General features: G+C 48.8%; 2 protein-coding genes across 4 annotated transcripts in view; both read right to left on the bottom strand.

Moving 5' to 3' along the window:
- Positions 1-11404: 11404 nt before the first annotated feature.
- Positions 11405-27284, bottom strand: CSF2RB (colony stimulating factor 2 receptor subunit beta). Its single transcript, XM_082849451.1, has 13 exons — positions 27042-27284; positions 25946-26069; positions 23972-24162; positions 20586-20737; positions 20335-20503; positions 19646-19781; positions 19328-19485; positions 18012-18151; positions 16903-17065; positions 15737-15827; positions 15459-15516; positions 14508-14611; positions 11405-13844 (listed from the first exon to the last, which is right to left on the bottom strand). The coding sequence occupies exons 1-13, from the start codon at positions 27190-27192 to the stop codon at positions 12716-12718; spliced, it is 2766 nt and encodes a 921-aa protein (XP_082705577.1). The 5' UTR covers positions 27193-27284; the 3' UTR covers positions 11405-12715.
- Positions 27285-65689: 38405 nt separating this feature from the next.
- Positions 65690-70927, bottom strand: part of NCF4 (neutrophil cytosolic factor 4) — a 19156-nt gene continuing 13918 nt past the window's right edge. The window contains exons 7-11 of one of the 3 annotated variants that reach the window (XM_082849562.1): positions 70907-70927; positions 68601-68758; positions 68256-68321; positions 66913-67087; positions 65690-66219 (exon numbers count right to left, since the gene is read on the bottom strand). The exon at positions 70907-70927 is cut by the window's right edge and continues 78 nt beyond it. In XM_082849562.1, the coding sequence (XP_082705688.1) occupies positions 66205-66219; positions 66913-67087; positions 68256-68321; positions 68601-68758; positions 70907-70927 (435 nt within the window). In that variant the 3' untranslated portion in view covers positions 65690-66204. Of the gene's footprint in view, positions 66220-66708; positions 67088-68255; positions 68322-68600; positions 68759-70906 lie in introns of those variants that run through there. The other 2 variants (XM_082849561.1, XM_082849563.1) reach the window with 2 other exon arrangements.

The following is a 70927-nucleotide window of genomic DNA, read 5'->3' as shown; positions in this document are numbered from 1 at the left end:
CACACCTGTCAGCATAACTTTTCTCAAAAGGACAAGAGCTAACAAGGGTTAATGAGGGTATGGGCTAAAGGGACCCCTTGTGCACTGTTGGTGAGAATGTAAATTGCTGCAGCCACTATGGAAAATAGTATGGAGGTTCCTCAAATTAAAAGCAGAGGCACCATATGATCTAGCAAGCCCACTTCTGGGTATATATCCAAAGGAAACGAAATCAGTATTTTGAAGAGATAATTGCCCTTCCATGTTCATTGCAGCATTATTCACAATAGCAAAGATATGGAAACGACCCAAGCACCCATCAGTGGATGAATGGATAAAGAAAATGTAGTATATATACATAGTGAAACATTATTCAGCTATAGAAAGAAAGAAATCCTGCTATCTGTGGCAACATGGATGAATCTGGAGGACGTTATGCTAAGTGACATAAACCAGACACAGAAAGACAAACAATGTATGATCTCACTTATACGTGGGATCTAAAAAGTAGGACTCATAGAAATGAAGAGTAGAGTAGTGGTTGCCAGGAACTGGGGGTGGGGGAAATGGGGAGAGGCTGGTCAAAGGGTACAAATTTTCAGTTTTAAGATGAATAGGTTCTGAGGTGTAATGTACAGCATGGTGACTGTAGTGACTAATACTTTATTGTATGCTTGAAACTTGCTAAGAGAGTAGATCTCAAAAAATGGTCACCATGTGAGCTGATGGATGTATTAATTAACTTGATCGTGGTGATCATTTCACAATGTATATGTATATTAAATCATCACGTTGTATGAGAAAAGCACACTGTACCACCTAAATATGTACAATATTTATTTGTCAATCATAGTTCAATAAAGCTGGGGAAAAATACTTTGGGGTGGTAAGATGTGGCAAAGCCTACTGAGGATGGGGAAGCCTCATTCCCATCAGTCATCCAGGGACACGGAGCTGCACCGCAGTACAGATGTTCAGCTGCACGAGACAAAAATATCCAATGAGCATGTAGAGCGTCTGCTCAGAATGCTTCGTTGTTAGGACAAGTTCACAGCAGGACATAACTCGTGATGTGCAAGCACTTGGAAACTGATCAGACTAGCTGGATCTTTCAGGTGTGATCTCCCCACTCCCTGCAACCTCTGTAGCGACACTAAGGGAAGGTGTAACTTACTGTTGGAAGATAGGAGAAACCAAATGCTTGACTGAGGGATGTTAGCATCACCGTAACACCTTCTTCTCTTTAGTCTCTTCGCTTCACTTTCTATCAAACAAACCACATGCTCCTAGAGACCTTTGGAAGTGTAATAATCCCTGCTTCAGTGGTGAGAGGAACACAAGCCTTCTTAAAAGGCTCTGCAGTGGTTTTCTTTGCGGACCAGGGACAATGGTGGGAGATGCCACCTTTGCAATGGGTTCCCGGAATTCAGTGGGGCTTGATGGGATCCAGGTGGAGTGGAGCCTAGGAGGAAGTACTTGAAAGGTGGGTGTGCTTGGCATCATGGGAAGCAGAGCTGAAATAGTCAAAGGATAGTATGACCTGAGAGGGCTTTAGCAGAGTTAATTGGTCACGGGGTACTTAGGACTGATGTAGTGGGGCAGCCTATGAAAGTCTTAATCTGTACAAGTGAAAACACTCTTAATGGACAGAGATGTGATTTGAATCACCACACTAGGGAGCTTTACCCCCTCGTCTGGGCCAGTTCACATACCCGGAGCCCCTTGATTGAAGGGAAGGGTGGGTCCCCTCAAGGAAGGACCCTGCTACACTGCCAAATATGTATATAGTAAATGTTCTAGCCCTCTCCAAAGGGACTGTGCATCGGGGAAAGAAAAGATCCAGACTTTTGGAAAATACTGGTCCAGGAACAAGGGCCAGAACTGGGACTGGCCTTTCTTAATGGTCCACTGGCAAAAATTTTGTTCCTGTCTCTGCCACGTTGGGTTTTAGTGATTTAGAGATCTTACTTCCCAAGGGAGAAATGCTTCTAACAGGGGACATCACACAAGTGTTCTGGAAGCTGGGGCTGCCACCTAGCCAATGAGGGTTTCTCACATCACTAAACCAACAGGCAAGAAGGAAGTCACTGTCCTGTAGGGGTGATTAGTTTTGACTCTCAAGGGAGAAGAGGATTATTATTACACAATGTAGAAGGAAGAGAGCCTCTGGAGCCCAGGGCCTTTTTGCATTGCTTCTTAATATTACGAGGTCAATGGTAAAAGTTAGAACAAAACTACAGCAACACAAGAGAGGCAGAACCACCTTCAAGGATGGTGTGAGTTGCCCCACCAGGTAAAGAACCAGGAGCGTGGAAGTGCTGGCGGAGGGCAAGGAAAACACAGAATGGGTGGTGGAAGGAAAGTTGTTAACACTAGTTATGTCCACGTGGCCAGTTGCAGAAATGAGCACTGTGTAAGTGCTATTCAGTTTTTTCTCTCCCCTTTTTTTTTTAAAGAAAATACTCTATACTTCATTTTATTATTTATTGACTGAATTGCTAAGTGTATCCTGAAGCTTCAACATCCACCAACTAAAGTCAGTTTTATCTGTGCTCTGATACTTGACTGATGTAAATGTCTTTTAAGAAATTCCTCAGAGACATCTTTGGTTTGAAATGCATTGTCAGTAAGTTCATACGCATCATTTTTTAGATTCTGCATATAAGCAATATCACATGATGTGTGTCTTTCTCTGTCCGACTTACTTCACTTAGTATGACAATCTCTAGGTCCATCCATGTTGCTGCAAATGGCATTATTTCATTCTTTTTTATGGCTGAGTAATATTCCATTGTGTGTGCGTGCGTGTGTGTGTGTGTGTGTGTGTGTATATATATATATATATACCACAGCTTCCTTACCCATTCACCTGTCAGTGGACATTTAGGTTGCTTCCATGTCTTGGCTGTTGTAAATAGTGCAATGAACATTGGGGTGCATGTATCTTTTTGAATTATAGTCTTCTTCAGATATATGCCCAGCAGTGGGATTGCTGGACCATATGGCATCTCTATTTTTAGTTTTTTAAGGAACTTCCATACTGCTTTCCATAGTGACTGCCTATAGTTTTGTTTTTAACTTTACTTTTAGTGTTCACCACCACATACACCTTTAAAAATTGTATATAGTCAAATCTGTCAGTATTTTCTGTTAGGGCTTTTGGGTTTCATGCCTTCAGTCATTTTTCAAGTATTACTTAAGCATTTGTAACATGCCAGGTACAGTTTCTAGTCCTGGGAATACAACAATCATAACAACCCCAGGGAGCTTCTTTCTCTCATGAATTGTTCCCACTAATCAGGTTTAGAGGACATTCCTATCTGCAGATCATAAAAACCGTTGCCTGTATTTTCTTCTACTATTTTTATGGTATTCTATTGTTTTATTTTTATTTTTCATAAATTTATTTATTTATTTATTTTTGGGTGTGTTGGGTCTTCGTTGCTGCGCGCGGGCTTTCTCTAGTTGTGGCGAGCGGGGACTACTCTTCGTTGCGGTGCGCGGGCTTCTCATTGCGGTGGCTTCTCTTGTTGCGAAGCACAGGCTCTAGGCGTGTGGGCTTCAGTAGTTGTGGCACGTGGGCTCAGTAGTTGTGGCTCGTGGGCTCTAGAGCACAGGCTCAGTAGTTGTGGTGCACGGGCTTAGTTGCTCTGCGGCATGTGGGATCTTCCCGGTCCAGGGCTTGAACCCGTGTCCCCTGCACTGGCAGGTGGATACTTGACCACTGCGCCACCAGGGAAGTCCCTATTGTTTTATTTTTAGATTTTTAGTCCATTTGGAAATTATATTTGTGAATAGTATGAGGTAGGGAACCTAACTTCCAAACGAGAGTTAATTATCTCAACAATTTTGGGGTGAGTCATCCACCCTTTCACCAGGATGTGAAATGATACCTTGTCTGATAGTGAATTCCCACACGTATGTGGTTTTGTTTCAGACTCCTGTGGTTGGCAGCCTTCTCAAACGATTCCCAATGATCCCAGCCTTCTGGAAGTCATGCCCTTATATCTCCTCCCCGGGAGTATGGGATGGACCTAGTGACTTGCTTCTAATCAGCAGAGCACCACGCAAGCAATGGGACCTCACTTCTGAGATGAGGTTGTAAAAGGCCGCGACTTCCTCCTCCTGGTACTCCCTTGGTCTCTCCCGCTAACTTTGGTGAAGCCAGCTGCCACGGTGCAAATTGCTTGAGGAACAGCTCACGTGTTACGAAACCGAGCACGTCAGGCTCTGGTCAATAGTCAGAAAGGGGGGCTTCCCTGGTGGTGCAGTGGTTGAGAGTCCGCCTGCCGATGCAGGGGACACGGGTTCGTGCCCCGGTCCGGGAAGATCCCACATGCCGCGGAGAGGCTGGTCCCGTGAGCCGTGGCCGCTGAGCCTGCGCGTCCGGAGCCTGTGCTCCGCAACGGGAGAGGCCACAACAGTGAGAGGCCCGCATACCGCCAAAGAAGAAAAAAAAAAAAGTAAATATGCTACAGAAGCATATTAAATTAATACTATGCTACAAAAGACAGACATAGCTCTTACAGGGGCTTTTGCTTTGGACACAGATCCTTGAGAGGTGAATGTAGAGTGTTTTTCAGACACCAAGTCTCCTTTTAAGTGTTAAAATACCAAAAAACAATAACCATAGAAACAAATGGAAAAGCATATTTAATAATTAAACACTTATAAATGTATCAGGTCTAGACAGTTTAACAAGCAAGTTCTTTTAAATTTTTAAATTCATTTAAGTTTTTAAGTTCTTTTAAGACAAGTTACTTTTTAGCAACAGATAGTCCTTGTGTTATTTAAATGATCCCAGAGGAAAGGTAAAGATGGAAAGAAAACTTCCTAATTAATTCAATGCAGCTGTCACATCCCTAAACTGTGGGGAGAAAGCACATAAGCCCCTCTTTATTTATTTATTTATTTTTGCGGTTCGTGGGCCTCTCACTGTTGCGGCCTCTCCCGTTGCGGAGCACAGGCTCGGGACGCGCAGGCTCAGCGGCCATGGCTCACGGGCCCAGCCGCTCCGCGGCATGTGGGATCCTCCCAGACCGGGGCACGAACCCGTGTCCCCCGCATCGGCAGGCAGACTCTCAACCACTGCGCCACCAGGGAAGCCCCATGAGTCCCTCTTTAGAAAGAAAACCTAAGATCAGGAAAACGAATGGCGGTCGGCCAGCTGCTAATCAGAAACAGGCTTGCAGGCTAGAGTTTAAAACTAAAGAAAAAGCCTCCAAAGCAATGCAGTTCTGCTTTACCTGCTTTTCCTAAACTCGAACTCCCCTCCCAGAAAAAAATGAATTCCTCTGATGCTAATAAACGTGTTCATTTACTTTTTATTGCTCATATTAAGAATCTTTGAATAATTCAGTTGTTTCAAAGGCTTCTGAAACATTGTTCAGGGTAAATTATATCACTCATGAAAACTGATGATGGTTCAAAAATTATGTCGGTATACATAAATGACGCAACAGCAAGCTTAGTAAATTTCTTAAAGCAGCGATATTCAGAGAACATGCTACCTCAATGCATATTGCAGCATTAAGAGAGACAGCCTTCTGTTCTCTTTTTTACTGTAACAGAATTTTAAAATACTTGATATTTGACAGCTTTTGTTCTCCTGAAATCCAAACGTGAAAGCAATGTTTTTTAACTTATCATACTTCTTAACTTTTCCTTTCATGTTCCCAAAATTTGCTAAAGCTAACGTAAAAAGAGATCTATAGATTAACCTGACTCACAAATGCAGGTGCAAAATCATCAATAAAATATTGGCAAATCAGATCCAGCAGTGTTTTAAAGGGATATCTGACTGAATAGAATTCAATCCCACAAGGCAGTGATAGTGCCAACTTAGGAAATCAATCAGCACAATAAATTAAAGGAGGGACCCTACCAGTAGGTCCCATAACATTAGAAATCTCTCCATAAGCCATAATCCCTGGTGGGTTTGGGACTCCAAGGGACTGTCCCACCGCTGTGGCTTCCATTGCCAAAGCGAATTGTACCCAGCAAAATAAAACCAGGAAGGCTTTATTTAAGATCACTGCAACAGTAGAGAAAGATTAGAACCAAGTTTAAACTCAACTTTCCCGAAACAAAAAGAGCAGGGTTTTTTTTAAGAGCTTACCAGAGAGGAAGCTCACGGGCTGTCTGTGTTTGTCAATTGGCTTTAGCCAAAGAAGAAGTAAACTTTATCTTATCTCATGTCAGGAGGTAGTTTTACAACTTGGAGTGAGGTACCCACCGTGGTTAGGCACCTACCTCTGTGCAGTAACTGGGAGAGAGAGACACATATTCTTTGCTGATGAGACTTCAAAGGGATGGAAGCCAGGTCCTTGAGAAAGACAGTTCTGGGTTGTAAAACTGGAAAGGGGCTTTTAAAAATGATGTGATATCTCAAAGGGGCAGAGAAAGAGTTTACAAGTTTTCTAAAGAAAAGGCTCAAAGAAAAGGGACGTCAGAGCCTAGGGTCAAGAAGCTGGTCTAAGGTTTAGTAAATGATGGTTTCTTTCTTCTTTTCTTTTTCCTTTTTTTTTTTTTTTTTTTAAAGGGAACGCTATTTATTTATTTATTTTTGGCTGTGTTGGGTCTTCGTTTCTGTGCGAGGGCTTTCTTCAGTTGCGGTGAGTGGGGGCCACTCTTCATCGCGGTGTGCGGGCCTCTCACTATCGCGGCCTCTCGTTGCGGAGCACAGGTTCCAGATGTGCAGGCTCAGTAGTTGTGGCTCACGGGCCTAGTTGCTCCATGGCATGTGGCATCTTCCCAGACCAGGACTTGAACCCATGTCCCCTGCATTGGCAGGCAGATTCTCAACCACTGCGCCACCAGGGAAGCCCTTCTTCCTTTTTCTTTGCACGGCATGTGGGATCTTAGTTCCCCAACCAGGGATGGAACCTTCGCCCCCTGCAGTGGAAGCACAGAGTTTTAACCACTGGACAGCCAGGGAAGTCCCAAACGATGGTTTCTTTCTTTCTTATTTTTAATATTTATTTATTTGGTTGTGCCAGGTCTTAGTTACAGCAGGCGGGCTCCTCAGTTGCGGCATGCATGTGGGATCTAGTTCCCTGACCAGGGATCGAACCCGGGCCCCTTGCATTGGGAGTGCGAATTCTTATCCACTGTGCCACCAGGGAAGTCCCTGATGGTTTCTTTTTAATTGGTCTGATTAAAAAAATAAAAGTTGGGGGCTTCCCTGGTGGCGCAGTGGTTGAGAATCCGCCTGCCAATGCAGGGGACACGGGTTCATGCCCCGGTCTGGGAGGATCCCACATGCCGCGGAGCGGCTGGGCCCGTGAGCCCTGGCCGCTGGGCCTGCGCGTCCGGAGCCTGTGCTCTGCAACGGGAGAGGCCACAACAGTGAGAGGCCCGTGTACCGCAAAAAAAAAAAAAAAAAAGTTGGTACTGCTTCTCTTCTTCTTTTTTCTTTCTTTCTTTCTTTTTTTTAACTCATGAATATCAGTGAAAACGCAAAGCTTGGAAACCACCTATGTAGAGAGAGCTAGGAAAGCAGAGAAGAGGGGTGGGCAGTAACAGAGGAGGAAGCAAGTCCCCACTCATTAATCAGGGGGGCCAAGAGGAAGTCTCTGGTACGAGGGGTCCCGCTTGCAGGACCCAGGGTATGGGACCAGAAGCGCAGCAGGAGCTGGGGAGGGACAGAACAGGACAGGTCTGACTCTTGAGTCTTTTAGGACAGAGACTCCAGCATGAGAAGGAAGGCAGGATTCCGCTGTCACAGGCTGGCACCGGGTTGCCCCGGTTCTCAGGAACGAGACTGGACCCAAGGATGAGAGCAGAAGTGCACAGGGGTCAGACACTGCTCTGGCCCTGAGCATCCCTGCTGCCTAGGGCCAGGGTTGGTCCTAGGTCTGAGGATGACTCTCTGCCTCCAGCTAGGCAGTGGAGGCAGGGAGAGAGGGGATGGGAGGGTGGGGCACAGGTGGCTCAGTCAAGGCGAGAGGAGGGGCCCCTGCTGAGCACAGAGAGACCTAGATGGGCAAATCCTGCAAGTGTAGCCCAGGGCACAGAGCTGCCTCTGACGCAGGGCCAGTGGGAGGAGTGCTGATAGAGGTGGGAGGCGGGAGTGGAGGGCTGGGCTCAGACTGGCTGGCTGCGCTGGGGCCCGGTCCAGCCATGGGAAGCCTGTGGCCCTGGCCCTGGTCACGGGGAGCCGGCTCGTTTCCTGTCCTGGGACTCTCCCAAGTCACCAATCACCACTGGCAGGCACCTGCCCAGGTTTCAGGGGTGCCCAGGTCTGCATCCCAAGTTCCTAGCTTCAAACGCACAGACCTTGGGGGTCAGCGTTCGAGCCTGCCTTTCTCCGGACTACGGTTATTCCAGACCTTTCCATTGCTCCCTCTCCACTGTATAATTTAATTCTTTTGAATTAATAGCTTTGAATGAGACAGAGGAAGTGGTCAGCTTGTGCCTTGAGAGATTAGGACAGAGGTTACGTAGACACAGGGCTGACTCACACCAGAAGGGTCCCAAGGAGATAAGGGGTTGGGGCTTGGGGGTGACTTGGGGAGTCAAGTAGATCTAGGCTGCATGAGACCATCAGGTCCTGGACTGTCCCTTCTCCACAATCAAGGTAATGAACATACCCATCACCGCATCCTGATGGAAGGACTGCCAGGTCTCCTCAAGGTACCCCAAGGTGGCAGGGGCTCGGGTTGGGGGCTGTGGCTGATGTGCAGTAAAAAGCGTCACACCTGCAGTAAAAGCGTCAGTCTGACTCTGGGACCACTTCCTCGGGTGGGATCGACTTGCAGGGCCTTTGCCTCTGTGCTACAGATGACATTTTTTTTTCCCCACCTCTGATCCTCCACTGAATGCTGATGAATCTTAAAGGAGGACAAAATCATGCAGATTTAAAATTAATACAAGTTAAAGATTTCATTTAATTCATTATTAATGAGAAAACCAAGTAGACATTACATCCAGTTCAAAGGAGAGTCCAAAGAACAGACATATTTACACTTACAGATGGAGAATGTTGAAATAAACCAAGTGTGTGTGTGTGTGTGTGTGTGTGTGTGTGTGTGTTGAGGTTGGGTGTCCCTCTGCTGAACAGAATTTATTTGCATGTCTATAGGCAAGGATTATTTTATATCGCTTTCGGTTATGTACCATTTATAGAGTTTAAAATAGCTCAAAGTCAGTAAAAGGCTAGGATCATATCTCCCCTCTTCCTACGCGGGTGTGCTCTAGACAAGGTGTCATTTTCCCTTGGAGAAAACTTTTTTTTGTTTATTCCAACTTTCCTTAAGAGACAAGAGGAAATTTTAAGTATCTGGTTAAAGGTGACGTAGAGTTTCTAGCCAGCCAGGGGCAAGATACAAATTTACTGCAGCCATTATTCATAAGTCAGATGTGTCACGGTGTTCAATTTACCTCATGGGCACTCTTTATCTTTGACTTTAGTGATTATACAAATATGTGTCTAAGGACTTTCAGAGCCTTCCTGGCAATCTCTACCACCCAACTCTGTTGAAAGATTTTGCAGAAGTGGTGGTGTGGCTCTCTCCCCTCTATTCCCAGCTCAGGATAGAGGGGACTTGGAGAGGGGCACCTCTACCTGGCCCATAGGGTGGGTGCCTGCTGGTCCCTTTGGGGCTTATACATATCCTGAGTGTTGTAGGGAGGCAGTGACCCCACCTGGGAACTGAACCATCACCGTGGAAGCTTCCAGGCACAGGTGGCATGTGGAGCCCCCTCAGCTCAGGCTGAGCTCCCAGGGTCCTGGGAGCCCTGCCCCTTGGAGGGTTCTGGAGTGGTCCCTGACCCAGCATGGCTCCTGGGCGCTGGCCCAAGGGTAGTGTAATTGCCCACCTCCAGCCCCTGGCACCCTTCAAATCATCACATTCAAGGTGTGAAAAAAAATTCATATTTTATGGCAAGAGAAGAAAATGTAAACATAAAAGTTTTTCTCTGCCCTTCGGCCTCCTCTGTCCCCCGCACCGTGCACTGTGTACCTGCATTGACAAGACAACAAAAGGTAACATTCCTTCTTGATCTTGTAAGGACGCTTAACTCTAGATGGTGTAAACTGTAAATAATACGTCATTCTGTAACAGGGAAGAGCCAATTCTGACTCCATGTCGGATCTGTTTCTTTTACTTTAGCCCTTGCTTTTTGTTGCTTTTGTTATTACAATCATTGTCTATAGCTGTTAGCGTACATAATGGCCTGCCACAGGGAACCCTGTCTCTCTGCCTGACTGTTAAAGTGCCTTTGTTCAGCTCACAGAGAGACACTCTTTTTGTTTCTTTTTTAGATTTTTTTCCTATTTATTTATTTATTTTTGGCTGCCTTGGGTCTTCGTTGCTGCAGGCCGGCTTTCTCTAGTTGCAGCGAGAGGGGATTACTCTTCATTGTGATGCACGGGCTTCTCATTGTGGTCGCTTCTCTTGCTGCAGAGCACGTGCTCTAGGTGCGCGGGCTTCAGTAGTTGTGGCACACGGGCTCAGTAGTTGTGGCTTGCGGCCTCTAGAGCGCAGGCTCAGTAGTTGTGGTGCACGGGCTTAGTTGCTCCGCGGCACGTGGGATTTTCCCGGACCAGGGCTCGAACCCGTATCCTCTGCATTGGCAGGTGGATTCTTAACCACTGCACCACCAGGGAAGTCCCTCACCTCATTCATTTTGAACACAGGATTCCACCTTAGAATGGACTCAAATGTTGTGATTAATTTCACTATTGGTGAGGATTTAAATTGTTTATCATTTTCTTCGACCACAGACAATGCTGTAATGAACAGGGATTTGTGGACAAAAGGAACAAGAACATTTGCTCTGCCACCTATTACAACATATTATAAAGCTAGAACAGTTAGAATGGTGGGGTGCCATGGAGGGGACAACTTAATAAAAAGGAAAGCCTAGAAAATGACAATACACATGGATTTTCTATATCATAAATGTGACCTTTCAGATACATGGACGAAGAATGGGCAATGCAATCAATGATGCCGGAACACCCAGGCGACTCGTTTAGGGGAAACATAAAACTGGCTTTCCGTTTCACGTGCATATATTCCAAAATCACTATAACTTCACATGAAAAGCTTGAAACACAAAAAGAACCAGAAAAAAATATAACTTTGGACAAATGCAGTTTTGAAGTGGGGAAGGGCTTTGTCAATTTGACACCCAAAGTGGAAGCGTGAAGAAGTTCACCCGTAGATCTATCCGATCACTCAGCCAAGTCTACGTTGAATACATCCGAAAGCGTCACATACAAAATTAAGAGACAAACCACAAACGAGGAAAACAAATTTACACCATCTATGAAAGGCAGGAGCTAGATAGCTTTTAAAGCTTAATCAGAAAAAAGTGGACATCCAACACAATGAAGACCTTAACGGGCTTAGATCAGTAAAAAAAATACACACGCCCAAGAACTATGAAAATATGTGCAAACATGATCGTTCTCAAATAATGCAAATTAAAACAATTTAATGCTATTTTTTTTGCATATCAGAAAGGCAAAGATTTAAAAGAACCATGATTCCCAGCGTAAGACAAGCCATAGACCAAAAGCCCCTTGTACATGGCTGGTGGACATGGCATTTGTAAGGTCTTTCTGGAGGACGGGCAACGGGGAGATTTGGACTATAAGCCCACGTGTACATGCCCTTGGGTCATTTTCCTTTTTCCCTTTGAGCAGTTCTTTCCAACTTTTCTGCAGTCGATGTGGGTTCTGGACTCCCCTCCCCTCCTGAATTTCTCCAGGCCCCACCAGCCTGGGTGTAGGAAGGACATCACTTCAACCAGGAGCTGGCAACTGTCCACTGCTCAGGTCAGTGGTCCGTACAGGATGCAGGGCCTGGGGTCCCTGAGGCTCCCCAGTCACCTCTGTGAGACTAGCAGGGCTTCCTATGAGCTCAGAACAGTGATTCTCACACCATGCCCATTTCTTGGAGTGACAATGGAGGCTGCTGCTTTGCTACCATGTCTGCGGCTGCAGCGCCCGACAGAAGCATGCTGAGTCCAGGGCCGCTCTTCCAAGCCTGAAACCCCCAAGCCCTCACCGCACGCCTTCTGCCTCCTGCCTCAGGGCTGGAATCTCTTCCCCTCCCTGCACTGGACCACACCACAGGGTATGGCATGTGGGATCTTTGTTCCCTGAGCAGAGATCGAACCTGCGCCCCCTGCATTGGAAGGGCGGAGTCTTAATCACTGGACCGCCAGGGAAGTCCCTGGGCTGGAATCTTGTCATGTGCGTTCATGCCCGCCAGGGACAGACAGAAGTCCTCCATGAAACCAGACATGTCAGCATCTGAATAGGCTCTGACTGAGACATGGCCTCTCAGAATAGGCTTAGCCCAGACCTCAAACTCACTCTAATGATAAATCAGTGGAAAGAGAAGACAATGGGAAAAGGAGGGAAACTGGGAAAAAAAGGAAAATGGGGGCAAATGAAATGGGTGTGTGTATAAATCTCTAATAATTCAGAACCTAAAGGAAGCGAGTTTGAAAGAACAGTGTGTGTGTGCGCGTGCACGCGCGCGCATGCGCCTGTGTGGCAGAGAGGGAGGGAGAGAAAGAGGAGGCTGACCTTGCTGAAGGTCAAGGGAGGAGGTAGACGGTTGACTTGTTTTTCTGGTCTCCACGTTACAACATGAAAACTTCTCCTTGGCTTTGCGGAAAGGACCATGGAAGGGACCAGGGGCTGGCAGGAGGGAAAGGCAGGGTGGGAGGAAAGGCAGACCCTGTCCTTCTATGCCCCTCCCTCAACGTCTACAGGGTCTCAGCGCACCTCCCCAGACCTGCTGACATCCCAAGGGGGGAGTGACAAGTAATCCTGCTGCTTCAGGGCTTTGAAGAGCTGAATGGCCGGCACCTGGGGAGTGACCTGAGATGGGGGCTTCTTGGCCTGGAACACCTGGTTGAGGTCCTTGATCTCAGGACAGGGTCCTGGGGAGGTGGGCTTACTCTGGGGTGAGAGAGGGCCAGACCCTGGGCCAGGGAGGAAACAGTAATCACCCACCTGCTGCAGCACGAGGAGCCCCTCAGGGGTTGGGGAGACTGAGAACACATCTGCCCGGGGCGGCCCTGGGCCCAGGACAGGACTGCTGGCTGCAGGAGGGGCAGGGCTGGCCAGAGGGGACTGGGGAAACTGGCCTGCGGTTGGAGGGAGATCCACATAGCCCTCGAGCTCTGGCGTCAGTGGGGCTAGGGATCCAGAGGGACCATCAGCCAGTCCAGGACAGAGGCTGGGGTTCCGGTCTGAGGGGAGGCTCAGAGGGGGAGCCTGGGAAGGAGATGGGGCCCCTGTGGGTGGGGTGAATGTCAGCTCTGCAGTGGTGACGTAACCAGTGGCCACAGTGCCTTCCTCAGGACCCCGAGAGCCAGTGGGCAGACCTGGGGGGGCCCTGTCCTTCGGGCCTTGACCACCCACCATCACCCCAGGCTCAGGAGGGGCAGGGCCTGCCCCTGGCTCCAGGGAAGGGCTCCCCTCGGTGCCTGGGCTGGACCTCAGGTCCGCATCCCTGGCTTTGCCCGGCCCCATCACCTGGGCCAGTGGGACCAGCTGCACCTGCCCCCCTGTGGGCAGACACAGGTACTCCAGGGGCCCCGGAGGCTGCGGCTTCCTGCTCGTGCCTGTCCGTAGGGGCCCCTGCTGGCCCACGATGTCCGGCAGGGAGCGGCTGTCAAGCGGCCCCAGGTAGGGGCCATTGAAATCGAAGCCGGAAGCCTGGCTCTCAGGCCTGCTTGCGGGGGTGGCCAGCTCTGGCGGGGGCCCGGGCGGCTGCTCCGTGCGGAGGTCCGAGGTGACCAGAGCCATGTCAGGCTCAGATGATGAGTCACAGGCATCTTTAGGGTCCTCTGTGGTGAGAGGTGACACCTCACTGTGCCCGAAGCCTACAGGGGACGCCCTGTGGGGAGAACAAGGGCAGGGGCACTGACACCACCCTTGACAGACGCCTCAGCTCGCGCACAGGGAGCCAGGGGGTGGGATGGAGGCCGGGCTCCACCCAGAGCTCACGGGAAACGCAGAGCAGGGCGAGGTGAGGGAGCCGGCCGGGAACAGGAGACCGGGCGCCCCTCCAGCCTCCCTGTGGGTCCCCCTCCAGCCCCCGCGCTCTCCTTCAGGGTCACGCTCTGCCAGCTGTGGTCCCTCCCACCTCCCTCTCCTTGCCAGCACGCAGCGTCAGCGCCCAGCCTGGGCTCGGCCATGCCCTCGGCCTTCACCTGCCCCACCTGAGGCTTAGTGGTGAGCCGGCCGCTCAGGTCCTGAGGCCATGAGGTTTCGCAGATCCTCTGCCACCCAGTGGGACCAAGGCAGCGTGGCGACTCCCCGGGCAGCAGGGCCGGGGGAGGTCATCTGCTCCCGTCTCCGGCTTCTGGCCACGACCCGCCCTAAGCTGGGAGTCGGGAAGCTCTTCCCGCCGTCCAGCCGGGACACCTCTCGCTTTAGCGCAGTCAGCCTCCAAGGCCCTGTTCCCATCGAGCCCCCGTCCCAGGCCACCTCCCCTGAGCCCCGACGTGCAGGAGGGAGCCACCGTCCCGCCTCCTAGGGATCCCGCGCCGACACTCACCCCTCCGGCTGAGCGAAGCTGCCGCCCCAGAGTCCCCTGTGTGCGTGGCTCCCGCTGCCGACGGCGCGCGGGCCCTGTGGGAGCCGGAGCCCGGCGCGCCCGTTCTGGGGGGAGAGAGGGCGTTTGTGCCTGTGGGGTGGGGGCACCCCAGGAGGTGAGGTGGGGGGAGGGCCTTGAGGGTGGCGAGGGTTCAGGAGCCCCCAGACGTGGCGGCATCTCAGCATGGGCAGCAGCGACCACACCCTCCTGACCCCAGGAACACAAGGCCAGAGAGGGGCTGGGACTTGGCCCGGGGCCCTGGGCAGCAAGGACGGGCAGCCTGTGCCCACGAGGACGCCCATCTGGGCTGTCCCTGTCTCCATGATCACCCCTAGTCTCCTCCGCACTGGCCGTGAGACCCTCCCAAGGCCGTCCTGGCCCTACCTGCCTGACCAAAGGGCTCCCGCCCCACCCCCCCCGTGCCGGCGCCCTCCCCGGTGTCCTCTCAGCCTCCCGTGCTGCGCCCCAGACTCACTGCCCACGCCCCTCAGGTCCCCTCTCCAAGGAGTCTTGTCTCCACCCTCCACTCGCCTTCTGCCAGCAGTGGCCTCTCCCACCTGCCACCACCCTCCATCCTTCAGAGCTCAGCGCTGCTGCCCTGTCCTGGGGAAGCCACGCTGCTTCCCACCACCTCTCCTGCCCCCGATGTGACTAAGGCTCTCCTTGCGCCCCCCAGGTCCTGGCATCCCCACGCCAGCCCTCTCTCTGTTCCACGTGAGTCCCCCCGGGCGGGGTACCCTGTGCATCGGGGGGGCCCAGGGAATCGCAGTGCTGGGCTTGCAGGGGCCGGCCCGGCTCTTAGAGCTTCCCAGCCCCTGGCCTGGCCACATACCACCCCTACTCAAGGCCCACCGGAAGGGGAGGAGGACACGGGTGTGGGGACGTGGGCGCAGGAGCACAGCCAGCCCCTACCTGGAACAGGTGGCTCTTGCTTGGGTTGGGGATTTTCTCCTCCCACTTCTGGTTCAGCCTGGAAAGACAGCAGGGAGGTGACCGCTGCCCAAGACCTCAGGGCAGCTGCCTCGTGCTCATGTACCGAGGTGAAAGTAAAGCCCAGGGAACGGGCAGCTTTGACCAAGGCCCCACAGGGTGTGAGTTGCAGAGCAGAGACTAGAGAAAGTCAGCTGTGGGGTCCCTGGCATCGTCTGGGGCCCTGGGTAGCGCCCTCCTCCATCTTGGAGTCACCTTACCTGTACCCGTAGATGCCACAGAAGCGCAGGGACACGAGCAGGATCAAGGTGCTGATGACCAGGGTGAGCGCCAGGACCCACGTGGGCAGCACTTCCAGGCAGCCAGGAGGAAACAGGAGCATTAGCTTTTGGGGAGGGAAAGGGCTGGGGGCTCAGGAGATGAGGCGAAGTTGCTGCTTTGGCATGCAGAGGGGAAGAAGAGGCCAGAAACAGACTAAGAAGAAGAGGACATTTGTCTGAGCCACCCAGAGTGCTGGATTGCTGGCAGGACACAGAGGGTTAGATCCTGTCCAGTAGCTGGTGTTGCTGTAGGTGGGCAGTGACTGCAGCCAGAGGCAATCATAGGGCACTTCCTGAAGGAGGCAGCATAGAAGGTGGTCATCAAGAACAGGGAGGCCTGGAGAGGCCGAGACGGGGAAAGGGGTGATGGTGGAGGAAGCAGAAGGTGCAAAGGCCATCAGGGGCCCTCACAACTCTCCACTTGGCCTCAAGCCCCTCAGAGGCTGGGCGCCTCCAGGACTCCCCTGGTCTCCTTCCCTTAGGTCCAGGGGCCCAGCCCTTCTTTCTGCTTGGTTGGGGTCCTCTTCCTCATGCTCTTTCCCTGCTATGGCTGGCTGGGGGACCTTGCTGCCAACACTTATTTTTTTTAATTTTTAGTTTTTTGCTGCCAACACTTTTTCCTCTCTCTGCCACCACCTCCCGGACCTTGTTCTGTACTTGTCTCCTGGTGGCCGCTGTGGCGATGGTGACAGATAAATGAAATTAGCAAATGCAGATTGAGGGAAGATTGAGAAATCAGACCAAAGCTTTCCAATCCCAGGCCCCAGTCTGTAATTCTTCATGGTAACAGAAAACTCGGGCTGAGTGGTCCCTGGGTAGTAGCTGCCACAAAAGCTAATGGAAGCATGGGAAGCATGGGCCATATTAACAGAGGGCTAAGGTCCAGGCTTAGGGAGACCTGTTGGTGAGACGTGCTCTCCTTTGCCCTCTCGAGACCTCACCTGCAGTCCGTGTTGCACACCAGGTGTCACTTTCTCATCCCTAATGACACCTGGCAGGGAAGGATGCTAGCCTGGGGTGGGGTTACATCTCATGCCCATATCATCCCCGTCCTCTGTCCAGTGGGGCTGTGCCTGGAGGGGTGAGTGGGGGCCGGGAGGACATACCCCACTCAGTGTCCCAGGAGCTCTCCTCACTCCACTCGCTCCAGATCCCGTTGTAGCCTCGGGGGTCAGGTTTGACTCTCACTCTGGCCTGGTACCTGGTGGCAGGCTCCAGAGGTGGCAGGCACATGCTGTGGGCATTCTGGAAGTCCTCTGTCTTGGTCTCCTGTGGGTGCAGGTGTGTGAGCAGGTGTGCTGAGGTCTGGTGCACGTGGGCACAGCTATGAAGCCCTCCCGCCTCAGCACCCCAGCTTTTCTGCTACCCATCAGTCCCCAGCTTGTAGTCACATCAGATCTGAGGCAGCATCACTCTCACCACGGAGGACCATACTCCAGTGCCCACAGGGGGACAGCACCTATTGCAATGCACCCCGTGACATATGACAACACCGAGGCCCAGAAACCCTGAGGAGTCAGTCACCATGTCCCCGCTCAGCCTCCCAGCTCCTCCTGGGACAGCCTGGACCCTAATTATGGCCTTCCCAGGGGTGCACTGCAGGATGACTGGACTCTGGACCCTTAGACAGATGTTCAGGAGCCCAGGGACCACTTCCTGCTCCACCACTGACACACCCCCTTCTGGCCTCAGTTTCCCCATTTCCAGCCTGAAGGTCTGGGGCTGGCTCCGAGGTTTCTGAACTGGCCTCTGTGGAGCCCCAGGCTCTGCCCACAGGCCCTGATGGATACCTGGGGGTGGGGCCCAGACACTGAGTCCCAGGCTGGAGCCCTGCACACCTCGCAGGGAGCAGCTCTCCTCTTAGCAGCTGCACATTTGCATTCTGGATGAGATTCTCGCGAAGAAATGCCCCCTTTATGAGTTTTGAAAACCCTTCCTCCACCTGTCTCTCGTCCTGAAGTGTACAGCTCCTTTGCGATTCAGGGTCACGCGTTCATTTTGGTCAAGTTCACATCAGCTCTGTGAGTCTCAGTTCCTTCACCAAGGGAAGGGACAATGACCTGCTGACTGCACAGGGGCACGACCACCAACTCCCAGTGGCTCCCTCTGACTGGGCACCTGCTGGGAGCCAGGAACCTGGCAGGTGGCACTCTCCCTGGTCTTTCTCGTTTCCCCCTTCCCCCATCCAGGCCACTCCTCGGGCACAGGCCCTCACCTCCCATGAGGCTGCTTCTTTCTTGTACTGGACCTGGAAGATGCAAGCTATGTGTTCATAGTTCATTTTTCCTTCTTTCCAGTGCAGGATGTAGCCGTCTCTGCCCTTGGTCAAGTTGAGGGTTGGAGAAGCCATCTGGACTGGAGGGAGGGAAACTTTTAGAGAATATCATTTCTAACATTCCTCCAGTGGAATATCCCTTGTGTTCCATGCTGGTCACAGGTGTTCTCTCCACTGACCCAGGACCCCAGGTTTCACCATCTCAGGGTCTTTGCAGCCCCACTTCACCATCTCATCTATTTTGACCTGAGCCACCCTTCTTTTGGGAGATGCTGAGATACACTTGTTTTGTAGTGAAGTGATCAACAGTATGGGTTACCCCTAGTATTTAAGTAGAAATAAAGTTACTATGAATTTTTTCTAATCTACAGTATTGACAGTGTCCTAAGCATTATTATGAATGCTCAATCTACATGAATTATTTCTCTCAATTCTAACAGCAGCCCTATGTAGTAAATACACAATTTGTCCACTTCTCAGGCAGAGAACTGAGCCCCAGAATGATCAGGTAACTTGCTAAGGACAAGCAGCTAACAAGTGGTAGAGACAAAGACTGCAACCTGGAGGATCCCAAAGAATAAGTAGTGGATTCAAACCCGGGTGACTAGGACAAACTGGCTGCTTGTCTCCGACACACACTAAAGACTGGGCAGAAGAACTTGATCATCATGAAGCAATGCAGGAGATTCCTTTGCATAAGGTCCTTGCTATGTACCAGGAATCAGGAAAGTTAACCTGTAAGGAATTACAGTCCATTTGCATACGCGCTAGTCCCCAGTCCATTTGCATACGCTCTATGAAGAAGTAAATCATAGATCAATTATCTTGAAGACTGAAAATATCCATCAGGGGAGGACTTTGGAAACCTGAAAGAGAAAAATCAAACAGGGAAAGAAAGGGAAAATTTGGTGGGACGACCAAGAGGCCACGGGCAACGGTAGGAACTTCAGAGCAGCTGCAAAGCTGGAAGGGAAAATAGAGTTAAAAGAATGAGGTCAAGGTTTTAATATTGATATTCTTGAGGAGATCAATTGCATCTTCCTTCATGTTATTGACCATCGTCACTGTTGCATTATTGCTACTTGAGAACTTCCAGGACCCATGGGAATCATGTTTGTTCAATTTGCTCCCTGGACTTTTCACTGAAAGTGACAAACATGAAGACTGGGCCCTGGGGAACCCTGAGTTTATACGGGTTACAAAGGAAACAGTGCTGTCACAAGACTCTCCGTGCAGAAGGCTGGGGGCAAACTCACTGTTATCTGAGCTCTTTATAAGTTTCTCTTCCGCTTTCGGTCGAACAGAGACAATGTACTGGCTGTGGTTCCTGGGGTCAGGCACGGGAATCTGGCAGCAGTGCCGGACGTAAGGGCTGCTGGTCTCCTCCGTCTGCACTGGGGAACATTCTTCCTCCCTGAGGATCACGGCAAACGTGAGGCAGGGGGAGGCAGGGCCACATGAGGGATGAGACCTCCGGATGAACTGTGGCTTCTGCTGGGCCCCCAGGGGCAGGAGGAGACCAGGAGATGGTTAGGCCTAGAGGAGCAGAGGGGACAGAGGCAGGGGACACTCACCTTGCACTGGGGCTGGACTTGTAGAAGAGGGTGAAGAAGACGGAGCTGGTCACCTCGTACCTCACTTCCCAGGAGCAGCGGAGCAGGGCAGCCCCGTCGAAGAAGCACTGGAGGTTCTGGGGCTGGGACTCATTCCCTGGGAGGGAGACAGTTCCTTGTTCAGTCCTCATTCATTCATTCCCTAGCCCTCAGTGGGCCCACCATGAGGCTCATCACAGAGAGATTATGGGCATTGGGGCCAAAAAGACCAGGGGGTTGAACTCAGCCCGAAGGGCCAGCTGTGTAAACACAGGTCAGAGAGTGAATTCTGTGAGCCTTCACACCCCCTTGTGCAAAGCTGGGAGGGCGTGTCAGCCTCAGGGTTTGGGAATTTAACGCAATCACGTTGGTATGTCTGTGTACGGTGCAGCTCTCACGAAAACACAGATGCTCATATGCCTTTGTGATTAAATTGTAACTGTTCCTCCACAGAAAGTGGGCAACAAACTGGGGCCCAGAAGTGAGTAAGATGCAGCCGCTGCCTCTGCAGAGTCACAGTAGGGACGGGGTGGGCCAGGGAAGTCACTGTGAACACATGGCTCAGAGCCTCTGTGGATCCCATGGTGCGGACCCCTGGACGCCTTCTGTCCAGGAGCTGTAATGAGCTGCCCTCCCCACAGGGGAGCAGTGTCCCATTCCGACTCTGTTACCTGGCGGGGAGGCCCAGCGAACCTCTGTGCTCCACTGGCTGGGCCGTCCCGAGAGCCCCGAGCCCGGGGCCAGCCTGGTGCGCACTCGGGCCACATAGGTGCTGCTGGGCATGAGGTGCTCTGGCCCCAGGATGGCCCGGGAGGCGCTGGAGTAGATGGTGGGGGCGTCCTGGGGGAGAGAGGGGTTGCTGGAGCAGGGACGGCTGGGCCAGGTCCCCGTGGGCGCAGGGCACAGCTGGTGGGGTCCCTACCTCCCAGGAGTCCTGAAGTCGCCTGTAGACCACCTCAAACTCCAGGCTGGACAGCCAGTGGCTCTGGGAACCCCCATGGGCCACACTCCAGGACAGCAGGACACTGTCCCCAGCAACACTGATGTTGAGGTCCCTGGGTGCGGGGGGCTGCACTGGAGGGAGAGGAAGGAAAGGGTCCCTAAGGGGCTGGACGACTGTGTGGGAGGTTCAGGGCCTGCATGGCCCATGTGTGGACAGACCTGGGTTCCAGGCCAAGCACTGCTGCCATGGACTGAGCGACCTTGGAGAGACCCCTCACCTCTGTGGGCCTCAGACCTTCATCTGCTGAACTGTGAGGATCCAATGTGCGTGTGAATGAAGATGTGCAGATTGCTGGGCGCCGAGAACATAAGCTCCATGCAAAGGGCTGCCAGTCACTCCAAGTGGAGGTTCCTCCTGTCCCCACTGCCCATGAGGAGGTGTGTGTGGCCTCCTTCCCAGCAGAGGACGCTGTGGCTCATGTTACTCCCTCTCCTGTCCACACTTTCTTATTTCAGTGTCCAGTGTCATCCTGCGCTTCTCAGTGCCCAGCAGACATGTCTCCTCCTCTAGAACATTCTTGGACCCCTCCCCCAGGCAGAATCCCTTGCTCCTTTTCCTGCCCCACCATAGCCCTTTGTATGATCCTCATAGCCCTGGAGGATACAGATGCTTCCACATCTGCCCCCTCAAGTACTCCAGGAGCTTGTGGATGTCAGGGGTGGGGTCCTGACCCCCTTGCCTCTCCCCAGGGCCTGAGATGAGTGGTTCATTGCATATGGGGACAAAGTGGATGAATCAATGAAGGAATAAATGAATGAGTACATGTAGGTCCACCTTCAGAGACTTTTCACGAAATCATTCCATCACCAACAGCAGGCAGACACCTGCTGGGACCTACAGGACTGGGTGAGCAGAGCCATCCATGAATGGCATGGCTGCAGACTTCCTGAAGCTTCTATATCTGAACGCTGAGAGATGACTTTCCAACACAAAAAATTCCGTAAGGGACAAACGAGATGTCAATATTCTATGCCGGACAGGGGACAGGGCATGATAGAGCGTGTCAGAGCTGGAGCCTCAGAAAATTTTCAGCCCAGAATGGCAGATCCAGAGCACCGCTGCCCCAGCCCCAGCCCCAGCAGGCATCACTAATCAATCATGCACTCCTAGCCCCTGAGCCTGTCATGCAGTGGGACTCCTTGTCAGCCTGGAGCCCTAGGAAGCTGCTCCCAACTGAACAGACTGGGAAACCAATGGAAAACCTATTCATCCAACCTGAGAGATGTAGTCCATGAGCTCATTTCACAGGTGGAGGTGACAGAGGAAGTGAAATATTCCGATCCCCACATGTGTAACCTCAGAGCAGATCAGATGCACATCTCTCCATTCCCCAGCACCTCAAGGCCTCCCTGATTCATTGCCTAAATGGTTTGGGCTAAAACTGAACTTCCCACTCAACATATGCTCCAGCAGGCAAATGCCACACTGCCCTCGCCATTTCTAAGTGGTCCCCATCTCAACCATGACACCTGTCATCACTCCTAAGCTTCACAGGGCCAGGGACACTGATGGCTTGTTCACTGCTTTCCTGTATGTGCAAGTGTTCTATTGAAGAGCAGATTAATGAATGAATTGCTTGTATATCCTAACTTTGATTTGTATCCCTCCAATTTCCCATCCCTTGGCCGTACGGCAGTTGAATCCCTATCATTTCTCTCTGGGATGAGTACCTTAGGTCACATTCTGTTCTCCGTCCTCCCACCACCTCCTGTCGCCTGCCATCTACACTGTACATCACCCACCTCTGACATCATCACACCCACATCTGATCATGACATGCCCTTTCAGTGGCTCTCCATCGTCTAGATGTTGACCCCTAAACAACTCCTTTGCAGAGCACAGAAGCCTGTCCAGGTCAGGCCCCGGCCTTCCCTGCCCCCCTCCTTACCACTGCCCAGTACTCTCGAAGTTGATGCTTCTGAGACACAATTACTTGCGGTTTTCCTAACCTGCCTCATCCTCCCGAGTCGCCCAGCCTTTGCACACACTCCTTGCTCTGCCAAGGATGCTCTTCCCACTCTCCTCCCTCCCACCCTTCAGATCTCCCTGCAAAGCTCCCTCCTTGGGGAAGCCTGTCCTGACCTCCCAGGGGCCCCTTGTCCACTGCCCCTCGGCACGTGGCACGCACCCGCCTTCAGTAAGTGATCACACCCGACAACATCTGGTGTGTCCCGCCCTGTACGCTCTGAGCTCCACCGGGACGGGACTCCTTCTCATCCATCAGACACATGTTTTGAGACATTGTTTGGAGTGAATTCATCACAGCCTAACTCATCCCCTCCTCAAGGCAACAGCTCTGTGCTGCTGTGATGAACAGAGGCGGGAAGCAAAGCCTGGAGCCCCTTCCCCATCCGACACTTGCAAGGAGCAGCAGGTGGCCCAGGGTTTGGGATCCAGGACAATAAATTCAGACACTAGCATCTGAGTACCTAACCTTGGGCAAATTCCTGCTCTCTCAGCCTGTTTCATCACAGCGGCCATGGCTCACGGGCCCAGCCGCTCCGCGGCATGTGGGATCTTCCCGGACCGGGGCACGAACCCGTGTCCCCTGCATCGACAGGCGGACTCTCAACCACTGCGCCACCAGGGAAGCCCAATACTAACTTTTAAAAATGACCCCATGTTTATTTCAGAATCATTCTAAGCACAAATATAATTGAATTAATGTAATGAAAGTGCTGGTTGTATTTCTGTCTGAGGTACAGTTAAATGAAGCCCGACTATTTATATAAAATGATCATCGACTCCCACCCAAGACCATTGACTTTCTTAGGCTCTGTGGACACGCAGCACACACACTGGGGGCCGCGCGGCGAGGGCAATAAGGGGATGACCTTCATCTCCAACATGCAGAGAGCACCCGGCAAGTCCGGCCCATCACTATCGTCATGGTTCATTGTGGCACTTTGGAAGAGTTACGTAGTTGCTCTGGGTCTCAAATGCCTCATCTATTAAATGGGCTGTCACAGACGTTCCATGAGACCAAATCGATGAAAGAATAAAGCTTGTATCTGACTAGGAAGGACTGTTCTTCTAGACGGGAAGCCTCAGGTCTGGAAGGCAATAACGTGGCAGGTGCTGGAGCATCTGGGAGGGGGTGGGTACCTTTGGCTGGGGCTCCTCACCTTGAACCTGACCCAATGCCTCCATCTAAGGAGACTGTATCCTCTTCCCCCAAGAACCAAACCCAACTCAAGCCGCTGTCTACACCCCTTGAAGGATCTCCCTCCCTGGCCCATCTCTTGCAGCCTGGACACCCCTGTCCACACAGGGGACCACCCCTGGCCAGGGCCCCCAGGCCTCACCATGCTGACTCAGAGTAACGGTGAGCTGGGCACCCAGAGGCTGGTCTGGTCGGAATGAGAAGTAGTCATGGTCAGCAATGACAAAAACTTCGTAGGGAATGACACACATTCTGGGCACACAGCCGGGACAATGGCCATTGAACCAGGGCATGCCATCACTGAGATCGCAGGATACTGGCTGCGGAAGGCCCCTGTCAGGAGAGGATGCAGGTTAGCCCAGAGAGAAGAAGAATCACTCATTCACAAACATTATTGAGTGGTTCCCATGTGTAAGGCTTTGTTTAGGATCAGGGGGCCTGGCAGGGAACAAAACACACACAAATCCCTGTCAACAGAGCTGACATCCTAATAGAGGGAGACACACATGAAACAATGGAAGAAACTAGGTCGTGTGTCAAATGGAGAACACTGTGCATAGACAAGTCAAGAAGGAAAGAGGTATGAAGAGGCCAGAAGGGCTGGGTTGCGGATACAATTTGAAATAAGGGAGGCAGGAAAGGTCTCTTAGAAAAGGTGAAACTTGAAGGAGATGAGAGAGGACTCCATGCGGATTCTGAAAGGGGATTTCAGTGAAAGGGAACAGCAAGTGCAAAGGCCCTGGGGTAGGCACAGGTTTGGAGCGCTGTATAACTAGGCAGTTAACCAGTGTGCACAGAGTAGAGATGTAAGGGTGGGAGGTCTAGAGGCCTAGTTGTGGGAGGTGATGGGAGGCCAGTGCTCAAAAGGAATTTAAGGAAATATGATTATTTTGATTTCACTGGAACTGGGGAAAATTCAGAGTTATGAGCAAAGGAGTGACATTTTGGCATGCTTTGAAAGGATTCCTCTGGCTCCTGGGCTGGGGATACATTGGGTCGCAGTGGGTAGCAATATTGGAAGGGGAGGGACCAGTTAGGAGGCTTTTGGACTATCTCAGTGATAGGAAGTATTTGGAACCATGGCGTTAGCCAGATTCACATTCTATTTGAAGATGAAGTTGACAGCATTTGCTGATGGATTGAATGCTGTGGTGGAGAAGGAAAGGAGGGAAAGGCGACTGAAAAACAAAACAGTGGGGACTGTGGTGGCAGTGATGTCCTTGAGCAGCAAGACCAGGTGGGACCCCGGCTGCAGCCTCAGGCAGCCCTGGGACAGGGCAGATCCTGCAGGACGGGGCCAGGAAGGCGGCAGACGTGTGAGGTGGGGGGCTAGGGGTCGGGGTGGGAGGATCTCTTGTCCCCGAGCAGAAGGAAGTGGGTCACAGCTAAGGGTGGGAGGTGGGGTGGGGGCTGAGGACAGTGGACAAGGAAGACTGAGGCTCCTGGGAGGGCAGGAGAGAGAGCGGACGGGCAGTGACTCTGTGGGGTGGGAGCGGCTCCTTCCCAGGGGCGGCCTCCAGGGCACACCCCAGACCCTGTGATGCCAGCTGTTTCATTTCTATTATGGTGAGTCAGACTCTCACCAAATCCCAGAATGGTGGGAGCACCTTCCCAAATGGGTTAGGCCTGGGAGATGCTGTGAGGAGAGAGGAGAAACCGCCACTCTGGAGGTGGCAGGGCCCGGGGGGCACGTGGAGCCCAGCATGCAGGCTGGACGCAGGACACTGGTCCCACTCAGGCCACTTCCCTACCGTGTGGCCTGGGGGAGGGACCTCACCTCCACGGCCTCGGTTTCCTCATCTGTGAATTGGGCATCATATCCCTGCCCGCCTCACAGGGAGGATGAACCGAGATCAATTTCTGCCTGGTGACCTTGTCCAATTGTGACACAACAAGAGAAGATTATCATCACCATCATAACGACGATATTAACACAGGAGGCTCTTCCCCCAAACCTGATGTCAGACACCAGCCGGGGCGTGGCCGGCCGCCTGATGGGGCAGCAGCTCCTGGGCAGGGGCCTCCCCGCCCCGACCCCCGTCCAGCCCCGACCCCGGCACGGTCCCCACAGCAGAGGCCCTTCCTGCCCTCTGGCCCCAGGCCCGGCCTCACTCGCCTGTTCAGCCTGCGGTGGAGGGTCACGTTGACCAGCCGTTGGGCGTCCTGGGTGTCCGCCCACCTGCAGACGATGCGGCTGGTGTAGTCGTTATGGCAGCGCAGGGTCTGCAGGGGGAAGGTCCCTGACAGGGGGAGGCAGAAAGGGGGTCACACCTCTCCCCTCCAGATGTCCCTTGTCACCGCCCCTCCCAGCCCCTCCTGGTGTGTGGCACTGGGGAGGAGTCTCCCAGAGTCCCGTAGAGGCTCCTGGAGGCCAGACAGAGGTCCCCAGGAGCCCTGGGCGGGGCTGGGGGCTCTGCAGCTGTGAGGGTGCCAGCCGCGGACCCTCCTGTCTGCACAGAAACACATAGTCTAGTTGATTCACAGTATATGTCCTGAGCCCCCACCTTGCCCTGCTCCTGGAACAGGGTCCCTCCCACCCCAGGGGGGGGACATGCCTCAGGCACATGCCCTGCCCCTGGGCCCCTGGGTGCTGCGGCCTGGGAGCAGAGGCGCAAACCCACCCCTAAGGGGCAGTGTGGCAGGGCCTTACTCTGGGACGTCCCCACCCTGCTCTCGTGGTCAGCTGCTGGGAAAGGGAGCGTGGTCTCCAGGGTTATCAGGGGAGCCAAGCTCTCAGTGAGCCCTTGGGGAGGGGGGTTCATGGGCCTGAAGAGCCCGGGGAGCATCTCAGCAGGGCCTCCAGGCAGGAGGAGAGACCCCCAGGCTGAGAGTCCCCGGGAGCAAAGGTGCCGTGGTGGGAACTGGTTGAGGCCGTCTAGGTGCCGATGTCTGGGGGCGAGGGAGGGTCAGAGAAAGGACTGGAATGGCCAGCCAGGAGGTCAGAGGCCTCAGATGCCGCAGTGAGAAATGTGGACAGAGAAGCCACACAACCAGAGAGGCCTTCATGGGAGGCCAGAGAAGAATAAGCGGGAACGTGGGAGGAGAGAAGAGGGGACTCCAGGGATGACCAGGAGAGAAAAGAAATAGCAGGGGTCGCGGGGGGCAAGGAAGGAAGGGAGGGAAGGCTGGGGCGTAGGGTCTGGAGCTTCCTCAGGGATGGGGCGCAGCAGTGAGAAGGCGGAGGGAGAGGGGGAGGGAGCGATCGGGCTCACCTTGGGCCCCTGCCATGCAGGGCCCCCAGCAGAGCAGCAGCAGGGCCAGGGGGAGCAGCCCCCGGGGCAGCACCATCTCTGGAGTCAGCTCTGGGAGAGCAGGTGGTTGGCTCAGGTGGGTCCAGGTCTGGGTAGGGTCTGGACTCCTCATTGTTCTAGAATCTTGTGTTCCTGCCCAGCTGGGGGCCAGGCCAGACCCATGTCCTCGCCTCTTGGGGATCCTCTCTCCAGGACCCTGCCTCTTCTAGGCCTGCGGAAGGAAGCGTCAGCCCTTGGGACTCGGCCCACGTGGTGGGGCGGACCCAGGAGTGGCTCTGCTGCCTGGGCTCCAGCTCCCACTGCTGCCTCAGCCTGGCACCTGGGACAGTGCCTTCTCCTCAGCCTCAGTGCCTGGGACGTGACCGTGAGGGAGATGCACTTAATGGCCTCTGAAGATGTGGGTTCCCACTGGATCGCACATTGGGTACCCAGTGCACCGGTGTTGAGAGAAATCTAAGAGGGAGGCCTGGTATTTGATTTGTCCCCAGGTCCCCCTGGTACTGACCCACATCTGCCTGGGGGAGTCGCTGGGTGTTGGGAGTGTGGTCCTCCTCTGGATGTGAGCACATGCACGCTCACACACACACGCAGGGGCCTGGGACTCTCCCTGCCCTTTTCCATTTACCTCATTCCTCCCACACCACCCCCTCAAACGCCAGTTCCCTTTTCTCCGCAGAAGCCTGGGGATCTCCTTTTTTCATTTCATCCAGCCCTGGGAAGTACCAGGAGAGTAGAACAGAGAGGACTGTGACTCCTTTTCTGCCCCTAAGATTGTCTAAAACTTCACTCAAGCTGTACACATGCACCCCAGAAGCTGCCTTGCTGGGAAAAGCACGGCCCTGGGCTCAGCCAGACTGACTTGCAACACAGGCTGTGCCCCTCCTGTGCACTTGCTGACTCACCAGTGCTCCCTGAACCTTGCTCTCTGCATCTGTAACATCAGCACAACCCAACGTATCTCACATGGTGGTCATGAGGAGAACCAAACTCAATGATGTTTACAGGGTGGTTAGTCCAGGAAATGCTCAGGAAGGAAGCGTGGGTTTGTCTGGAGCTGAGGGACGGTATTGTCCACTTCAGGTCCTGCAGGGCCAATGCCATGGCAGGCTTGGGAGAGTCTGTGTGAGCTGGGGCAGCTTGCTCTGCCTACCTGTAACTTGCCTAAAAACTCAGAGCTTCTCTTTGGGTCTTAGCACAAATGTAAATACTGCACGTGTAAAGAGGTCAATTCATCTGAAAGTCAGTTATAGGTTTAACACAATTCTAATCAAAAATTAACAAGATTTTTTTTTTTTGCGGGAACTCAGAAGAAAAAAAATATATATGTGAGGACAGTTAATGAGATTTTTAAAAATAAGGAGTCTCATAGAAAACAAACTTATGGTTACCAAAGGGCAAGTGGGGGAGGGATAAACTGGGAGTATGGGATTAACAGATATACACTACCATATATAAAATAGATAAACAACAAGGATTTACTGTAGAGCACAGGGAACTATGTTCAATATCTTGTAATAAACTATAATGGAAAAGAATCAAAAGTAAAAAAAAAAATAGATATATACATATATATGTGCCCCAAATCACTTTGCTCTATACCTGAAGCCTACAAAATATTGTAAATCAACTGTACTTCAATAAAAATAAGGAGTCTCCACCTAATGGCAAAATCTATTGCAAAGGTCTAAGTAAAGAAATGTGTTTTCACACACACACACACACACACACACACACGATAAATCAATGGACGTACTGACCAGACAAACTCTATTTCACCAGAGAATGTACTCTGTGATGAAGAAGCAACCACAAATCAGTGTGAAGTGATGGAATAATAAAGTGTTGAGACAATTGAATAACAACATAAAACATATCAGCCTAAATCCCTACCTCACACCATTCTCCACATATCAGGTCAATGAAATGTATGTAGTTAAATCATATGAAACTTGCAAACCATAGCAGTGAATCTTTGAACTATTTAAGCTTCAAGGCGCTAGAAGAAATCAGAGAGACAAAGGCTGACAGAAGTGCATAAAAGTGAACTCTTCTGTATTTTATACAAATAACTGAACCATAAAGCAGAGGACAAGTTGCAAAATAAATGTGTCAGAAGTATGGAGAACCGGTGACTGACCTTACACTGTAAATAGTTCAAGCAAATTAATGACATCAAAGGACACAAGTCTAAAAGACACATACATGCAGAGAATACATATTAGTGGCTAACAATTACAAAGTGCTTACCATTAGCCAGGCACTGTACTAAGGGCTTTACAGATGTTAATACATCAACGTGTAGGTTAAAATCTCCACTTTGTAGTTGAGGAAATCGGTATAGGGTCCATGATCATATAGCTAGTAAGGAACAGGCTGACATTGAAACCCACAGCAGGTTGGCTTTAAAGTTTATGTTCTTAACCACGATGCCAATAGTGGTTGTATTTCCCAATTATTGGTATCATATGTGTCTATTCTGACATATACTGACCCAGTAGACATTCTACAGACATGCACAGATACAGCAAAGACAACACAAAACTTTAAAACATCTTAATTAACATCCTCAGGGAAATTTGAGAAATCATAGGCATTTAAGAACAGACTGCTCTGCAAAGAACAAACAGAGTTCTTGGAATCTGAAGGTATGAGATCATAAAAAACAAATGAACAAACGAAGAAACAAGCACCACAACTCAATAATGGGCTAAATCACAGAATTAACACTATAAACCGTCATGTTACAAAAGTAGTTATTGAAGACAGCAAATAAGCAAGGAGATGGAAAGTCTTAGAGAAAAGTTGAGACCTAGAAAAGAAATCCAGGAATTCCAACATCTAGAAGCAGAAGACAGAAAGAATTGAGGGCAGGTATGGCAGACAGTGGCAGCTACCTAGCTGTCCCTTTCCTCCTTGGTAACAGAAATTCAGGTTTTAGCTAGGTTTATTGCTACACAGAATAAAAGATTATATTTCCTACACTCTTCTATTGCTAAGTGTGGTCCTGTGACAAAATGTTGTCCAAGAAGTTGTGAGTGGAATCATTGGGTGTGCCTTCCGAGAAAGGCTGCTTAAAGGAACTTGGCTCAGGTAAGAGGAATCCATTTTTGTCCTCCTGCTTTTTTCCTTTCCTCCAGTCTGCAATTTGGAAGTGATGGCTGGAGCTCCAGCAGCCATTTTGGATTATAAGGTTATCTTGAGAGTGGAGGTCATATGCAACAGAAAAAGAGGAACCTCAATCCCTCTTCTCACTGTGAAACAACCATACCAGTCTGAGACTGCCTACTTCTGAACATCTTCTATGTGAGGGAAAAAATAAACTTCTATATTATTATGCCACTGTTATTTGGGGATTTCCACGTGCAACCAAAGAGATACACTTGGAAACAGAAGAAAAATTCACAGGGCTTTAAAGGTGACGATAATCCACTAAGTGAAAAGCAAGATTCATTTTGTTTAATAGCACCAAACTCAGTCACATGCTAATGAGCTTTCTGTCATCAAAGAGTAAAAGGGTAATCCTAGAAGCTTCCAGAAGGAAAAAGACAAGCAAACGAGTTATTTTCAATGAAAAAAGATCAGGTTGGCAAGATTCTGTCACAAGTGACCTGGAACTCTAAATAGATAGTAATGTCTTGAAAATACTGAGAGGAAAATATGTTTGAACCTAGAATCTTCAAAAGTCAAGCTTATTTTGAAGTTCAAGGGCAAAAACCCACAACATTTTGGAAATGTAAGGACAATGAAAGCTTTTCAGATGTTTTCTAAGAAAATTAGTCCAGTGTGGATTTCAGAAAATATAAAAGGTCCAGGAAAGAAAGAGAGCATGTGATACTGGAACCAGTGTTGAGAGAAGAAACCAATAAGACTTATAGTTAAGTAAATAAGAATAGTTACTGTGTAAAGTGAAAATAAATAAATATGGTAACCATATTGAAGTAAAACTAAGATGATTTTAACATGGCAGCTGGCTGTGAGGTTAGGGGTGAAAAGAAGAGGAGAACTGAAAACTTGTTAAGGATCTTGTCTGGTTCTGGAGGAGCGTATATATTCTAAGTAAGCCCAAATGCTGACGGAAAATATAAGTTAAATATGTGTGTTTAAAATGTGAGGGTTAAAAATCACTAAGAGTGAGGGGTAAACATGGGAGCAAGAGGATGACAGGGAGGGGCAAAGGAGAAGGAGGGGGAGGGAGAAAGAGGTGAGAAAAGCCAAAAGCTTTCTCACTCCAAATAAAATAAACATGTACACAAAAATTCCCAAGCTCATGAAGAAATTTAACGATAAAAGGAAAAACTGGAAAAGGAAAATAAAAATCAAAGCACAAATTCACTCCAGACAAAAACAATTTCATAGGACAATCTGACAAAGACTTTAAGAATGCATCAACTCTGTTCATGATTAAAAGAAATAGACCAGGGCTTCCCCGGTGGCGCAGTGGTTGGGAGTCCGCCTGCCGATGCAGGGGACGCGGGTTCGTGCCCCGGTCCGGGAGGATCCCACGTGCCGCGGAGCGGCTGGGCCCGTGAGCCGCGGCCGCTGAGCCTGCGCGTCCGGAGCCTGTGCTCCGCAGCGGGAGAGGCCACAGCGGTGAGAGGCCCGCGCACCGCAAAAAAAAAAAAAGGAATAGATCAGCAGATTAAAAGGAAAAAAAGGATAAGTTTATCTTGACAGTTGCTCCTAAATTTTTGGTAATACAAAAGCCATTCCTGATTAAACAAAGAAATAAACCTTGGCAAACGAGGAATTGAGGGGAACATTGGCATTTCTGGGTATGTACTAGAAACCTGGGGCAATATCAGAGTCAAAGGGAAATGTTAGTGCCCTCCCAGTTAAAGGGACGAAAAGGAGAAGGCTGCCTGCTGTTGTCATGACCACTATTTGGGGGTCAAGGGGTCAATCCTTCCCTTAGTTTAGATTAAGACTAAATTAAGAGTAAATTAAGACTCCAAAAGGATTTTCGATTGGCTTAACAAACTGATTCTAGATTACAACAAATCAAACATGAGGGACTTGCTCTATTAGCTAGAAAAATAATGAGTGTAATAGTAGACAGACGGTTATTTAAGGAAAATAACCAAGTAGGAAGTTGGGAAGTAATAATGGAATTTCAAATCACAGAGGAAAGCACGGGTTGCATACTCATAATTAATGATATTGAGACAATCAGCTGATCTTTTTTAAAAGTTAGATTACTACTTTACATATTACCCACCTCTCCAAATTCTAGATGGATTAAAGATTTAAAAGTCAAAACTAAAATGATAAAAGCATCAAAAATATTTCTTTAATCTTAGCGGTTGAATAAGATGCCGCATCCAGAAAGCATGAAATAAAAAATAATGACAGATTTGACTTAAGAGCAGTGAGCACGTTTGCATACAATGCAAGATATCTTAAACATGTCAGATAAAAAAGACAAATGACAATCTGGAAGAATATATTTTCAACGTATATAAATAAATGGCTCCTATACATAATAAATGAAGCACTCCTAAAATTAATACATAAATACAATGAACCCATCAAGAAATGGAAAAAGGACATTTCCATGCACGTCACACATGGAATCCAAATGGCCATTAAACATATGGAAGACACACAGCTTCACCCATCACCAGGGAAAGGACGTATCCAAGCAAGAACCAGATACTTTTCATTCATTACATTGGACACAATTAAAAGATTGTTTCCCGGGCTTCCCTGGTGGCGCAGTGGTTGAGAGTCCGCCTGCCGATGCAGGGGACACGGGTCCGTGCCCCGGTCCGGGAAGATCCCACATGCCGCGGAGCGGCTGGGCCCGTGAGCCATGGCCGCTGAGCCTGCGCGTCCAGAGCCTGTGCTCCGCAACGGGAGAGGCCACAACAGTGAGAGGCCCGCGTACCGCAAAAAAAAAAAAAAAAAAAAAAAAAGATTGTTTCCCTAAAGAGAAATCAGCTTTTTTATGCACGACTGTGAGGTGTATGTTAGTTCAGCTACTTTGAGGATGGTTTGACAATATCTATTACTAGTTTGAACGTGCAATCTCTTGCCCAGCAATTCTGCTTCTAGGAATCTGAGCTGCAGAAATAGTTTCACAGGTGTGGAAAAATTGGAAATCATGTAAGGGTCTAGCAACATGGGATTGGGTAAATTGTGGGGTGTCTATACTAATAAATGCTATGTATCTCTTGGGGCTAATTTATGAGTTAAATCTCCATGTATTATTCTGGAACGTTGTCCAAAATGTAATATTAAGTGGAAAACTAAGTCAGAGGACAATATGTATGTTATTTTCTCATTTACGTACCCCCAATTTTTAACAAAGAAGGTATCCATATATTTACTTGGTTAGTGTTAAATACGTTCATTAAAGAACTCATGAAGTATCCTGTAGTATTAGTGGATATAAAACAACATAAGTAAAACTAATGAATGAAAAAAAGGGTGACCAAAAATTAATAGGAAAGGTTTTACTCATTATAAAACCATTAGAAAACAGGGAAGATGATAAGTAGAGAAAATTAGAATCTGTTTATACAAAAGTGTAACAGTGGGGCCTTTGAAGACTTAACATCACACATTTGCAACTTGTCACTGGAGCCTGTCTGACAAGTGTCCACAGGCTTGTACCCCCCTGGGGACCCACAGAAACACCTGCCCTCCCGTCCGCAGGGCAAGTGCACACACCTGCACACATCCGGATGCAGACACCCCCAGACGCTCCCCACTCAGCCAGCACACGTCAGTACAGGGCACCCACATCTGGGCCCAAACCCAATTAAGCAACAGTGTGTCAGGGAGGAGTGCGACCGTAAAGAAAACATTCTTGGACGGGGGAAGACAAGTCTCTAAGTAAGTAAGGGACTGGGCGTCTTCTTATCTTCCAAAGTGAGCTTCTCAACCCGCACCAAGCTCTGGCCCTGGCCACAGCAAGGCTCCCCGCTTCAACCTCTGTCTCCCAGTATCTCTCCATCTTTGTGGACATCCACATATGTATATGCGTATGCTCGCACACACACACACACACACACACACACACTCTCTCTCTCTCTCTCTCTCTCTCTCTCTCTCTCTCTCTCTCTGAATCAGGATGTCAGGAACTATCAGTGCTCTCCCCATTCCAGACATGAGACACGAGCCCAGGGCAGGATATTCTCACTGCCACCAACACCTTTGTGATAACTTAGTGACAAAGCAAAGACAACGGTACACAGGGGTCTGACTCCCAGGCCTGAGCTCTCCACCGCCCCAGGTATCTTCTCTGCTGCCAGGACAGCAGGATCCTCCAGGGAGGCCTGGGCCCCCCGAAGCCCTTCATACAACACCCAGGCAGGTCGGCCCTCACTGTCTCCTCGTCCACTGGCTGCCTAGGAGTCTGGGTTCAGGACTTCCCAAGAGACCAAGCCCTGACCTCCCAAGTCCTCAGAGCACACCTGTGCACGCAGCACCCCCGGGCTCTCCCTATCCTTTCCATCCCAGGCTCCTACACTCCCCCTGCTCCCCACCCTGCCCTTTAGCCTACCCCCAAAGCCGGGCCGTACCTCTTTGTGCTGGGACAGACGGACCTTCTGCTGGAGTCTCCAGCCGGCAGCCAGCCAGCTTCTCAGTCTTCCTACTTATGCTGACGTCATTAGGAAACAGAGAAGCTGAAAGAGGAAGCGGTGCTGGCCTGGCCTCTTTCTGTACAAGTGACTCTTCAGGAGACTGCCCAGCTTCTTAGAATTGTGGACACCAAGATATCAATTTTTTTTTCTGAGCCTTACTGACTTTGCAAACGTTGTTCCTTCGGCCAGAAGTACTTTTACCTTCTATCCTTGGTCTTCCTGTAAACCTCCACGCATCCTCTCTCAGCTCAATGCAAAGTTCCTCCACGCAGCCTTCCTTGACACCCCCAGGGGGACACAGGGGGAAGTGGCTGCAATACCCAGAGCAGGCGAGAGCCCAGAGCCACAGGGACCTGGACTCTCACCGCCACCTGCTCAGAGTGTGACCTTTTGCAAATTACCTGCATGTAACTTCACCAGGGTCCCGGAACCACCTCTGTGACTTACGGGCATCTGCAAACATCAAAGGGCCATGGAAACGTCCCAGAGCAAGACTTTAGCTCAGAGCCTGGGGCACGATAACCCTAAGTGTTAGCTGCTATGATTTTGATTCCCCTGGGGTCCCTTTGCCTTGCACCTCCCTCCCCCACTGTCCCACAATCCTCGGGGCTCACAGCTGTCTTTCCCCAACACTGTCTTGTGGGGCTCCCTTTCTCTCCCCAGTACCCAGCTTGTGCCCTGGCACTGATGGGGCCCTTAGCGACTGTGTGTGGAACGGATGAATGAATGAACGAATGACTCCCTGAGCACAGCAGGGCTGGGGTTAAGGCCAAGTGAGTGTGGCATCCCTGTGGGCGCAAAATTTCAGGAGACACCCAAATACTCAGTAATCAAGATAATATTTTAATACAATATTGTAAAACAATTTTTTAAATCCATGATGAACAAAATATAAAATTTTAAACGAAGACAGGCTTGGTGACAGTTCACGTTGAGCCATGCTGGAGTCTGGCTGTAGGAGGAAGCAGTATCTTTTCTCCTGAGCAGAGACACAGTGACAGGAGAGAAGAGAAGCGAAGGAAGAGGGTACAGGGCAGGGGTGGGGACCAGGGGCGGGGAGTGCCCAGAGCCTGCGGCCACTGGATTTCTGGCCTGATTGTTCTTTGCTTTTCTTCTTCCAGGAAAGGCCTGGCTGGGAAGCGCCTGGAATGCCCCACGGGGCAGAGGAAGCGTGGACTGTGCTCCTCCATTGTGGTCTGGGGGGTGGGAACCCCACCCAGCAGGGGCCACCCCAGGCCTGGTCACTAGTGGGAGGAGATAGGCCCTTCCAGAAATCGAGGTGGTGTGGGCTCACTGGACCGAGCTTTGTGACCTGGGATCAACACGCGCTGGGCTCTCCAGGGAGCATGAGGGGCTCCATCGTGTCACCTCGGGGAGGGCCTAACACCTCCCCACCCTGTTTCCCCCGCCTAGAGAGGGCAACAGACCCGCACTGCTGAGAAGTCTGGCTCCCGGTTAAAACGCCGTGCGTGCTTTGCAGCCCTGACCACACGCAAGCTTTCCCTGGCTGCCCTCCACCCCAGACGGGGTCCACGCAGTGCAGGGCCGGCTCTGGGGGAGCTGAGGTCGAGGACTCAGGCGCCTGCCTCTTTCGCATCTTTGCATTCCTAGGCCTCTTAGGTGGAGGCCTTGGGTGGAGGCCTCCTTATGGGGGGAGGGGAGGACACTTCCTCCTTCTGACTCAGAACCCTGTGCTTTTCCACTCCAAGCCCTAGCCCTGGTCCTCCCCCAAACCCAAGGTCCATAAAAGGGCTGGAGCCTTGTGTTCTGGCTCCATCAACAATGAGAGCATCTATCTGACCCTATGGGGGAAGGGGAGTCGGCTCTTTCACCAGTTTTACAATCTCGCTTATACCATCTTATAGCATCTTACACCATCGCAGTAAGTGATGAAGGTTAACTCTCTCAGTTGTTGGCTTGTTACTGTAATCAGCTCTCTGATACCTGGTAGCCCAGGTCCCTCTCCCCGCTCAGCTGAGCTCCCAACAAAGGTCACACTCCTTCCTCAGTGGGCAGAGGTACCCCTTAGCCTCGGGGCTCCCTGTGTGATGAGGACTCACTGATGGGAATGCGTGACCAGGACCCAGCAGGGAGGTGGCCTGAGCATGGAACATCAGAGGTTAACAATGGTCCACTTCTAAAAATAAAGTTGCCAATAATATAAAAACCAATAAGCAACAACAACAAGATGTTAGGCAAAAATAAACCAGCAGAAGCTCAATTAGGTTGCTGAAGCATGGCTATGATGTGAGTGCGAGCTCCCAGAGGGCAGGATGGGGCGGGTGTTTGCTCAGCACTGTTCTGATGGGAGGGTGGAGGATGCCTGCATCCCACCCAGTTCAAGGCAGGCTGGCTTTTCTCAACTCTGTGATTCTTTTCTCAACTGCCATGAATGCCATGGAGCCCAGCTCCTCTCTGGCTGGAACTTAAGAAGTTTAGCTTGTAGAATTAAAAAAAAATATTCTCTACCATATTTGCATTTTTGTTTGTTTTCATGTTTTAATTTTATTTATTTATGGCTGTGTTGGGTCTTCGTTGCTGCACGTGGGCTTTCTCTAGTTGCGGCGAGCGAGGCTACTCTTCGTTGCGGTGCGCGGTCTTCTCGTTGCGGTGGCATCTCTTGGTGCGGAGCACGGACTCTAGGTGCACGGCTTCAGTAGTTGTTGCACTTGGGCTCAGTAGTGGCTCGCGGGCTCTAGAGCGCAGGCTCAGTAGTTGTGGCGCACGGGCTTAGTTGCTCCACAACATGTGGGATCTTCCCGGACCAGGGCTCGAACCCGTGTCCCCTGCATTGGCAGGCGGATTCTTAACCACTGCACCACCAGGGAAGTCCCTGAATTTAAAATATTTTAAAGTTCCATACTCTAAAATGCAGAAATCCTGAACGTGCTGTTTAGGGATTATTAATAAATCTATACACTCTTATAACCATCACTAGATCAAATACAGGACATTCCCAGACCCCAGAAGGCTCCTTTGTGCCTCCACCATGTCACTCTCTCTCAAAGATAACCACGACTCTGATTTCTCTCACTGTAAATTAGTTGTCTTTTTTTTCTTAATTGGAGTGAAATATACATAGCATAAAATTTGCCATTTTTACCACTTTGCACAGTTCAGTGTTATTAAGTGCATTCACATGGCTGGGCAACCATCACCACCGTCCATCTCCAGAACTTTTTCATCATCCCGAATGGAAAGTCTGTCCCCATTAATCAATAACTCCCCATTCCCACCTCCCCCTAGTCCCTGGCAACCATCATTCTACTTTCTGTCTCTATGAAATTGACCATTCTTGGTATCTCATATAAGTGGAATCATACAATATTTATCCTTTTGTGACAGGCTTATTTCATTTACCATAATGTCTTCATGATTCATCTATGTTGTAGCATGTGTCAGAATTCCTTTTTTTTGGTTTTGTTTCTAATCTTTTTTTTTTTTAACATCTTTATTGGAGTATAATTGCTTTACAGTGGTGTGTTAGTTTCTGCTTTATAACAAAGTGAATCAGTTATACATATACATATGTCCCCATATCTCTTCTCTCTTGCGTCTCCCTCCCTCCCACCCTCCCTATCCCACCCCTCCAGGCGGTCACAAAGCACCGAGCTGATCTCCTATGCGGCTGCTTCCCACTAGCTGTCTACCTTACGTTAGAATTCCATTTTTTTTTAAGGCTGAATAACTTTCCATAGTATGAATAGACTATGTTTTGTTTATCCAATCATCTGTCAATGGACATCTGGGTTGTTTCTACCTTTCAGATTATTGTGAATAATGTTGCTATGATCACTGATGCACGCATACCTGTTCAAGTCCCTGCTTTCACCTCTTTCGAGAATATTCCCAGAAGTGGAATTGATGAGCGTATAGTACTTTTGTTTAAATGACTGAGGAGCTACCATTCTGAATTGTGCCTGTTTTTGAACTTCACTTGTATGGGATCACTTTATACTTAGTTGCATCTTACTTGCTTCAATTAAACAAAGTGATAGGCAAAAGCTTTCTGACTCCAGACTCGTCCACAGCCTGCTCTGTTCTGTTATTCATTCTAACTCGCTCATGCCATGGGTAACCCCTGACTCTCAACTTCTGGTCTAAAGACTACCTGCAACTTCTGAGGTGCTGTGAAAAATGTAGATATCAGACCTCCAGATAAAACGAGAGTGCAGCAAAATCACAGATTATATCTCCCAGATACTAATCAAAATGAACACGAAAATCAGGCAGAAATGTACCAGTAGCAACCAGTCGAGGATGTGGAAGTGACCTTCTGCTCTCGATTTTGTGACGCAGAAGCAAGGAAATCTCGAAGAGGCCAGCAACCCAGCACAGGAAGCTCCTCTGGCCCTTCAGTCAGAAGCAATACTGAGAAAGAGGGTGAATCAGCAAATCTGAACAGAAAAGCCCTTCAAAGTGGAGAGGAGCTGGTCAAGGGACAAAGTAGACACCCTGCAAAAATCTGGGGAACGGCCCCCAAGGCTCCTGCATACCACCTGCACGGGATCAGAAACAGGCCAGCCTCTGCTGCTCCCCTGTGGCATTCCACAGTGAATCAAGCAGCAAAGACAGCACAAGATCTACGACTTCAGTTGGTGTGATGCTCTAGATATGATGAGGGTCCCTTTCACAACGAAACCCCTAGATCCTGGGTCCACTTAGTCTTTAAGTGCACTGCTGGACTCCTGAGGGGAGAAGGAATTCTCTAAGGCACCCCTTCTTTTCAAACAAAAACCAAAACAGCAACAAAAATCAACAAAAATAGTGAGCTGAAACCCGAGTATTAAGCCAACTGGAAATGTGGTGTCGAATCTGCGATCAGTGCAAATGCTGATTAACTGCTCTGACCATTTGGAATGGATGCCTTGGGCTCCCAACAACAGGGGAGGCTGAACTCAAGATTCTCGCCTTGAACTCAGAGCCCAGGAGGAGACCACAATCGATTCTAGGGTAGGATAGCCTCTGCCTCCTGGCGGGAACAAATGCAAATCTCTCTGGAGGAAAGCATTCTTGGTTTCCCATCTATAAGGCTCAAAATCAACAGTCACCAAACTCATCAAAAGAAGCTGCAGAAACAACAGAAGTAGATATAGACCCCGTGAGAAACAAAGGCTTTGGAATAATCAGATACTGGACATAATATATGTGTAAGAAAGACAGAGATAAAATCTGTAGTCACACTCTCTCTCCTAACTCCCCTCCCTCTCTCTTTTCTTTCTTTTTTCATTATCCTTATTTGCTCACCAGCTCACGTGTAGCCCACCTCTGTGCTGGGCTGTTACCCTGCTCTGACATCCCCTGATACAGGGTAGAATTGGGCCCTTCAACAAAAATATGTTGCTGTCTTAACCCCTAGTACTTCAGAATGTGACCTTCCTTGGAAATAGGGTCTTTACAGAAGTAGTCAAGTGAAAACGAGGTCATTAGGGTGGACTCTCATCCAATATGACTGGCTTGCTTATAAAAGGGAAATGTGGAGACGGAGATACGCACAGAGGGAAGATGTATAGACACACGGGGAGCAGGAGGCCGTGGGACTGTAGTGGTGCATCTCCAAGCAAAGGAACATCAAGGATTGTCAGCCAACACCGGAAATTTGGACGAGGCAAGGAAGCGTTCTCCCCTAGAGCCGTCTGAGTAAGCTCCGCCCCGCTGACACCTTGATTTTGGACTTCAAGTCTTCAGAACCGTGAGACAATGAATGTCTGTTGTTTTGAGCTACCCAGTTTTGGTACTCCGTTCCTGCAGCCCTAAGAAAGGAATTCACCCTCCTTGCACGAGTCCTGGCTGCCTTCCCGCCCTCATCAGGCCACCTAGTAACTCTGACTGAGAAGGAAGGAAGGGAGGGAGGGAGTCTGGAATCCGAATTTGAATACAGGCCCGTCTGTCTCCAGAGGCCATGTTCTTAATTATTCCACTCTTTTTGTGCTCCAGTAGGAAACCTAAGTAGTTGAAACAAAGATTGTGTGTCCTGTAAAGCCATATTTACTCTCTGGTCCTTTCTAAAAAAAAAAAACGTTGCCAGCCCCTGTTCCGTAGTAGATAATCAAAGAGCATCTGATGAGAGTAGGAGGAATGGAGGGGTGACTACTGCCCAGCGAGGCAAGGGAAGGCTTCCAGGGGCAGGGACAACGGAGTGAAGGAGGATGTAAAATGTTGACATTCACTCACATATCCATCCATTCAAATAGCACTGAGCACCTGCCATGTGCTAGGTATTGAACCTCCGATGCCCCGTGAGGACCTCCCACTCACAGTGGAAGCACGTGGAAACCAGAGATGCATCTCCTAGGAGATCAGAAAAGGCTCCACAGAGGAGAAGTCCGCAGAGCTAGACCTTGGGGTTCATGGAGGCTCTTGCCAGGCAGGCTTCTTGGAGGTGAAGGCTTTTACTGATCGTCTCTGGGGTCTACTCACTGACCTGGCTCACTGAGGAGGGCACCAAGCAGTCAAAAGGGCTTCCACACAGGACTGGGTCCACACCCGCACTTCCAGGCTCCCCGGCAATGAGTGGCACCCCAAGGTCAGAGCTAGTTAGAGGTTGAGTGGAGGCCAACACTACCTCCGATGACTTTGAGGAGAGTCAGGGATCACAGGAGCAAATGTGAAATCCTGAACCTTCTCTACCCTTTCCTCCCACTGCACACTCCAGCTCCTGGGGCCTCGGGAAGAAAGATGACCAAGGAAAACTCAACATCGCCCCATCTCTTCACTAGGAAACTCAGTGAGAGGAGGAACCATAATGGTCCCGACCTTCTCCTGCCTCTGCCCTCCCCAATCCCTGCAGAGTTTTCATTTTAGCATATTGTCCACGGTCTACAGCAGTTGCTTGCATTTCTGTCTTCCTTGGAAGCCTGACAACCAGTCAGGAGCAGGGACCATACCGTTTATTTCTTATCATTTATTTCTTATTCTGATGCCAAGGATAGGTCGATACCCAATTAACGTCTATTGAATGGACTAGAATGTAGTTAAATCAAACAGAGGGGACAGGATGGGATGGAATCAAATAAGCATGGTAAAAACATCAAAAGACGGACTCAGTAGCTCATAGGTGGCCTCCCTACATCAGTCTCAAAGGTCACAGGCTCTTCCAATCGTCCTTTTTTGGGTAAGTTCTAAATTCCCTTTGTGGGTTTTGACTGGGAATTTATCTACCATCATACTTTTAACAAAACATTTTATGGTATCTAAGTGACTTCCTTCTTCTTTCTTGAACAACTGCAACCACCAGAACCTCAGCTCATTATCTCCTCGGCCCAGCCAGCCCCTGTCCTGAAGGTCTTTCCATAAACCATTTACATTCAGTACCTCTGACCCTCTTGCCTTCCCACCTGCTAATAGAGCTGAATTTGTGTTGATTCTGCTCTGGCAAAAACTCAGCCTTCTAGAACTTTCTACCTGCCTCTCTGCCACACCCTAGTCAGGCCTTATTATGTCTCCAAGAGTTTCCCATCAGACAGTCCTGCCTTGCGCCACTCTCAGTGCCAGCCCTTCCTCAGAGGGCTGCCGTTTTGCACAACTCCAGAAGACACCATTCACTTGTGCTGTATGGGATTTGGAATGGTATGTCCCGAGACATTGCAACACTGTGACCCCGAGTGGTCACCAGAGTGATCTGTCAACCTCCTTGCTAAAAAAAAGCATCAACCCCGGGATTTTCATTACCCAGGGCATTAACTCTGAGTCCATCGGAGTAATTTAAAACACTCCATAGATCTACCCTTCCAGACTTACATGTCACCGCTTGCAACTTCCCCCCAACCAGACCGTCCTCTCTAAGTGTTCTCTGAAACTCATCATTTCTAAGACCTTGAGTCATTATTTTCCACTTCTCTCTTTTGTGTTTTCAAACTGTCCTCTCAGCCATAAACATAAACAGGCTGCTGTCAGCTTTAAAAACAACCCCCTCCTTTGCCCCAGCATTCCTCTCAGTCACCATCCTCCTCCTCCTCATTCACTTAACCAATATTTTTGAACACCCACTGGGTGCCAACCCTTTGTTCTAGGCGCTTAGGATATATCAGTGAACACAGCTGACAAGGGTCTCTGTCTTCGGGACCATTTTGGTCTCACGAGGGAGAGACACACTCACCAAAGATCATAGTTAGTGAAGGATAAATGCACGTAATATTTTTGAAGGGGATAAATGCTACCATGGGAAAAACAGGTGGAGTAGGGTAAGGGGATTGGGTGGGTGAGGGAAGAGCAGTTTGCAGCATTAAATGGGATGGTCGGGTCCACCTCCTTGGGCAGAAGAGACACTTGCCACTTCTAAAAATCTTGTCTACAGTCACCACCATCACTTCTCACCTCCCACTTACTCCTCAGCCCAGGGAAGTCTGCTCCGTATACACTGCCTCTGACAAGGCCAGCAAGGCCCTCCACGTTGCCAAATCCATGGTCACCTCACTGTGGAAATAGAGCTTAGACGCTGTTGAACACTCGGTACCTGATGCATGTTTGTGCCTTGGCCTTGGAACACTACGCTTTCCTATTTTCTTCAATTTCTCCTTCATCATCTCTTCTTTCTCTGCCCACCCCTTAAGTGATAGCGTTTCCAAGGCCCATCCATGCCCTCGGCTCAGCTCAAGTTGCTTTCCCAAGAAAGTTTCATGCATATAGCATGCTGAGAAACCCAGATCTGTTTTATCCCCGAACCCTGGAGAACTCTACAGGATCCTTTCTGCTTAGGAAAGGTGAAGCCCTTGCTCTCTAGCCAGAAACTTGTTCCGCATAACTAAGTTGCAGGAATCTGAAGGGTCCCTGGCAGAGCAGGAAGAAGGAAGTGGAGGATTTAGGTTAGAGCCCATGGTCTAAGGTAAGAGGAGTAATAGGAGAAGGCTTGTGGTGGGCTGCAGAGACCCCGTAAATACGGTCACAAGTGAAGCCCAAGTAGAGAGACCACCAGTGAGAGCTCCTTGGGGTCTGAATGGCCATTTCCGGTGGTGTGTTCTGTTCCAACCCTGCAGTCATGGTAAAGGCAGGTTGCCTAGATTGCTGTGAACCCCAGCACAGGGTGTTAGAAGAGAGAACGTCCTTCTCTGTCTGCGCCGGGTCTTTGCTTTCTGTGGTTTCCCTCCAGGCGGCCATAATGAAAGAGGGAGCAGGTGTGTCCGTGTGGCTACGGAACCGTGTGACTTATTACAATACCAACTTGACCAGAAGGAGCAATGGGCCAGCTGAACCCCAATGCCTCTCGAGCACTAAGATCTAGTTGTCTTCTAGTAGAAGACACCATTTTTTTGGCCAAACCATGTTGACTTTCCACCTAGCCACATAAGCCTGTGATGAACGATCACCATATTCACAAGGAAATGAGCCGGAAACAACAAACAATAGATACTGACCCTCAAGAACCAAAGATATTGGAATAATCAGATCTTGGCTATGGTATATTCTTGTCCCAAGTCCCAAGGAGGCAGAACTTGATCCGTCTGAGCTATGTATGGTAATTCTCCTCTTGCCAGGGATGGGCTTAAGGAAGAGGCATGTGCACTCAATCTGGCCAAAGAGTCATGAAGGGTAACCTTGCTTTCCAAGGGAAGACATCATTCCTACCTCCTGACATTGTCCTCTGCCTGTGACGTCCGGAGCCACGCCAGCCATCATCCCCCACATTCTGAGCTGTTAGAGCAGAAGGAGGGAAAGCACGTGGGTTCTTGATGAGGTCGAGACCCTGCACTGACTCACACGGTACTGTTCACCCTCCAGGCACCATGTCTTACTGCTCAGCTACTTTCAGTGGTTTTCTGGTCGCTTGCAGCTGAGGGGGCCCTCTTTGCTGCACCCTTTTATATACTATATATTCTTCCCCCATTCATGGCATCCTTCTTTGCCCCACAAACCCTCCCAGATCTCCCCCCAAAGCGATGCCAGCCAAGTCCTTGTGACTCCAAGCGTGGCCCCTCGATCAGCAGCAGCAGCATCACCTGGCATCTTAGCAGAAAAGCAGAATCTCAGGCCTCACTGCAGATCCAGTGAACCAGAATCCATATTTTAACAAGATTCTCCGGGTGATGTGTAAGCGCGTCAAAGCTTGAGGAGTGAAGAATGACTCCAGATGGTGCCTCACCTTGACTACTTGTCTCTTTCGTGTATATTAAATTCTTCTCGTTGTAATGCCGTTGTGACCGATGGCAGGGCAGCCAGAGTGGAGCGTGTGCAGGGTGGCCCTGAGTTCCTCGACTCTACCAGGCTAGGCTGGAGCTCTGCTCCGGGGCCCCTCACTCCTGAGGGTCGAAGTACGTAAGCTGATCCTCAGTGATTGCTTGTCTTCTGGCCTCATTTTGGGTTTTTTTTTCCACACAAGATCTGACTGCAGAGCAAAGGCATGACTTAAACTCCTTAACTGAAAGCTGCTTAACTTACACCACTGAATTTACCTATTTAACTTGATGCTTTTCCTTGCTTTCTATCATAGACAGCTCCATTTGATCAATACCCCATGCATCCCCCTAACATTTTGGTATTTCGTGTCTGGTGCTCAGATGCAACCCCATCTGTGAGCCTCAGACCTCCAGCAACTCAGCCTCCCACACAGCCTTGTGCAAAGGTGCCGTGGGGCATGACTACAGGCCAGTGTCTACCCAAGGGACACCATTTTTTAAAACTCCCTTGTTTTGAAAATGTTCCCCTGAAATTCTGCGTATTCATTTGATATTCCTGAAGCGATTCTGGTGTCTGAAGCTTCTCATGCATTCAGCTCTTTTGCATGATGCCTGAGCTGATCGGTAATAAACATTGCCATGAAGGAGCAGCTCTGATCATAATTTCCTTACAATCTGAAAACAACCGGAGGGACCTTCCAGGCGGTCCAGTGGTCAGGACTCCGTGCTTCCACTGCAGGGGGCATGGGTTCAATTCCTGGTCGGGGAACTAAGATCCTGCATGCCTCAAGGTGTGGCCAGAAAATATAAAAAACAAAAGAAAACAAAACAAAAGAAAAGAAAATAACAGGAAATTTTGCTTCTGTACAGGCAGCCAAGAAGTTATGAGGAAGTAATTGTGTGTCTGCAAGGAATTGGGGGTATCTTCCTTGATCACTTAGTATGTCCAGCTGAGAAACTTTGACAGGACTGCACAAGATGGGCAGCATCATAAGCCTGTCATTCACTTTGATATGATCCCAGATATCCACTCTTTTCCATGCTTTCTTCCCCTGAAGGACAAAGCGCTACGTTGCAAATTGGCTTTCCTAACCTTAGGACCCAGCATGGCCTCGTGACCGTGACAGTGTCGTGTGGAGGCATGGACAGTGGTCCTGGGTTCCCACGTCTCCAGAGAAGAAACAAACTCTCTCTTCCCTCCAAGGAGAAATGGAATGGGGAGGTACGTAGACAGGTAGAAAGATATACACTAGATGGACTTTTCCACATTTTTCTGTGGGGATATACTACTGTTATAATCATTTAAAAATTACAATAAAACTCAATTTTTAAATATCACCTCGGGTGGGAAGGAGATTGTTAGGAGATCAAGTGAGAACCTTCACTGAATATAATTTTAATTTTTGATTGTATTACCTATTCAAAATATTCGCAAAAAATATAAATTCTATTCATCCTTAAAGCTCATTTCAAACCCATTTCAAACTCATTCCATTTCTCCATGAAACTTTCCTTAATTCCCCACCCAGACAGGTTTCCCCATCTTTAACCCTCACAGAAACATGGATTCTTTGTTTGTTTGGGTTTTTTTTATGGAAGTATAGTTGATTCACAATGTTGTGTTAATTTCTGCTGTACAGCAAAGTGATTCAGTTATACATATATATACATTCTTTTAAACATTATTTTCCATTATGGTGTATTACAGGATATTGAATATAGTTCCCTGTGCTATACAGTAGGACCTTGTTGCTTATCCATTCTATGTATAATGGTTTGCATCTGCTAACCCCAAACTCCCAATCCATCCCTCCCTCTTGGCAATCACAAGTCTGTTCTCTAAGGACATGGATTCCTTGAATAAGACGTTGTCAGACCCTTGACATCTGCCCTACCTTGTGCTCTACCTCAGATGTCTCAGATTTTGCAAAGTTACACACCGGTAAAGCTTCCCATCCCAGTTTTCCCCCAATTATTATAGTGACCACCGTAGGGTTGCCAGTATTTGGGTGGAAGGGCGGTGCTAGGTACGGACATTTTCAAAAGCAACCACGGGTCAGTCAGTTCCCTTTTTGTTCAAGGCTGCTTGTGTAGCTTGCCATCAATTCCTGATTCTTACATTGGGGATGTTCATCTTTTTTCTAGTTCCCTTCCTGGAATGTTAGGTAAATAAAAGGAACTATGGAATTAGAAAAGTCAAAACCAGGGCTTCCCTGGTGGCACAGTGGTTGAGAGTCCGCCTGCCGATGCAGGGGACGTGGGTTCGTGCCCCGGTCCGGGAAGATCCCACATGCCGCGGAGCGGCTGGGCCCGCGGGCCATGGCCGCTGAGCCTGCGCGTCCGGAGCCAGTGCTCCGCAACGGGAGAGGCCACAACGGTGAGAGGCCCACGTACCGTAAAAAAAAAATGTCAAAACCAGTCACCACACCACCTACCACTGTTGATTTCACTAGAGAAAGAATGTTTGTTGGTTTTTTTTGTTTTTTTAAGGAAAGGATATAATCTCAGAATAAATAGTCATAAATTTTAAATACAATTGTTTTAATTTTCCCCATTACACTTCAGACAGATGAAAGCTTGATCTGGGCCACAAATTTGGGAACAGTTTGTTTGTTGTTCTTCCTGTGAGGGTATCTCTGCAGGTAAGTTTTGTTCTATTCCTGGATTCTAAGTTTCTCAAAGCTGCCTCATCTGGTAGAAACAGAGCTTGGGAGAGGCACACATTGCTTCTGCTTACTCCCACAGATGGGGCTTTGTCTCATGGCCACACTCAGCTGCAAGGGAAACTGGGAAACTCGGTCTTTATTCATGGCAACTATGTATGTTAGTTTCCTAGGGCTGTGGTTACAAATGAGCACAAACTCTGTGGCTTACAATAACAGAAGTCTTTTCTCTTTCAATTTCAGAGGCCAAAGGTCCAAAATTGTTGTGTCATAGGCCTGTGCTCCCTCTGGAGGCTCTAGGGAGGAGCCATCCTTGCCTCTTCCAGCTCCAGGCGTTCCATGGCTTGTGGCTGCAAAACTCCAATCTCTGCCTCTGTCTTCGTATGGTCTTCCCTTCTCTCTCTGTCTATCCTCTGCCTTCTTCTTATAAAGACACTTGTCATTGGATTTAGTGGCAACTTGGATATTCCAGGATGGTCTCATCTCAAGATCTTTAACTTAATTACATTTGCAAAGACTCCTTTTCCAAATAAGGTCACATTCACGTGTTTTGGGGGTTGGGATGCAGACATATCTTTTGGGGAACCCACTACACTCTGTATCCAGCACAAATTATTTTATTAGGAAAAGGGAAATGCAGACACTGGGGAACAATGAGCAGTCTGTGCCCTCTGCAGGATGATGGGAATTCTCGGGAGCCCATAGAGCCAAGCTTTGCAGAACTGGGAGAGCAGATGGGGACTTGCGTGTGGCTGAGAATTTGAGTCAGCTCTAGGGACTGGTTACACTGTCAGCTGTTCAGCAGTAGCACCTGTCACCACTGTGACCACTCCCCTCTATTTCTGCCCCCTCCCTCCTGTCCCTGCCAGTTTGCACCCTCAGGCCGACTCCCTGTATTACTCATGGCTCCCACGGGCTCTTCCATCGCAGGGTCTCGCTCACCTGCTTTCTCTCTCTGTGTCCTAGGCTGGGATCCTGTTAGGCAGACTCTGAGCTGGTGTTTAGCGTGTTGTGGGGTGTTTATTAAGATGTGTCCTTGGGATCAAAACCTGTAAGAGGGAAGGACAGGAAGCAAGACTAACAGCAGAAGTTGAGCTCTGCTGCTGACACAACCACAGCCTACACATGAGTCTATATTTACTCTAACTCTGGGCCACTTCTCTTTCCATACTAAGTAGATAGCCAAATGCTCTGCTCAAAAATGCCCATTGGGAGGATTTTTCATTGGTTTTTCAAGACCACTCCTCAATGGGACTGCAGTGCAACTGCCACGCCCTTTCTGCTGGTACCCTCCTGCATCAGAGTGGGACTTTAGTCACTAGTGATGAACCTACGCTGACACAACATTATCACCCAAAGTCCATGGTGTTGTACATTCTGGGTTTGGACAAATGTCTAAAGATGTGTATCCATCACTACAGTATCACACAGAGCGGCTGCACTGCCCGAAAGATCGTCTGAGCTCCACCCACTCATCCCTCTCCTAACCCCTGGCCATCACTGATCTTTTGACCGTCTCCATAGTTTTTCCTTTTCCAATATGTCATATAGTTGGAATCACACAGTATGTAGCCTTTCAGATCGGCTTCTTTCATTTAGTAATACGCATTTAAGTTTCTTCCATGTCTTTTCACATCCTGATAGCTCCTTTTTTCTTTTAGTACTGAATGATACTCCATTGTCTGGATGAATCCCAGTTTACTTATTCATTCACTTACTGGAGAGCATCTTGATTGCTTTCAAGTTTTGGCAGCTCTAAAGGAAGCTGCTATAAACATCTATATGCAGGTTTCTGTGTAAACGTAAGGTTTCAACTCCTTTGGAAGAAGCCGCCAAACTGGCTCCCTAAGTGACTGTACCATTTTGCACTCCCATTAGCAATGAATAAGCATTCTTACTGTTCCGCATCTTCACCAGCCTTTGGTGTTGTCAGTGTTCTGGATTCTGGCCATTCTAATAGGTGTGTAATAATGTCTCATTGTTGTTTTGTGTTTTTTTTTGCGGTACGCGGGCCTCTCACTGTTGTGGCCTCTCCCGTTGCGGAGCACAGGCTCCAGACGCGCAGGCGCAGCGGCCATGGCTCACGGGCCCAGCCGCTCCGCGGCATGTGGGATCTTCCCGGACCGGGGCACGAACCCGCGTCCCCTGTATCGGCAGGCGGACTCTCAACCACTGCGCCACCAGGGAAGCCCTCTCATTGTTTTTTAAATTTGCATTTCCCTGAAGACGTATTATTCGATGTCCGTATATCTTCTTTGATGAGGTGTCTGTTAAGGTCTTTGACCCTTTTTTAATCAGGTTGTTCATTTCCTTGTTGTTGAGTTTGAAGGGTTCTTTGTGTATTTTCTATAACAGTCCTTTATCAGGTGTGTCTTTTGCAAATGTTTTCTCCCACTCTGTGGCTTGTCTTTTCATCCTCTTGACACTGTCTTTCCCAGAGCAGATTTTTAAAAATTTTCCAGCTTATCAATTTTTTCGTTTATGGATTGTGCCTTTGGTGGCATCACCAAACCCAAGGTCATCTAGAATTTCTCCTGTGTTACCTTCCAGGAATTTTATAGTTTTGCATTTTATATTTAGGTTTATGATCCACTTTGAGTCAATTTTTGTGAAGGATGTAAGGTCTGTGTCTAGATTCAATTTGTGCAGTACCATTTGTGAAAAGACTATCTTTGCTCCATCGTATTGCATTTACTCCTTTGTCAGAGATCAATTGACTATATTTCCGTGGATCTATTTCTAGGCTCTCTATTCTGTTGCATTAATCTATTTGTCTGTTCTTTCAGCAGTGCTGTGCTGTCTTGATTACTGTAGGTTTTACAGTGATTTGAAGTTGGGTAGTGTCAATCCTCTAGTTTGTTCTTCTCCTTCAATATTGTGCTGATTATTCTGGGTCTTTTGCTTCTCCATATTAGCTTTAGAATCAGTTTGTTGATATCCACAAAATAACTTCCTGGGATTTTGATTGGGATTGCGTTGACTCTATAGATCAAGTTGGGAAGAATTGACATCTTGACAATATTGAGTCTTTCTATCCATGAGCATCTTTCTGTTTACTTTGTTCTTTGATTTTATTAATCAGAGTTTTCCTCATATAGATCTTGTACATATTTTGTTAGATTTGTATCTAAGTATTTCATTTTGGGGGTGCTAATGTAAACGATATTGTGTTTTTAATTTCAAAGTCCACATTTTCATTGCTGATATACAGGAGAGTGATTGACTTTTGACTTTTGTATATTAACCTTGTATCTTGCAACCTTGTTGTAATTGCTTATTATTTTCAGGAGATTTTTTTTGGTCAGTTCTTTTGATTTTCTACATAGACGATAATGCCATTTGCGAACAAAGACAGTTTTATTTCTTCCTTCCCCAGCTGTATACCTTTCTATTTCCTTTTCTTGTCTTATTGCATAACCTAGAACTTCCAGTGCAATGTTGGAAAGAAGTAGTGAGAGGGTATACATCCTTTCCTTGTACCTGATCTTAGTGGGAAAGCTTTGAATTTGTCACCATTAGTGTGATGCTAGTGGTAGGCTTTTGGTAGATATTCTTTATCAAGTTGAGGATCATCTTGAGCTTTTTAGGTTAGAGACTCTGTCATAGGGAGGAACGTAGGAATTCAGCTGTCAGGCATAAGAGAGCCCCGGCTTTCAGAAACAAGACTGGACCCAGAGGTGAGAACAGAGCCTCAAGGGGGGTGGGGAAGAGCTGTGACCCTGTTCATTCCTCCTCTTGTGGGTTAGGAATGGTTCTAGGGCTGAGGATGGATCTGAGTCTCCAGCTGGGGAGTGAGGAGGTTCAGCCTTGGGGAAAGGAGGAACTGGGACTATCTCTGAGACCACTGACCTGTGAGGTTAAAGGCCATGCTCCAGGTGAGAATGCAGGGACCCCTGGGAGGCATCTTGGGGAGAGGCCTAGACAAACAGATCCTGTGAGTGTGACACGAGGCATGAAGCTGCCTCTGATCGAGGGCATTCTGAAGGCAGAAGTCTGATAGAACAGTCAGGAGAGGTGGGTGTGGACTGCTGGGCTCAGAGATGGCAGCCTAGGCTGGGATCCCGCACAGCCTTGGGGAACATGGGGCACTGGCACTGGTTGAGGGAGCCAACAGAGAGATGGGAGGGAGTTCAAGGCTCACATGGCCTCCTTTTCCCATCCTGGGGACCGCCATCCAACCCCACCATTGGCAGGGACCTGCCCAAGACTCAGGGAGTGCTTAGACTCTGTTCCTAGATTCAGACACATCTTCCCCGGGGTTCTGCATGAGATTCTGCTTCTCTCTAGACTGTGGTTTTAGTCTTATCTCTAGACTGCTCTCTCTGTTGCATAATTTGATTCTGTTGAATTGATGGTTTCTTGAGTATGACAGAGGAAATGGCAAGCATGTGTTTTGGGGTGATTAGCATGGGAATGGGGGAGCTGACGGGACACATGGGTCCTCTCACACCAGGCTGTCTCAGGTAAGGGGGGAGCTTTGGAGTTTGGTGGGAAGGCAGATGAGGAGAGCTGAGTAGATTCAGACTGCATGGGCTCATCAGCCCTGGGGTACAAGGCCATCAGGGCCTCTCCCATCTGGGTGCTGCCCCAAGACCTGACCCCCAGCTCTGATCCTTCCTCCCAGCCTGGCCGATGGGGTGGCTTTCCATGCAGTTAGTTCTCCTGTAGGCTTCAGAGATTCTCTGCATCACTGTCTCTCTTCAAGGGGCCACTCCCTCTGCAGCCTCCTTCTCCCTCAACACCCACTAAGGCAGGAGGCCTCAAAACTGCCATAAGGGCGTTCCACATTCTTAGGATTTTGTTTCCCTGCTGATTACAAGATAAAACTTGACAAGGGTAATGAACCTGGCTCATTGAGAGAAGTCACAAAGGTTCTGGAAATTCCACGGACATTCCTCTACACAGAATTGTCAGTGGTGCTCAGTGATGTTATCTCGACTTTGATGGCCTTGCGGAAGGTCCCTTGTCCTTTTGTTTTTAGGAGGAGAAACCACACCCAGCCTCAATGCTGCCTGAGAGAGGGCCCTGAGGATGCCTTCATTCCCAACTTGGCCCTGAACTATCAACAATGGAAGAGAGGTCAGCTGTCTGGTGGCCCCAGGCCAGCTGGAACTGGTTACCATCTTCCCCAAGAGACCATCAGGGCCAGACCCAGCACACTGACTTTCTGATTCATCCCAGTCACTGCCAGAATTCCAGGCTCCCAAGGCTTCCCCTGTGACCCAGAAATTCATTCCCAAGTTCTCTGTGTGCTTCCTAATTGGACCCCTCGTCTGATCCCTCAGCCTTTCCAAACCCTACCCTGCACTCCTGGGAACTCCTGGTCTAGCAACAACTCAGGCTCTCTTTTCTGACTGTTCCCTTAGTTCCTGTTAAGGGTTGAGTTGCAACCCCACCCCCACCCCATTCATATGCTGAAGTCCTAACCACCAGGACCTCAGAATTTGCCCTTATTTGGAGATAGAGTCTTTACAGAGGTAATCAAGTTCAAATGAGGTCATTAGGGGTCAAATGAGGTCAAAATGGACCCCTAAGGCAATAGAACTGGTATCCTCATAAAAAGAGGAAATTTGGAAACAGGCATGCATACAGAAAGAACAGTCTGTGAATATAAACACTGCCATCTGCAAGCCAAGGAGAGAGGCCCGGGACAGATCCTTCCTTCACAGTCCTTAGAAGGAACCAGCCCTGCCAATAACTTGACTTCAGGCTTCTGACCTCCAGAGCTAAGACAGATTTTGTTGGTTGAGCCACTCAGTCTATGCTACTGTGTTAAGGCAGTCCCGAAAACTATGATACCCGTCCAGCTCTGAATCAAGCCTGCCCTCCCCTGAGGACATTTGCTTCCTCTACAGCTCTCTCCAGCAGAGGATTTTTTCTCCCATTCCTGTCTTCTAAAATCCCCAGCTCATTTGAAGTTCACGGCATCAGACTCTACCCAGCTTCCTTCCATGTTGCTGGCATCTGCTGATGCTACAGTCGACCCCTGTCAATCACTGATGGCTTGAGGACCTGGTTTGCTGTCTCCCTCCCTCCACTCCTTAGGGCATCATTTCCAAGATCCAATCCATCCAGTACCTCAGCCTCTTGGTCACTCATCACATGAGTGGCAGAGCTGTGGTTCAGAGCCTGTTTCTTTCTACAGTCCCACAGCCAACAGGTGAAGTACCTGGATTCTGGAGTCCATCTACCTGGGGTTGATTTCCGTCCCTGCCACCTAGAGCTGTGAGTCCTTGGGCACTGCCATCTTCTAACCTCTCTGTGTATCAATGTCTTTGTTTATAAAGTAAAGATAAGACTAGTGTCTTCTTTATGAAGCTGTTTTGAGGACTAAATTAGAACATTCAACTAAGAAACTATGTGGCACATAAAAGCTCATAATAAATGAGTAGTATTAGTATTAATATAGCCTGGAAATAAGAGCAGTCTAGTAGGTAGAACTTTGTATCCCAAGAGGATGACAGCAGAGTGAGAGAACAAGCTGAGGAATTGTTTACTTAATTACTTTATATGCTGTATACTTTATATACTAGCTACTTTATATACTAATGGTAGAATCAGGTCTGGAATACAGACTTTCTAAGTCCCAGAAAATGACAATGCAATAAATAAAATTAATTTATATTTATTGTATAAGTCAAGGTCCGATCCAGAGATTACATATTTAACTTTGCTGTGTAGCAGAAACGAACACAACATTGTAAATCAACTATACATTGTTAAAATAAACTTTATTTTGATTCATTTGTCTTACTTTTTAATTAATTTTTATTGGAGTATTGTTGCTTTACAATGTTTAAAATAAATTTTAAAAAAAGAAATCACACGATTTATTTGACCAGAGAGAATCTGACATAAATAATTGTTAAGTATAAAGTTGTTAACTTGGTAACTAAAAGGTTAAAAAGAGAGAGCGGACACTTTAAGGTATCATGGAGGCAGCAACTGCAAAATGTAGCTACCAGCCCAAATGCTGGGGGAAAAAAGGGAAGAGCTTGGAATTATAAAAACGTAGAAATTGGGAGAAGGGACCCCATTCAGGTGAAGCTCAGATGCCTGAAGAAGGGACATTGTTCAGCTGGTGCCAGTGTCTTGGGAGGTCGGGGGCAGAGTTGCCCAATGAAGCTGGTCCTGCCAGTGCTGGAAAAACCACAAAATGGAGAGGAAAGAATTGTCAGGGCTGGGGTGAGGTAGAGTTCCCAGAGTGAGGCTCATGAGAACAGCTAGAAGGCAGGAAGGGGCAAGTCCTTTCTTCCTCCTCCAGCCTCAAAGCATCTCTCTTGGGTCCCCGTTAACAGACACTAAGAGGGTACCAGTTGAAAAAGCAGAAATGTGGTTGGGGAGTCCCAGGCTCAAAATGGCAACAAAGCAGAGGACAGAAGGACCGATTTGGAGCTGAGAGACAATAGCTTAATAACCAGCACAGGCAGGTTATCGATATGGGAGGAAAATAAGGAAATCTGTGTGGCAGGGTGGCTTGGGAAGGGGCTGGGCTGTCCAATCAAAAGATGAATTTCATATTAATGTCAATAAATTGTGCACTTATAATGGCAAGTTATATCCTATATATTTTATATATTTATTGTATATTTGAAGGAGATACAATTTTAAAAAATCTTCCCTACCTGCCCACCCCCCCAAAAAAAACCATCACTGAATTCTTATGGCTAAGTTGATCAGGGAATCCCTTGTTTTTTTATTTTTAAAAAAATTTTTAAAAATTTTATTTATTTAAAAAATTTTTATTTTATATTGGAGTAGAGGTGATTAACAATGTTGTGTTAGTTTCAGGTGTACAGCAAAGTGATTCAGTTATACATATACATGTATCTATTCTTTTTCAAATTCTTTTCCCATTTAGGTTATTACAGAGTATCGAGCAGAGTTCCCTGTCAATCAATTATGGGGCATACTCATGAATAAAAATATGTTCTCAATGTACTGTTAAGTGAAAATGCTGGTTGAAAAATAATACTTTTTGTCCTCAAATTATAAATCATGTATTTTTGCAAATATAAGAGGAAATATAAATATAAAAATATAAAAGGAAAAGACTGGAAGGGCATACATCGAAAAATGTCAAAAGTTTTTTTCTCTGGCTAGGACTATGGGTGATTTTTGTTTACTTCTTTTGCTTAGCTGTAGTTTCTAATTTTTTTTTTTTTTTTTTTTTTTGCGGTACGCGGGCCTCACTGTTGTGGCCTCTCCCGTTGCGGAGCACAGGCTCCGGACGCGCAGGCTCAGCGGCCATGGCTCACGGACCCAGCCGCTCCGCGGCATGTGGGATCTTCCCGGACCGGGGCACGAACCCGTGTCCCCTGCATCGGCAGGCGGACTCTCAACCACTGCGCCACCAGGGAAGCCCCTGTAATTTCTAATTTTTCAACATGTATTTTTTTTTTAATTATTTATTTTTGGCTGTGTTGGGTCTTTGTTGCTGCACACGGGCTTTCTCTAGTTGCGGCGAGCGGGGGTTACCCTTCCTTGCAGTGCACGGGCTTCTCATTGCGGTGGCTTCTCTTGTTGCAGAGCACGGGCTCTAGGCAGGCGGGCTTCAGTGGTTGTGGCTCGAGGGCTCTAGAGCACAGGCTGGGCTTAGTTGCCCCGCAGCATGCAGGATCTTCCCTGACCAGGGCTCGAACCCATGTCCCCTGCATTGGCAGGCAGATTCTTAACCACTGCGCCACCAGGGAAGCCCTCAACATGTATAATTTATGAACAGGGCAAGAAAAGAGAACCAAAAGCTTACTGGTCACTGAAACTGCTAATGTATCTAAAGACAGCTGGGCCCATCAGGAAGGAGGCGTAGAGCCCTTGGCAGGGCAGACAGACAAGGGCAGCTACGGAGTCCAAAGCCATTCAAGTCCTATTCAGAGGATGGGACCCTGGGGAAACTAAGGCACAGATCTCTCCTGTGAGATGAACACCATCAACTATCACGCTAAATAATTAAACATGCTAATCACCCACTTATCTCCCCATTCCAGGCCTTTAAGATTAGAATTCATCTCCCCAGGATGGCTCGGAGAGAATACTGGATAGAGATTGCAAGTGTTCCGTGTCCCTGCAATTATATTTCTTGCTGTAAATTGATAAGCCGAGGTGACGAGGGGGGGAAGGGGGCGTGGTCTGGCCTGGAGCTTCCGGCTCTCAGGGCCACTGCTCTCTGCCCTGACCCATGAGGTCACCACTTGGGCTAGTTAATGGAAGACCTTGGGCCCCTAGGAAGCAGCGAGTTCCAGCCACTGCCTGGAGTTGTCATCAAAGACAAGTTTATTCCCCAAGGTAATGTAACCTCATCCTCTATGCAAAAGAACAAATTCTCAGAACTCTGAGACAGAAAGAAACACTGGATCACAAAGGAGAAATGTTCTTCCCCTGGAGCCATTTGTTCCCCAGCTTGAGACTGGGGGCAAAACTCCTAACAGCCCCCTATATCTCCATTCTTGAACTTCATGGGGTGTCACAAAGAGGGAAGGTGCTGATGGATGGTAAGCGCTTAGATCAGTGTCAGGCACATGATAAAAGTTCAAGAAATGCTCATCGTGATCATTATTTCTCCAGTTTATTTCTGTTCCTACAACAGACCCATGTGCCACCAGAAGGGCCACCCGGCTTCTGGGTGTCTGCATGCAGAGATCAGGATAAGTATTTGGAGGTAAGTTTATTCTCTGACACGCTACTGAAAGCCCAAGGGTCGAGATATTCTTTAAATTTCATGATCTTCAAATGCAACAACTCCAAGGAACAGTTGGAGGAAGCCCTTTTGCGATGCCATTCCCCACGAGAGCACATTTGGTGTGGATTTGAAGCCAGTAGCCTCCTCTGCCTAACCAAGGAGATTCTGACACTAGACCAGAGGTAAAAATAAGATCTCGAACTTGTTCCAAACATGGCAAGCATCCACAACTCAACGTTAGAGGAATTACAGTGGACCTCTCTCTAACCCGATCACCATGTCAAGAGACCCAGGAATGGTGCAGTCCATGAGTTTGACAGGAGAAAATATGATGTTTCAAAAATTAAGGGAAAATATTGGAAGGAACTGAAGCATTCAAAGAATTGGATTCCAAAAATAAAGGCAGATGCTCTCGTGGTACGATCGGGAGTGTTTAAAAGAATGAGACAGACTGCCTGGGTCCAAATGCTACTGTCAGTGGGACTTCAAACAACTTACTCAGTCTCTCCATACCTCCGTTTCCTCATTTCCAAACTGGGGATGCTGCTTTCCTTTTTACACGGGACCACTTGGAAAATTCAGTGCGGTGATCCATGGAAGTGCTTAGAGCTGGCCCTGGGCAGAAGGACGTGCTCAATATATGATCCTGGATGTTTTGGTTTTATTTTATTTTTTGTTTTTCTGTCTTTTTTCTTCCTTCCTTTTCTGTAGGTCACATTCTAGAATTTCCTCTAATTTAATTTTGATTTGTTTTTGAGTGTATATCTTAGTACAGCCTTTTAAAAATTGAAGTATAGTTGATCTACAACGTTGTTTTAGTTTCTGGTGTACAGTCAAGTGATCCAGTTACATATATATATATATATATATATATATACACACACACACACATATATATATTCTTTCTCATATTCTTTTCTATTGTGGTTTATTACAGGATACTGAATATAGTTCCCTGTGCTATACAGTAGGACCTTGTTGTTTATCTATTTTATATACAGTAGTCTGTATCTGCTAGTCCAAAACTCCTAATTTATCTCTCCCCCACTCCCTTTCCCCTTTGGTAACCATAAATTTGTTTTCTATGTCTGTGAGTCTGTTTTGTAAGTAAGTTCATATTTTAGATTCCACATATACATGATATCAAATGGTATTTGTCTTTCTCTGTCTGATTTACTTCACTTTAGTGTGATCATCTCTAGGTCCATATCCTGGATGTTTTTGACTGGGAGCAAATTTACCTCTTCCATTCGGTCAGATTAAGTCCAGCAAATCATTTGCTATTCCTCAAGTATATTTTAATCTTTGAACCATTCAAAGAAGTGGATAGAAGTGGATGCTTTCAGTGCATAGAAAAAATATTTTACTTATTTTTATTTACTTATTACCAAAAAAAATTATATTTTTCCAAAAGAACTTTACTTTTCCCCTTTGGCAAGAGATCTTAACACTTTCCAGCTGTTGATATTTTCTGACTTGCAGACTTTCACTGACTTCCTTTACATCTTTCCTTAACTCTGCAGGACAGGTGCCAACAGCCTTGACGAGATATTCAGAGGAAAGTCTGGCTTCATCTGGCTTCATCCTCTGGCCACCCATTCCCAGAAGGCTGGCAACAGTGGCCCCTACCAGATGACCTCTGCTTTCCCTGGGACAAGGGGGCAGGTAGCACCACTGTTGGGCCATCACCAGGTATCTTTTGGCTTCAGGTTGCAGAAATGTTTTGTCCTTTTTGTACGACTTTCATCTCATCTGTCCCACGTTGGTTTGTTGTTTGGGAAGCCTCTGACCCACCCGCCTCTTCCAAACACCACCCTGATCTTCAGACGCTCTGTGACTCAGTCATGGGGATTCCAGGATTCCAGTCGCCCAGGTTTCTGAGGTTATAAGACTTCAGCATCCACAGGAGCTAATGTTCCTTCTCAAAGCCCCCAATTTCCAAACAGGAAGGACATAAGCCCTGGACCAACGCCACCAAACACCCCAACGGGTGTTATTTGGGTCCAAGTGTACACTGTTTAATGTCAAATGGGTGAAAAAGTCAAACCAGCCTTACCGGAAACCTCCTGATGTATTCTGGACAGGCATGAGAGGAAAAGGACCTGGCTCATAAAAGTCCACTTAACAGTAATAACCGCGTCTCCAGCACAGTGCTTGGGCGGTTTCATGTTTATAAGGGCATCTTTCTTCCTTGAGGGAATTGTCATAGGACGGGGTGGGTGGAGTGGGGTGGGAAAATTATGATCACAGTGTCTGCGATTCCCTCCAGACTCCAGCCAGCCTGCACTGCACCCCATTCCCCGCTGGACCATGGGCCCCAGCTCAAATGCTCAGAGTTTGTGTTAAGGCTTAGTGACTTCTTTTTAGGTGGTCTTCTTTTTATTAAGTCTGCATTTTTTGGGTGCGTGCTGTATGCCAGGGAATGTACAAGATATATTTCCTTATTTTCACAAACCCTATGACAAAGGGAGGTACTATTATCGTGAGCCCATTTTATACAGGAGGAAACTGAGTCTCTTACCCAAGTTACCCAGCTAGGAAGTGATGGAGACAGGAGCCATGTTTTCACTCACTGAGCCAGGCGCCTCCCCTGCTTTCACTGTCTTCACAGCCTCCCCCCAGCTGTCAGCTGCTTCACTTTCCTCCCCCTCCCCCTCTTCCCTTCCCGGTTGGCCCCCCTTCCTTCCTTTTGTCCATTCCTTGTTGCTCCTAAAGACAAACTTCCAAACCAGGGCTATTGTGCGGGTTTACTGCACCAGCTTCTGGGGAAACGGAACATTAGCCAGAATTTCAAAGGAGGAAAGTCCCAAAGTTTACAGGTTGGGAAGAGGGTTCCAAGTCTCTCGCCACAACAGCGCTTACTTGGATCCCTGCCTTGGTCTTTCTTCTCCAAGGCCGGGCTCACCAATCCACAACCTCATCCCGGAAAACCTCATTTCTATCACGTCCGTCAGCCAGAAGAGTCGAGAAAACATATTAAGGTCACATTCACGGACTGCAGCCTTGGGCACTGCAAAGCATAGAAGTCACTCCCTCTCAGAAAATCCTCCTCCTCCAATTATTATAGAGACAGGAAATGTCAGCCCTCAGTCCTGCCATGGCCATTCTGGAGCCGGGAGAGAAAGAATTGATCAGTCTCTCTTCATGTCCAAAAATGTACAAATTGACCCAAGGGAGGGAGCCAATGCTCTCTTAGCATAAGAGATCAAATAATTAATTAACACAAAATGAATGCAAAGTTCTGAAGCCTGGAGAATATGAATCTCCCATGGAAGCTGACTTTTAAACTTTCTTAAATTGAAGTATAGTTGATTTACAATGTTGTGTGAGTTTCAGGTGTGCAGCAAAGTTTCAGGTGAATATATATATTCTTTTTCAGCTTTGTTTCCCTTAGAGGTTATTACAAAATATTGAGTATTGTTCCCTGTCCTATACAGTAGGTCCTTGTTGGTTCCCTATCTTATATATAGTAGTGTGTATATGTTAATCCCAACCTCCTAATCTATCCCTCCCCCTCTTACATTTTTAACCTCTAATATACCCTTAATGTCTTAGTGGTACATAGAAAAGAACATGTGTAACATGTACGTAAGCTACAAAGTATAACAAACAGCTGTGAACCTACCACTGACACCCTGAGTACTACAACACATTACCCACCATCTGTATCCAACTGTCTTCCTCCCCTATGTATTCCTGCCTCCCTCCCGGAAGCACCTTCTATCCTGAATTTTGTGTTTGCTAGTTTTTCTTCATAGTTTTTGAGCTTTATAAAGAGAGAATCCTATCTTCGGAGACTTGATGTTTTTCATTCAGTTATGTTTCTAAACATCATTTGTGTTGCTGTGTGTTTCACCATCGTGCTCTAATCAACGAATGAACCTACTATTCTCTGATTGAGAGTTTTGGATGGATAACCTCTGTTGGTGGTTATTGCAAAGAGAGCTGCCGTCTCCTGGTCCCATGCAAGAGTTCACTCTTGGATCATAAAATACACAACTGTTCAACTCTCCAAAATAATGGAAAATGGTTTTCCAAAGAAACGGAATTAATTTACATTCCTCTTATTATTACTGAGCATCTTTTCGTATATTAATTCGTCCTTTATTTTCTCCTCCCTGGTGGAATACATATTCATATTTGTTGCTCACTTTAAACATTATAGAATTGTTTGTATTTTTCTTTTCTAGATGTGGGAATTCTTTAATATTTTAGATACTAATCTTTTGTCATTTATATATCTTGCAAATATCTTTTAGTTTTTGCCTTATTTTTTCCCATGCATCTTTTTGTTTGTTTGTTTGTTTTGTTTTTTTTTTTAAATTAATTAATTATTTATTTATTTTTGGCTGTATTGGGTCTTCGTTTCTGTGCAAGGGCTTTTCTCTAGTTGTGGCGAGCAGGGGTCACTCTTCATCGCGGTGCGCGGGCCCCTCACTGTCGCGGCCTCTCTTGTTGTGGAGCACAAGCTCCTGACGCGCAGGCTCAGTAGTTGTGGCACACGGGCCTAGCTGCTCCGCGGCATGTGGGATCTTCCCAGACCAGGGCTCGAACCCGTGTCCCCCGCACTGGCAGGCGGACTCTCAACCACTGCGCCACCAGGGAAGCCCTCCCATGCATCTTTTGACGAACAGAACTTTGTATGTTTGGCAGAACGTAGTCAAATGTATTAATATTTATTTTTGTTTTATTTAAGAATGTCTTCCCTACTCCAAGATTAGATAGGTAGTATTCTATATATCTTCTCAAAGCATTGCTTTTCTTTCCTACAATCTAATATATCTAAAACTGCCTTTGGGAATTGTTTGACTTAGGGATTCAGTCTCATTTGTTCGGGATTCCGTGCAGTTGAGCAATTTGCCCAAGTGCCATTCTTTGATTTTCCTCCTCCTTTCCCCTACAGATCTGCAAAGCTACTTCTATCACATATCAAAACTCATGTACGCATGGTATTCCTGGGCTGTCTGTTTTGCTCCGTTGCTAGATTGTCAATCCCTGTCCCAATATCACACCATTTTCTTTTCCATTGCTTTACAATGTCTTTTTTTTTGCGGTACACGGGCCTCTCACTGCCATGGCCTCTCCCGTTGCGGAGCACAGGCCCCGGACACACAGGCTCAGCGGCCATGGCTCACGGGCCCAGCCGCTCCGCGGCATGTGGGATCTTCCCGGACCGGGGCACGAACCCGTGCCCCCTGCATCAGCAGGAGGACTCTCAACCACTGCACCACCAGGGAAGCCCTCATTGTAGTTTTGATTTGCATTTCTCTAATGAGAGACACTCTAATGTGAGACACTGCTTTTCATTAGAAGGTCAGGAAGGGGGCGTGCGTAGCATTTTTCCAGGAAGGATGGTAACATCTCACCAGTGTTTTTGTTTGTTTGTTTTCCGCCCGTCCCTGCACTGAATAAGCACCACTGGTACAAGCAGTTGCTAATCAGTCAGGAGATATTTCTCTGGTTACCCATGCTGTCTGGTGTGTCTGGACAGCACTTCTTCTTTGAACTGAAAAGGGCTGCTGCTTCACATTTGCTTCCTAAAAGTCTCTTGCAAAATGTCTCTTCTGGCCCACGCTACCCTGGATCCATGCAGGGAAGGATGTTCTTGGAAATTTAGTTCCAGCTTAGCTAAGTCAACACAAGTCCAAAACTGACGTTCACCTTTTTGTTTATCATTTGTTCTTGCATCTCAGACTATCCCTCTAGGGCCATTCTCCCTCTTCTCGAAGCATGTACTTTAATGATACTTTTAGTTCAGGTATCTTTCCTTTTTTTTATTGAAGTATAGTTGATTTGCAGTGTTGTGTTAACTTCTGACGTCCAGCGTAGTTCAGGTATCTCGATGGCAGATCCTCAGTTTGTATCCACACTTGACTTCATTTCACCTTCATTACTGAAAGAGAGTTTTACTGAGCATACAATTCTAGTTTGAAAGTTATGTTGTCTCAAAAATCTGAGGATACAATTATATTGGCTTTGGCTTCCATTGATGCTGTTGAAAAGTCCACTTCTCATTCTAATTGTTGTTATTTTGTAGCAATCGCCACTTTTCTCTGACTGCTTTTAAGATCTTCCCTTGCACTTCCATGTTCTGTAGTTTTGAAATATTGCAGCCAGTTGTGACCACTTTTAATTGATCCAGCTTATCCAGACATGCTTCATGTATCCATAGGTTTAAGTTTTTCATCAGTTTTGAAACAGTGCATCTGCCGTCTATTTAAATGTTGCCTCTTTGCCATTCTCTGTATTTTCTCTTTCTGAGACTCTGATTTTTTAAAAAGCTCTCATTCTATTGTTCCTATCTCAACTCCATTTTCATACTCTCCAACTACTTGTCTCTCTGTGTTATATTCTGGGGAATTTCTGATTTTATCTTTCAATTCACTAATTTTCTCATCACCTGTGTGTAATATATAATACTATCCAACTCATCCATTGGGTTTTCTGTTTCAACAGATGTACACACACACATACTCCTGTACATAGGTATATGTACAAGTTCAATATATATGCCATCTTTCTTTTGCAAATCTGCCTGGTCATTCACTTTAGCTCATTCATTTTTATGAGTTAATCCTTCATTTCTTTAAACATTTTAGTCACGCAGTTCAATAATCTGTAGACCCTGAGGGTCTAAAGCTATTATTTATTGTCACTGCCTATTGTCACTCACAGAGTCAGTGATCTTTGACTAGGAGCTTTTTGCTTCATCTTTTTTTTTTAAATAAATTTATTTATTTATTTTTTTGGCTGTATTGGGCCTTCGTTTCTGCACACAGGTTTTCCCTAGTTGCGGCGAGCAGAGGCTACTCTTGCGGTGCACTGGCTTCTCATTGCAGTGGATTCTATTGTTGCGGAACACAGGATCTAGGCACTCGGGCTTCAGTAGTTGTGGCACATGGACTCAGTAGTTGTGGCTCGTGGGGTCTAGAGCACAGGCTCAGTAGTTGTGGCACACGGGCTTAGTTGTTCCGCGGCATGTGGGATCTTCCCTGACCAGAGTTTGAACCCATGTCCCCTGCATTGGCAGGCGGATTCTTAATCACTGCGCCACCAGGGAAGTCCCCATCTTTTTTAAAAAATTATTATTTACTTATATATTTATTTATTTTGGCTGTGCCAGGTCTTAACGGCAGCACGCAGGATCTTTAGTCGTGGTGTGCGGAATCCTCTGTAGTTGTGGTGCGGGGAATTCTTAGTTGCAGTATGCAGACTCTTAGTTGCGGCACACGTGCAGGATCTAGTTCCCTGACCAGGGATCGAACCCGGGCCCCCTGCATTGGGAGCATGGAGTCTTACCCATTGGACCACCAGGGAAGTCCCCTTTTTGCTTCATGTTAATCTGAGTGACTCCTGTTAGCCTCAACTGGGGACACTTCACTCCAGAGGGGACTTTCTTCTGCTTCTGCTTGGAGACAGGGACACCACTCTCTCAGGGTCACTTCAGCCCTTATCCCCAGACCTTGACCAACCCCAAAGCCCCTGGTCCAGGCTCCCCATGTCACGGCCTCCCCTGGGGCTCAGCGTTCTAAAAGCAGCACTGCCTTTGCATATTCCGGAACAACCTCCCAGATGCTGTGGGTTCTGGCCCCAGCTCTCATGGGATTTTTCTTCAGTGGGGGTGGGTGGTGGGGTGGGAGGGTCATTGGAGAACCCCGCCACTTCTTATGGGGCTCATGATTCTTTGACGAGTGTGTGCTCTCTAGGGTCTCGATGCTTTGCAGCAGCAGGGTCCCTCAGCGAGTCTGCTCAGGCAACATGTTAGAAGTCAAACAATTGAATTTGCCAGTACATAGTTTGCATGGTCTGTTTAATGACTTTTTTTTTTTTCTTTCCCGGTACGCAGGCCTCTCACTGTTGTGGCCTCTCCCGTTGTGGAGCACAGGCTCTGGACGTGCTGGCTCAGCGGCCATGGCTCACGGGCCCAGCCGCTCTGTGGCATATGGGATCTTCCTGGACCGGGGCGTGAACCCGTGTCCCCTGCACCGGCAGGCAGACTCTCAACCACTGCGCCACCAGGGAAGCCCTGTTTAATGATTCTTAAACAGATGTTTCTAGTGCATTCTTACGGTTGAATTGTACTCCCCCAAAAGATATGAACCCCCAGTGACTCAGAATGTGACCTTACATGGAGATAGGGTCTGGACAGAGGTTATTAAGTCAAAATAAAATGATCAGGGTAGGCTGTAATCCAATATGACTGGTGTCCTTATAAAAAGGGGAAATTTGGACACCGAGACAGACACTCACAGAGGGAAGAAAAATGCGAAGACACACATGAAGATGGAGGATTAGAGTGAGGTGTCTACACGCTAAGGGATGGCAAAGGACGCCAGAAAAGTACCAGCAGCTAAGAAGAGGCAAAGAAGGATTTCCCAGCAGGCTTCATTGGAAGCGTGGCCCTGTAGACACCTTGATTTCAGTCTTCTAGCCTCTAGAACTGTGAGACAATAAATTTCTGTTGTGAAAGCCACCAGTTTGTGGTTATTTACTTATTTATTTATTTTATTTTTGGCCTCGCTGGGTGGCATGTGGTATCTTAGTTCCCTGACCCTGGATCGAACCTGTGTCCCCTGCAGTGGAAGCGTGGAGTCTTAACCACTGGACTGCCAGGGACATCCTTGTGGTACTTTGTTATGGCGGCCCCAGCACACAGATGTAGGGGGCCGTGACGGCCTGGAATAGCGCTTCCACAACACAGGGCTGTGGGGATGAGAGACACTGGCCGCCTGCCCTTTCTGGGGCTGAAATGGCAAACGGCGGGGAGCTGAGGGGAGAGGGGTCCCCCATCTTCTTGGCTGCATTCGCTCAGGATAGCGCATCTGGAGCAGAGTTTCCATCACATGGAGCAGGGGATGGGGAAGGGAGGGGAGCACACGGAGGTTCAAATGCCACAGACTCATTGTTCTTAGAGACTTAGTAGGCTTTTCTAGAATAAATGCTTCTCCACTTCCTGTATGCCCTCAGAACAATTTCCAGAAACTTTCAATGGTTGGTTTTTAGTATCTTTCATCAGTTAAGTGGTTGTGTCACTGGGGAGGGGCGTCCGCCAAGCTCCTCCTGCCGCCCTTCTGGAGGTGATAGCTATTGCCATTTTAGCTGCTTAGGAGAGAAAAAGCTTCAGCTCACAGAGGAAGATCCCGTCATTCTGCTTCCTCTTCCTCCCCAGTGGGGCCGGAGTCTTCCCTCCGCTCACCCCCTACTTACAATGGAGACCACCAACACCATGACCCAGGTCTCTGCCCCTCCGCAGAGCAGCAGCAATAAGACAGAGGAAGCTCTCGACCCTGGTCATGCAGAGGGCTTGGTGTTGGCCTGACCCAGAGGGCTCCCGGGGGAGTATGACTTCCGTGAGGCAGGCGGCCACTCCTGGGAAAGGGCGTAAAAGGGAGTGACCAGAAGGGACACGAGTGTCGCTGGGTTTCACCACACATGGGGACAGGGCGAGGGAACAGGGCAGCTGGATTAGCGGCCCAAAGCCAGGGCCCCCTTCCGTATATAAATGACCCCTCCGTGATGCTCATTAATGGGTATTTTCCTCTCTCTCCTCTCTCTCTTCAAAAGACACGATCTTCCTCAGTCCAGCACTTTGAGATGAAATGGTTTATTTAATTCAGAGACCAAATGTAGAGATGGTACAAGCCGAGGCCAGTAGGTCCATCTGGTGCAGAGCCAGGAAGTGTGTCCCGTGCCCCCAGCCTTTCTTGGTCCTATTCCTCTCCGAGGGCTCTTTGCTAGGTGTCCCCTCACTGCTCCAGGGATGCCGCTGGCTCAGGGGACCGTGTTGTAGACCTTGTAGTTGTCCTCCTGGGTGATATGCAGCTTCCAGGGGAAGAGGTGCTTCTGGGAGGGGAGACCTTGGGTCCACTTCACCATGAGCCTCACATCCTCGTCTGATAGCAGCCGAACCAGATCCCCCTCGGCGTCCTGATAATTGAGGGCGATGTCCTCCCTCTGGAACTCCCGCCTGGGTGGGAGAGATCAGGGTTCAGGAAAGGTCCAGTGGCCTTAGGCCTAAGCGTGGGGGCAGGGAGAGGGGACAGAGGGAGTTTCAGGGCCGGGATCTAAAAATCAGAAGAGGTCAGAGCTGGACACCAGCCCTGTCATCCGAGTGGTCCAACCTCCTACTATACAGATGGGGAAACTGAGACCTCCAGGGGACAACGGGACTTTCACAACAAATTAGTGGTGCAGCTTGAAATGTCTTGTGCATAAATGTGCTGAAGACTTAAGAACCGTCATAGGGAAGAAGAGCGGGTTTTGCTGGGCGCAGAGTAGAGCAGAAAAAAGCCCCTGTGTGTGGCTATGGAGAAGAACCTTTTAAGGATTGGAACCGTCCCACCTGGGGTGCAGGTAGATGGGCGAAAAGCCATCCAATTTTCCATAGGTAATCTGACAAAATGGGTCAGAAGCCCCATCAGACTTGCAAACACCTTGATCCCCAAATCTCACTTCTAGAAAGTCGTCCTAAGGAAATAATCAGGCAAGTCAGCAAATATGTGAATCCCAGCACTGCTCACAGTAGTAAAAAAGTGGAAGATAACTTAAGTGGCCAACAGAAGGGGATGTGGCTACAGTAGTTACCGTGCATCCGCAGAACGATGCTGTGTAGCCAAGTAAATAATATTTAAGGGGGAGTGGGGTGCAGGTGGGGTGTGTGCTGAAGAAATCTGAATGCGTATCAGATAATGAGAGGAGCAAAATGCGAGGGGATTTCACCTCTTTATGTTTTCTGTGATTTCTGACATTCTTTTAAAAAAATAATGAATAGATATCGCTTTTGCAGTCAGGAATATAACGATGCTATTTCCATTCTGTAAAATAACTGTTCATAACTCAACTGGATCTTGGGAGGTGGTGGTTCCCTGAGGGCGGAGGGTCCAAGTCCAAGGTTTTGAACCTAGAGAGACTTTAGCAAATCCAGGCCCACAAACTGTAAGCCCCTTTACCTCTGTGCAGCCCCCCACTCATCTCTAATGTGGAGAGGCGATACCCACCCCTCAGGGCTGGGCTGTGGCTAAAACAAGAAGGTGAAATAGATGCAGAACCCCCAGCCCCTGAATGCACTGTTTCCCCTTCTGTTCTCTCCTCCAGGGTGTCTGACGCCCCCAGCGCCTCCCACCCCAGCCCCTCACCTCATGAGCTCCAGCAAGTCCTTGAAGAGTGGGGTGCTCTTGAGGTCTTCCTCCACTGCAATGTCCCTAAGGGGACAAGGGGCAGGGGTGAGGAGGCAGCAGGCTGGAAGGGGGAGAGGCGGATGAGGCTGGCCAGGTCGTGCTGGACCCTGACACCCCGTGACAGCCTTTTGGCTTATCCGGAGGGTGCTGGGAGCCCCTGCAGGCTTTTAAGTGTGTGTGTTTGGTGGGGACACATGCGATCTGGTTTGGGTCTTAGAGCCCAGAGTGTGATATGGAGGTGGGGGAGGGGTGGGGAGGGGCAGGGAGGCTGGACAGGCCCCTCCCTCCCAGCAGGCCACTAACTTGATGGTGCTGATGGTGTCCTCATAGTAGTAGCAGCGTAGCCAGTTGGTGGGGTCCTCCTCCTCCGGGAAGTCCTTGAGGATCTTCACAAAGGACACCGGGAAGATGCCTGTGGTTCCCCGGACAGTGCCCTGCGGGGGCAGGAGGGGGAGAAGGCACTGCCCTGCCTGGTATCAGCAGAGGCAGCGGGGCCATGCCCCGGAGACCCGCCCCTTTCTGATGACAGGACAGGCGGATGAGCTCTGGGTCCCCTCAGGCAGAGGGAGGAGAAAAAGTGGGCAAGGTCACCAAGCTGTTCACCCCAAGGCGTCCATTTTAGAACAAGTTAAGACCTGAATTTATCTGGAAAGTTGCTTTCACCTCAGTCATTGATTCACTCAGTCATTCATTCAAAGGCTTCTTGAGTGCCGGCTACGGAGCAGGCTCTGGGCACTAAGAATGGATGAAAATCCCTGCCCTCCCTCCTGGAACTTCCAGTGTGATGGAGGGCGACAGACAAGGCACAGGTAAACAGGTGGACCTCACGGGGACTCAGGTGGTGGTAGGCGCTCAGGGAGAAAACTGTGGGGGGAGGGAGGAGGGAGGGGTGGGGCCAAGTCACTCATGTGTCCACGGATTCCATCTGCTCTAGACCAGACCGCCAGAAATCTCCCTCCAGCCAGGCCTCTCTCCTAAACTCCATCCAAGACCCAGCCACTGCCTGTGCTTTGTCACCTGTTCTCTTAACCTTCGCAATACCATGGAAGACATATTGTTTCCGCCCCCTTTTACAGACGTATAAACTGAGGCTGAGGTACTACCCTCACTCCTCCCCAACCCTCCCTTCCCTCTGAGGCCAGAAGTCGGCCAGCATACTGACTCATAGAACTTTCTAGAAAACAAGAAGTCAACAAACATTTCCTGTTTCTGGAGAATGACCCAGCAATACCCCTCAGCTGTAACAGCTTGTAGACTGCCTGAGACAGAACTCCGGGACTGGCGTAAAATCGAAACCGCCAAGTTGCGAGACCAACGGTTGGTCCACACTCCTCTCCAGCCCCTGGACGCCAGGGACCCTCCCCTTCCCTCAATGATTCCAGGACCCCCGGGGGCTGGCCCTGCCTCCTGTGCCATGACCTCCTTCACACCCCACCCCCCAGGAGCCCCGAGAAAAGAGAGTCTTTCATAACTATAGGACTTAATCCAAAAGGCTGGCACCAGGCCAGGGCCTCCCACCCAGTGACCCCCACCCCCCACCTCCAGTCATGCTATGAACCCTTGTATGGATCACGCTTGCCGCGTGCAGGGACAAAGCATGGCCAAGATGCCACACGCCCAGGCTCCCTATGGCCCGAGCCCTGAACAGCAGCGCCTCCTTCAACCCTTCCCGAAACCTGTGAAGAAACGGCCACTGTTAGTTATCTCCATTTATGGGAAAGGAAACCACGGGGTTGAGTAAGTTTCCCAAAGTTGCAAAGCTAGTTAAAAACAGAGCTAGGATGTCACGCCAGACTCTGGAGCTCAAGTCTCCCTCATCACCTTCACTCGCTCCCTGCGTAGTGAGTAACGTTACCCCAGATTACAGACAGTGCGTCTCAGCTGGGTGTGATTCTGCCCCCCAGGGCCAGAGGTCTGGGGACACATTTGATTGTTGCAGCTGGAGGGGTGCTACTGGCGTCTAGTGGATGGGGGCCAAGAACGCCGCTAAACAGCCCGCAGTGCACAGGTCAGCCCCCCAACAGAGAACTGCCTGGCCCCAAATGCCAGCAGTGAACAGGCTGAGATACCCTGTTATAGACCAAGAAATTCAACTCAGAAGGTTAACTGACTTGCCTAAAGTGACCGTTGGTTGGGACAGTACCAAAGGCAAGGGTAGGCTCAGAACCTGCTGCTCCAGCCACACACAGCTGTACTTCCTCAGGCTTCCCCAGTCCACCTGCCCAGATCCCCAGGACTATCTTTGGACAGCATCTCTTCCCTGGGGCCTTCTCAGATACCTCCATGTTCCCTGATCCCCTCACAGACTTGAAGTGACTTCACCTCCAACTTAACTTCCACCTCACCTCCATCCTCACCTCCAACCTCACCTCCATCCTCACCTCCATCCTCACCTCCAACCTCACCTCCAACCTCACCTCAATCCTCACCTCCATCTTCATCTCCATCCTCAGCTCCAACCTCACCTCCAACCTCACCTCAATCCTCACCTCAATCTTCATCTCCATCCTCAGCTCCAACCTCACCTCCAACCTCACCTCAATCTTCACCTCCATCCTCATCTCCAACCTCACCTCCATCCTCACCTCCATCCTCACTTCCAACCTTACCTCCAGCCAGTCTTTGTTGAT

This window comes from Leucopleurus acutus (genome assembly GCF_964270905.1).
Source record: "Leucopleurus acutus genome assembly, chromosome: 11".
Classification (NCBI taxonomy): domain Eukaryota; kingdom Metazoa; phylum Chordata; class Mammalia; order Artiodactyla; family Delphinidae; genus Leucopleurus; species Leucopleurus acutus.
The sequence above is the reverse complement of the archived record's forward strand: the minus strand, read 5'-3'. Positions and strand labels throughout refer to the sequence as shown.

Excerpts from the sequence above, each read along its gene's own strand:
- CSF2RB (XM_082849451.1), bottom strand. The coding sequence starts at position 27,192 with ATGAGGAGTCCAGACCCTACCCAGACCTGGACCCACCTGAGCCAACCA. Across the intron at positions 17,066-18,011 it reads AAGAAGCAGCCTCATGGGAG|GAGACCAAGACAGAGGACTT; the intron begins GTGAGGGCCTGT and ends CTGCACCCACAG. Across the intron at positions 15,828-16,902 it reads CTCCTGGGACACTGAGTGGG|TGCTGCCCACGTGGGTCCTG; the intron begins GTATGTCCTCCC and ends GCTGCCTGGAAG.